Source organism: Salvia splendens, chromosome 13 (assembly GCF_004379255.2).
Source record: "Salvia splendens isolate huo1 chromosome 13, SspV2, whole genome shotgun sequence".
Classification (NCBI taxonomy): Eukaryota; Viridiplantae; Streptophyta; class Magnoliopsida; order Lamiales; family Lamiaceae; genus Salvia; species Salvia splendens.
Genome location: NC_056044.1, coordinates 7,338,317 through 7,410,405, shown reverse-complemented (window position 1 = coordinate 7,410,405; position 72,089 = coordinate 7,338,317). Strand labels below are relative to the sequence as shown.

Genomic DNA, 72,089 nt, shown 5'->3' with positions numbered 1-72,089 from the left:
TTCAAATCGGGCTGCTGGGAAGACTCAGTGGGACGATTTTTGGAGCGGCCTGTTCCTTCGCCATGAGAACTGGTGGTGGATTTATCCCTAGGCTGTTTTCCAGACCTATGGGAGGGATTGGCTTCCTCCTGGTTCTCACGGGCAGGAATGCGGGTACTCTGCGATCTGGTATGCATTTTTTGGGTGGAAAAAATGGATCAAAAATTCGCTTTATCACAAATTTTGTACTCTGTTTCCCACAGACGGCGCCAGTGATGGATCCGCGAATTTCTGATGTTTGTAAATGCTGGTAGAGAAAAAGGACTACGACACAATGAATTTACGTGGTTCGATTTACTGAAGTAAATCTACGTCCACGGGAAGAAGGGAGGGCAAGATTGTATTGCTTGATCTGGGATTACAGCTTACAACACAGACTTGCTATATGCTATTTTATCTCTAGAGAGCTTAACCTTTTTCTATCTGATCTAAGTTCTATTTATACATTGAACTAGGATCGTGGTTTGCAGCCCCACTAACAAGATCGTGGGTGAGCAATAACTGCTCAATAACTGCTTCGTACCACTAAATAGATCGTGGGTATAGTGGAGGTCGTGGAGGCCTTTCATGAGTCCACTAACTCCTAGTTCGGTCGAATGCTGAGACCGAACTGCTGGACTTCACCGATCAGCTCTTGCCGATCTGAGAGGAGAGCTTGACTGGTCGGCTTTTACCGAGCTGTAGGCTGAGTCCGAACTCTTTGGTCGTGCCGAACTCTTTGGTGCCGAACAGATACTCTTTCTTGGGCTCTGGGCTGATGGGCCATCACTGTTATTGGGCTTGCCATTAGGGTTTAGTTCGTACCCCATCAGTTGGGAATGGAAATGGAAGAGGGCGAGAGCGTGAGGGAGTGGAGAAAGAGAGATGGGAGTTGTGATTGTTTCTGTTTTGGGAATTGCAGAAGAATTGGCAAAGAGAGAGTTGTTGGTTTGAGATTGAAAGAGGGTTAGATACATGACGTTGGCGTATTTACTAATAAAAACGCCAATGTGGTTGGCGTTTTTCCCATTTGTGGAATAGATAACAAAATGGGTACATTTACGTAATATTTAGTGTAAACTCCCCCATAAACCCGATTTTCCCAAGTTTATGGGGCACTTTACACTAAAGATTACGTAAATGTACCCATTTTGTTATCTATTCCAAAAATGGGAAAAACGCCAACCACATTGGCGTTTCTATTAGTAAAAACGCCAACCTCATTGGCGTTTATCTTCGCGTCGTATTGGAGGTGTATTTTCGCCAAATACAGCGGCGGGAAAAAACGCCAATGAAGTTGGCGTGTTTTAAGGTAAAACGCCAATGTAGTTGGCGTGTTTAATTAATAAAAACGCCACTGAGGTTGGCGTGTTATGCTTAAAAACGCCAATTTGAGCGGCGTGTTTCTGTTGAACCATATCCTTATCAGATCTCCCCCAACATCGCGACCCTAAACACTTTCCCTCCCCAAAACGCGAAAACCCTTCCCAAACGCATAAAAACCTTTCGCTCGGGTCGACCCGGTGGTGGATTTAAGCGTGGATATTTTGAATTTGGCTAATTCTTTCAACCATTAGTCCTTCTAATCGGTTAGTATATCAAATTTTAGACTCATTCTTCTAAACATTAGTCTTCCAATATTTGATTGATTGTTGTGATAATATATATTGTAGTGTAATTAATATAATAGTTTGACCAATTATTATGGGTACACTAATATTTTGATGGATTATTATGATAGTATATATTTTAATGGAAATATTTTGACCAATTGTTATGCTATTATATGTTATAGTATATTTTATGGATTGTTATGATAATACATATTGTAGTGTATTTAATAGAATTATTTTGTCAATTTTTTGGCTGACTCTACATAATGATGAATGTAAAAATAATACATATTTATTTGTGTTTTACATTATTGCAGATAGTATGACGTGGTGTGTCAATTTATATTGGGGTGGAAAGATAATTCCCGGAGCAGTTATTTCGTATGATCCTCCTTTTGCTAAAGGATTCATTATGTTGGATGAAACAATTTCGTACGATGACCTTGTGGAAAAAATTTGTGAAAGGATGGGGATAAGCATATATGAAAACAATATTCAAATAATATGGAAACGTACTATATGCTTTGGATCCGGAGTCACGTTTATAGGTGTTCAACTAGAAGAAGTATGCATGCAACTAATGTTTAGTGAGAGTATGGTTATTGGAGGTGTAATTGAATTATATGTTGAGTATTCGGCAATTACTCAACATCATAGTCATCATGTCATAAGTTATGATGCTGGTACGTCAACGAGAGCCCAAGAACCATATTTTGCTGCAACACAAGATTTTGATGTTGGTACGTCTACGAGAGCCGAAGAACCATATTTAGCTGCAACACAAGATTTTGAAGCTGGAGGCGTGCATTTAGGGGATCGTGACAATTGTGATGTGGTGGAGGACATAATAGGTCCTGATAAAGCCGACTTTCTTGATCCACAATCACCTTATAATTCTGAAGATTCCGACACGGTTAGTACAGACTCAGATGGTGATCCGTCGGATGATGAACAATTTGTTGCTTCAAGACCATCCATTCCACTTGGAGAAACAGCAGTTGGAGAAACATCAGTTGGTGGAAGGGCAGTTGGAGGAAGAGTAGTTCCACAGTTCCCACAGCCTGGAATCAACTACTTTCGCACCTTACCAGGTCCATATGATAGTTTTGATCCCAAAAACTTTGAGCGTGATGATCCCAGTGTGCATTATTGGAGTGAAAAGGATCCTACCAATGTCGGTTTGCATACTAAATTTAGAACGAAGTTGGAATTGAAGGCAGCTGTGACTCATTGGCATTTGGAAAAAATCCGACAATATACAGTTGTTGAAAGTAAAGGAAAGAGATGGCATGCAGTTTGTAAGTGGCCACAGGGAAATCCGAAAGATAAGTCCTTACCGCCATGTTTGTGGGAGTGCCGAGCAACACTGAGGAAGCATGATGAACACTGGCAAATTAGAGTGTTCAGCACTGCTCATACTTGCATGGGGGATCGTAACTATAATGGCCACGCTAATCTTTCGTCGGGTATGATAGCGTTGAGTGTTCGCCATCAGATAGAAAACGATCCTTGCTACAAGGTAAAAGCAATTGTGGCGGATATTGAAAATAGATTTCATGTCAAAGTTAGTTACAAGAAAGCATGGTATGCTCGGAGGACAGCGATTGAGCTTGTATACGGTGGATGGGAGTGGTCGTTCAAAGTTTTACCAGCTTATTTGAATGAAGTGCAAAGACAAAATCCTGGCACAATTGTGGAATGGATGCACGATGACATATTAAGCAATGGTATGAACAAGGTATTCAAGTACGTATTCTGGGCTTTTGGACCAGCTGTGGAGGCTTTTCAACTATGCAAACCAGTTTTAACGGTTGATGGAACTCATCTACATGGACGATGTCGAGGTAAAATTCTTATTGCCGTTGGATTTGATGCTAATAAGAAATGTTTGCCTGTTGCATATGCCATTGTTGATGAGGAAACCAAAGAAAGTTGGAATTGGTTTATGGAACGCATTAGACTTCATGTAGCAAAGCATGAAATATGTGTCATATCTGATAGGCATGTGGGAATCATAGATGCAATGAATTCTCCCATATGGAAAGAAGAACCCAATGTGGGTCATCACAGATTTTGCTTGGTACATGTTAGAAAGAATGTTTTGCAGAATCACAAAGGTATCATGGTCAAAAGACTTGTTTGGAAAATTGGTATTGCTACCAAGAAGCGCAAGTTTAAGATCAGACGTCGTTTACTTCGAAACGTCAACAACGAGGCTTTGCAGTACCTTGATGCCGTGGAGTTAGAAAAATGGAATCTGGCGTATGACAAACACAAAAGATGGGGTGAGGTTTCCACTAATATGGTGGAATCTTACAACAATGTGTTGAGAGGCGCAAGACAACTCCCAATTAAAGCTTGCATTGATATGATATTCTGGAGGACAATAGAATGGTTCAATGACCGGTCAATTGCATCAACACAGTGTGCCACACCACTTACCCCGTGGGCGCATGAAAAGGTGTGCAAAAATGATGCAAAAGGTCAATTGCATAATGTGAGAGCACCCAACACAATTGCAGGGCATTATGTGGTTCGAACAAAGCGTCGAATTGGTGGAAAGGGCGCTAATAAGTGGAAGGTAAAGTACTTGGACTCGCACTGCAAATGTCAAAAGTGGCAGATGTGGAGACTTCCATGTTCACATGCAGCGGCAGTTGCGCGTTTTAGAAACGACAACATGCTGTCGCTTGTTGATCCCGTATACCGCACAAGTGTTTGGGTACACCAATATTCTACGGTGTTCAATCCACCCAGACACCAAGATTATTGGGCCGTGCCTGAATGGACTTTGCAATGTTCACGAGCTCAGTTAATGCCTAAAAGTCGCGGTCGATACCGTACTACTAGGATTCCTAATCAGATGGATGTCCGTGAAGCTGACCAGCCACGAGCCCGACGCCGATGTAAACATTGCCGTCAACCAGGTCACGACAGGCGCAACTGCCCGAATGCTCATTCAAGGATGGATACTCAGTTGGTAGATGATGCCGCTGACGATTTTTTGCATCCACCTCCACCAAGGATGGATACTCAGTTGATAGATGATGCCGCTGACGATTCTTTGCCTCCACCTCCACCAAGATATGCAGTTCGAGGTCGTCATTCTGTCAGTCACACTGATGATGTCGATCACGATTTTATGCCTCCACCTCCACCAAGATCTGCAGTTCGAGGTCGTCACTCTGTCAGCCACACTGGTGGTACAGGCGAACACATCGGTCTCAGTGATGTCCCACATTCTCCACCTCGGTCTTCTGTGCGAGACGAATATTTTGGGGTTGATTTAGAGAATGTCGTTGTGCGAGAGACTCCTCCGTCTAGACTCTCAACCGCCAGAATCGGGAAGGGGATCCGTAGCTTTTTTACGCGGAAAAGGCGAGACAATTGAACGTATGCATTGTGTAATATTGGATTTCTGTATTTAGCAAGATTTGGACTAATGTATAGGGTAATATTTGTATGTACTTATATATTGAATAATGATGAAATGATTAAAAACTCTTTAGCGTTTTTTTATAGGACACGCCGATGTGAGTGGCGTGTTTAAAGAGACGCCTACTTAATTGGCGTCTTTTCACTTTAAAACGCCAACGTGAATGGCGTGTTATTACTGAAACACGCCAACGGGACTGGCGTGTTTGTTCAGAATGTCCGCTTTCGGCGTAGAAAAAACGAGCAACGAAAAAACTAACTTAAAAACGCCAATGGCGTTGGCGTTTTTAAATAACACGCCAACGGGAATGGCGTCTTATTAAAAACGCCAACGGGAATGGCGTGTTTGTTCAGAATGTCCGCATTCGTCGTAGACAAAACGGGCAAAATATAAACTAACTTAAAAACGCCAATAGCGTTGGCGTTTTTAAATAACACGCCAACGGGAATGGCGTCTTATTAAAAACGCCAACGGGAATGGCGTGTTTGTTCAGAATGTCCGCATTCGTTGTAGAAAAAATGGGCAAAATATAAACTAACTTAAAAACGCCAATAGCATTGGCGTTTTTCACAAAGACTTACATTCACAAAACGCCAATATCTCTTTATTTGCCTGTTTTCATTTTCATTTCTACTAGGAAATAATAATTCAGACATCCAAATACTTAATCATAAAGACTTAAAATCAATGAGTTCAAATCAAATGAAAAAACATCAATATCAAATTACAGTAATATCAAGAGTTCAAATTAGTTCAATCGTCACGACGTTTCCGCATAAACAGACGCCGTATCCCCTTCCCAATAGTAGATGTAGATCTAGGGATCCTTGAGGGAGGAGTATCTTGAACAACAGCGTTCTCAAGATCCTCCTGCACAGACGACCGCGGTGGAGAAGCGGGGACATCACTGAGGCCAATATCTTCTCCGGTACCACCGGTATGGCTAATAGAATGACGGCCTCGAAGTGCAGAGCTCGGTGGAGGTGGGTCCTCAAAATCGTCATCGGAGTCGTGTACGAACTGAGATGACGACTCTCCGCGGACGGTTTTCTGCTTGGTTCGTCGTTTTGCCTTTTGCCTTATGGGTACGTCCACGTCCATTGCAGAGCGCTGCGAAGGAGGGTAGTCCATCAGCTGAGGCTCCCCGGATATCTGCAGTCCTTCTTCAACCATCCTCGAAATGGTTTCCATATCCGGACAGAAATGTCCTGTCGCAGCTCGGCCACTTAGATAGTGACGTATTTTGTGAAGCGTCTCCACCTACAATTTTTCAAAGTTAAGTACATATCATAATATGAATTTGAATAAGTAATCAGGGTTTAGTTAAGTATAAATAATGTACCGTAAAGTTATGAGAAGATGCGGTTTCGTGGAATCCCTCTTCAGCATGCACGCCGGGTTTGGTTAAATACACCACAGTGATCTGGCGAAACCAATTCATATATTCTTCCGTTGCAACAGGCTCAGTACTGTCCTCCAGATCAGTCCATATCGTAAAGTGTCTGTTGTCCCACTCCTGTATATAATTGGCGTGCCATTGAACCCAATTCCGACCAGCTTTTCCACGGCGATCCTGTTTCAAAAAATCAGAACCGTGGAACCGGGGGAGATCCGGGATATACGGTTGGACAATCCCGAATTGGCGCAACACTCGGTGTGGCAGGTGTGGCTCAGCCAGATTCCAACAAATAAGCGTTGTGATCGACATCCATATAGGACGACCGGCATCACAACTTTCCGGCAACTCCCGGTGGAGATAAGGCCTCCAAATAAACTACATGTGATACAAATTTTTCAAAATAATTTCCATAAAAACAAAAAACAAAAAACCAAAAACATTTTATAAATATATGAAGTACCTGATTAGGATGCATCATGGAGAACTGATCTCGAAAATTTTCAACACAATGTCCGGGTGCTTTTACATATGACGCCGGGCCATTCCATCTAAAAATTTAAATTATGAGCGAAGAACACGAAAATTGATGAACATTAAGTTTAAAAACGCAATTAATGAACAACTTACGCGCTTGCACATGGTAGATAGTCTGTATGCACGGGATCTAGCATCCTCGGTCTAATATTTGGGATTCTCTCCCAAGCCCAAAGTTGTAATAGAGTTAAGGCTCCCCCTACATCCGTCCTCTGACCAACGGCCGCTTCACACAAATTGTGGTACAAGCAAGCAAGCGTCGCCCCACCCCAGCTATATGTAGAACACCGTTCTATATCCATGAAAAAGTGTAGGTAGAAGAACGGAATTTTATTTCCGGTGGCGTTGGGGATCATCAGACCACCAAGTAATAGCAGACAATAGATACGAGCCCGCTGAGCATATATGTAGTGTTCGTGGTCATTAGACAGCTCAATCCTCAATTGGCGCGATAAGCTCGTCTGCTTAAAAGCCATTTCCTTCAACTCGGATGCTTCCGGTATGAATCCTAGAAAATCCATACACCTGTCCGTCCAATATCCCGCGTCCGTCGGGGGGATGTAAGTTGTCAGAGCCTCTCCATCAACTTTCAGGCCCCATAAGACCTCCACGTCTTCCAGTGTCACAGTCGCTTCACCGACTGGAAAGTGAAACGTGTGAGTCTCTGGCCTCCAACGTTCAATCAGAGCTGTGATAAGATGGTGGTCAATTTCTTTTGGTTTACCACACCTTAACATACCCCCAAACCCCATCTGGTCCACTATTGTCAAGACATGTTGCTGGATGGGAACATCCCAAATTTTTCCTTCAAATCGTCGGCAGCGTACATCTTCGGATGGAACTCCTGCCCATATGTTGTTAGAGACGTGTTGTCTCTGAAAATATAATACAGATGGATCCGCAGGACCACATGCAAGCCGACGACGAGAGGTTGAAGATGATGCCATAATTTACCTACATAATTCAAATTCAACAATAACCAACCATAACATTTAATCCAATTTCATAAACCAAATTCAACAATAACCAACCATAAACCATTTCAATAATTAGATACAATTTAATCCAATATCACAAAATTGAACACCAACATCAAATAAGCAAGTTACACAACATTGCACATTCAAAATCATAAACCAATTCACCTACACAAAATTAACAATTTCAATTAACAATTCGCCCAACCTACCAATTTCAATTTTGCCTAACCTAAACAAATTTAACAATCTAAACTAATCAACCAAAACCCACATAAATCAAAACAATTTGCCCAATTTTTTAGCTATAAAAACCCTAGGGTTTAGGCTTATAATCAAATTTATACACAAATTAACTTAAACCCAACACAATCCAACATAATAATCAACAATAATATCATTCAACCAATCCAAAATGCATAATATTTCTACTCAATTCACAACCCATTACAAACCCTAGCTATCCACCAATTACTATAATTATGTAAAAGGTAAGCATACTAACCGAATAAAATAGATGAATTTGGGGGAGAATAGCACCGATTGATGAATGTAGGCCGAAATCACGGAGAGAAGGCGCGCAGCTGGAGAAATCGCGAAGGCTGTGTGTTGTGAGGTTTTCGCGATTTGGGGGAGGAACGCCTGGTATATCAGTCTGATTAAACACGCCACTCAGAATGGCGTTTTTCATGATTAAGTAAATACGCCATTCCGGTTGGCGTCTTTTACAAAACGTCAATATGTTCGGCGTTTCAACAAAGAAAACACGCCATTTACAAATGCGTTTTTTTATTTATACACGCCAACCAAGTTGGCGTGTTTAATCGTAATTACAATCCGAGAGCATACACCCAAAATACGGCACAAGTATAAAACGCCATCATCGTTGGCGTATTTACCTTAAAACACGCCAATGACGTTGGCGTATTTACTAATAAAAACGCCAATGTGGTTGGCGTTTTTCCCATTTGTGGAATAGATAACAAAATGGGTACATTTACGTAATATTTAGTGTAAACTCCCCCATAAACCCGATTTTCCCCATTGGTGGGCGGGGGTATATTAACTTACTGTTCCTTTTTCTTTCTTTAGTTTTGTTTAAGTTTGGGCAGATCTAGTTTATTAAATAATTGGAATTTATGCTGTTGGGAATTTAAATACTTGGCCTATTTCAGTTCAGTGACCATCGACAAAATAAGTGATATTTGGGAGTTTTGTGTCTAATTGATTAACGTGATTTATTGTTTCCATATCTGTCATTGGACTGAGTTCTAATATATGGAGTTTCTTTACGAAAGAACAAGGATAAATTGAGCGTACACATTTAGGATGCATGCATTGGTAAATTTATTTATTTTGCAAAGTCTAATTTTGCATATCATGTTATTTCAAAAAGGGTGAACTTGTGCACGTTGTTTGCGGTGGGAACGAAAAGTGATTGAGGAGTTAAGCGTTTGAGGTGAGCTTTCTTTTTAAATAAGGACTATGTCCTACGTATGTTTATTTTTCATATGATGTGAAATATATTTGTCATGCCGTGTTTTATTTTTCTATGGAACCTATCTGTTGTGGCTTTTGCCATCTATGGATAATCGAATTCGGGTTTGACTAGTGAGTGAGTCTCTATTCAGGCTAGTGTACACCTATGGAGATCGTGCGCCATCTTTCGATTTGGCTGATCTAGTGACTTGGAATGTGGCCACATTTCTTGTCATCAATGGATCAGATATGGTAGACAACTATGGGAAAATGGTTGATCAACCGAATTCACGATGGAAATGATTTTAGTGTCTCGGGTATTTTCAAAGTTAAAAACCCCGAGGTCACTCAATGGTGGCATGATAAATACCTTTTATAAAATGTTTTCGGCATGAGTCCACTGAGTGCATCAAGTACTCAACCCTGCATTTTCTTTTTAAAAATGTGCAGGTTGAGCGTGACGGGTGCGGTGGGTGTTGAGTAAGAACGTTGAAGAAATTTAAGTACGTAGAATGTGTCATGTCTTCACACGTGGCATATACTTTCTCTCAAATGCTTCCGCTAAGTAGTTGTCCTTCTTTTTAGTTCTTGTATCGCTGAGATAATATTCATTTTTGAGTTGTTGATTGTTGAGATACTCTGATTTTATTTGAGCTATTCACATTTGTTTCGAGCTTTGGTCAAGTTGTGTTGTTTTCCCCTTCTTCCTCGCTTCTTTAATCCTCCCCTAGTCGCGATCAACCAAGTTTTCTATCCTTAGAAAATGCGGGCGTGAGACTCAATCAAATACATGAGTAAATTTAATTTAACACTACGCTCTTTATTTATAAAATAATATTTTTTATTTATCCTCATGACTTACCGAAAGAATATCGTAAGGTTTTAAATCATTAATAGCAATTATGAAAACATGGACTAAACATATACTCACTTTGTTTTTTAAATATAGATTTTTTTTTTCCTTTTTGGCATGTTTCTTAAATATAGAAATTTTCGGTTTTGGAAAATGGACTACACAATCCACTAATACTTGTTCGACTAGCTTTCTCTTCATTTTTTCTTACTTTATCAATTTTTTCTCCGCCTCTTCTTAATTTACCAATTTAGTATTATAGTCGGGTCGTTTCAAAAGTTCTTATTCCCTCTGTCCCATAGAAATAGACCATATTTTCTTTTTCGTCCATCCCATAGAAATAGTCATATCCATTTATGACAACTTTTTTTCTCCTTCGCTTTTACCTTATCATTTATGGGTCCTACCATTCACTACGCAATTTCAGCTACTTTTTCTCATTCCCTCTTACTTTACAAAGCCACGTAGGGTTAGTTTTTGCTGGAAATATACCGGGTCGGGTCGTACGGGAAATTTGCAACACCTAGTAAAGTTAATGACTTTTCATATAACTTTTAAAGTTTATGGGAAATACCAAACTATTTGCAAAGTTGACGACTTTTGAAGCAATTTACCCTAATAATTTTTAAAAATGAGAATGGATCAATATTGACTAACAATCAAGCTGGATCAAGGCTAGGTTTGTGTTGGCCTTAACAAATGAAATATCATAATCGACTAATTTAAGACCCATTACGTCTACTTTACGAGCCCAATTTCTATATATTGTAAATTGTAAAGTGTTTATCATTATAAGTTCATATAAATTTTTCCATCTATGTTTAATTAATTGTTGAATTTAATTTGAATATGTTGTTATATAGTGCTCCATCCGCTGCACTATAAGAGCACCCGCAACGCGGGCCGCCCGCGTTCCGCGTTTCGTGCCGGCGGAACGGAACCGGCGCGCGACGTGTTGCGGAGGTGCGTTCCGTCTCCGTGTCGTTCCCAAGCCGTGCCGACGGCACGGTCCGTGCTGCCACGCTCTTCGGCGACGTGGCTCGCCCTGCGTCGTGCGTGACGCCCACTCACCGGCCCGCGAGTGGACGTCGTCACGCTGACGCAATAAATTCATTTTTTTTAAAAATGAATTTTTAAAAAAATATTTTTTATTTATAAAAATTGTTTTTTATATTTAAAAACAAAATGAATACTAGAAATTCATATTAGCCCATATATATTTGATGGGCTTGCGAATTTATGATACTCATTCTTGGTTGTCTCTCTTTTATAGAGACATCCTTGAATGTTTCATGTTCCACTTTCGATGTGGGACAAACTCATTCTTGGTTATCTCTATTTTATAGAGACATCCTTGAATGTTTCATGTTCCACTTTCGATGTGGGACAAACTCATTCTTGGTTATCTCTATTTTATAGAGACATCCTTGAATGTTTTATGTTCCACTTTCGATGTGGGACAAACTCATTCTTGGTTATCTCTATTTTATAGAGACATCCTTGAATGTTTTATGTTCCACTTTCGATGTGGGACAAACTCATTCTTGGTTGTCTCTATTTTATAGAGACATCCTTGAATGTTTTATGTTCTACTTTCGATGTGGGACAAACTCATTCTTGGTTGTCTCTATAAAATTGTATTTTAAATTATGTCATTTTTTATTTTTTTAGGATTTTAATTATGTCTTTTTCTATTTTTTTGAATTTTAAGTTGTAATGTTATTTTAATTTTAATGAAGTGTGTTTGTTTTAATTGAATTGGGTTAGAAATAAAAATAAAAAATGAAATTGAATGAATAGTAATTTAAGGAACGGTTAAGGAATGGATAAGAAACGGAGGGTTGCAAGTTTCGTTCCTTAGTTAAGGAATGGAGTAAAAAAGTACAGTGGGGCCCGCAAATAGTAGTTTAAGGAACGGTTTAGGAACGGTGGGGGAACAGCGTTGTGCATGGCCTAAGCAACTCGTAGTTCCTTTTGGGATGTCCCACCTAAAGTGAGTCACTTTCTTTTTTAACTCTCTCATATTTTATTCTCTATTTAGTCGTCTACTTTATTTTCTCTCCTACTTGATTCTCTTTCCACTTAACTATCTAAATATTATTTTCTCAAATCTCGTATCTAAAAGAACCATCTTAATTATAGTGGGATAGGGAGTAGACTTGTCAAGTGGTCCAGGCCCGCCCTGCCCGGCCCATGTCTGAGGCGGGCTGGGCTTTATTTAATTTTTTGTTTATGTATTTTAAAGATATGCTAAATTTATTATATGCAAAAATAAAACATATAACTTGTAGTATTTAAATAACGTGTTTAAGTTAATTTATTAACTTAAATAATGTGTTAATAATATTTTTCATGTTCTTCATTCTATTTAAAAGTAAGTGTATAACTAAAAGAATAACCAATATTGTTAGTTTTGTTAGTAGATGATGATGATGATATATGAGTTGATGTTGTATTTTTAAAACTACAAGTATATGAACTAACTAACAAATTTAAAGAATTTTATAATTATTCATCAAATATTAAGGTTTGAATACGTAATATTCTTAAAGTTCAACTTTAGAACCATCTTTTATACATATTGGATAAAAAATATAAGAAAAAAATTAGATGTAGTCAAGATTGAATGTTGCATTCATGATTTGGTTGGAAACTTATATTGATATTAAACTATTATTGTTTAAGTCCAGTCGGAGACATCCAAAAAATTAATATGATATAGACAAAATTAACATGTCTCGTGCACAAGATGACATGCATAAATAGAGAAATATACTATTATTAGTAATTCATTACCTAATTACATTAAAAAAATCTAATTATAGAAGGTGGGCCTCTGATGGGCCGGGCCTGGGTGGTCCTGGGTCTGGGTTTACAAAATCGCCCAATTGGAGACAATCTCAACTAATGAGCTCAGCCCAGGCTTGGGCCGGCCATAACGAGCCTGAGCCGAGCTGGCCCGGCCCAGTTGACAACTCTAATAGGGAGTATAATTTTAAAGTAATACTAGGATTCGCTAATCTAACTAGGAATATAATTATTTTTTATGTTTAAGTTTCATTTTTCAGTTAAATTGGGATTTCATGGCATGTCTTTATTTTACTAATAATATATTACTACTATAATGTCTTTATTTTCGGGTGAGCCTCTTGGATTCCCCCCGCACACCTCGTCCGCGCCTCGTCCTCGTCCAGTAGCTTCCGCTCTAGCAATGTTAACTCTTCGAGCTTCTTCAGGGTCATTAAGCACATCGTCGGCTTTCCAAGTGCCTTCAACGGGTTTGGGTTCACTTGCTTCGCGGTCTCGGCTCCTATGATCGTATTAGTGTTGGTCAACATATATTGTTGTCACAATAGTGATCACTTTTGTGTTTTGTTTGAAAGAATGATTAAGTGCTGAGATGTTTTCTTGTACATGACACACTAATTTGTATGTCTTGACTAGAGAATTTTTTTTCCAGCAATTGCGATGGATCGGAGATTTATATATCATTTGTTTGAAACCTTGGACTTCTGTGATAGAAATCCACGAGATTTCATCCTAAAACTAATTGGTGAAAGAATGAGAGACTCATGAGACTTATATAATGGTTTTAGTTATCTTTTTACACCGATGTGACTAGGTAGTTTTATTTTTATTTTTAGTTTTAATTGGTAGCACCCTTCCTCAAACCTTTTAAGACGAACCTTGGAGGGGGGTGGATTTTTTTTTGTGATCGGTTACTATTGGGGCATTCATTTTTTCGTTTCAGTCCAGATATACTGCTAGGTTAGTTACATTTGATAATCGGCTATCCCCTCTAATACCATGACAGAAATTTATGGGTTCCATCATAAAACCAATTGGAGCTTTATTATAGTTTTAGTTCTCTTTTTCAATCGATATAATATAGTTATATCTTTATTTTTAGTTTGTATTGCCAGCATTCTGCAGTGTGTGTAGATAGGAGATGAGTAGGGAAGGTATAGAGGAATATTAAAGGTGAAGATGATGTGGGTTCCATTAAAAAAATAGATGTTGCAATGTGGCACTACAGAAATGTTGACAGATATGGTGATGAATGGTGATGAACATATATGTATGGGCAGCAGCCATTCAACATTAGATTTTTCCATTTGGTGGGATCTCTGTTCAAAGTTAGTGCACCTATGTCTCTTCACACATATTCTTTCTTTGGTGCTCAAATGTCCACGCCCTCTTCTTAACTTCATCTCTCTCTTTCTCTCTCTCTTAAGTCTTAACCATGCAAACATGAGTGATGAGCCTACCACCTTTTCTTGATCAATTAAGTGTCCCTTCAATCTCCAATTTGAGGTGGTGGTCTAGTGCTAATATATCACCACTTTCGCTTTCAAAATATAGTATTGCAATGCAAGATTTGTTTTACAAAAGTCGTCCCCACTGCACGTGTGAGATAAGGTATTCTGTTTCAAATCATTTCGATTGAATTGACCCAATAACCGATCACATCAAATAGAAGAAACATTATTAAAACAAATAATGGAAAAGAGATTTGTCAACCCATTTGTTCAGCATTAATTAAATTATAGTATAATAATTTATTTTTGTTAGCTTAAATTAGTGTTCTAGTATTAAGTTAGAAGCATGCTTAGGGTTCTTAGATGGTGGTTATTTTTGGGATGAACCCGAATTAATATGTTGTGGTGATTGCCGTTTATATGCTTTTCTTGCATATGTTGAATATTGAACATGCGTTTTTTATTCAATTGGGATGCTAATTTTACTTTTAAATGCACCACCAATACTTTAAAAAAAGTGTCTCTATCCTTATAGAGTCATTTTGTTCATTTAATTGAAGTTATAGAGATTACTAACAAATTGTGCTTTGATTTTTTGTCAATAATATTTTGATGTATTACAATCAAACTAAATATATAAACAAAACAAATAGCGCTAAAACGTGCATTAAAATGGGATGTTCACCGATGATACTTACAGAAGTTATGTACCATATCATTTCTCGTACGTGAAAATGATTGCACTACACGTAGAAGAAGAAATAGTATTGTGTTGAAATTGCAAGTAAGATAACAAAATAAGCATATATTCCACGAGTCTCATTTAAGGTAACCTTTTTTTGAATGGTATAGAATTTTGAGCGAATTTGTTTGATGTATAAAATAAAGATAGTAAATGTGATGGGATGTTTAAATAAGAAAAAAAAAGATAAATTTCATTATAAATATAGAAAGGGAACATTTTAATTAAAACAAGTATTACTATAATAGATGTAAATAAAAATAAGTAAAATAACAGTCGGTCCTCATATAAAAAACAAACAAATGCCATATTAGATGTAAATGAAACATACGGAGTAAGTATACTAAGGATATAACAGTCTACAGTCTTCAACGACAAGCCTATGACCATTAAATTTTGTTTTGAGTATTATTGATATACAGTACCTTTTTTTTTAAAATCTCAAATAATACTAATATTTAATGTGATTTAATTTATTACCCATTTTTATCACAATCCATATCACTAAAAAAAATTAAAATTAATGTACATGTGTTCGAAGTTTCGAACTAGTAGTGTGATAGTTCTACAAAAATTAACCAATGCTTTGTAATTGGAGAATTTTTTTTTACCACAGATGTACCGGATCCTCTTTTGGTGCAATCCAACTAATCCTACTCTATCGGATTTGCAGATTTAAGCTGAAAGTCTTACAGCAGGTAGCGAGGTTTGTATCCGTGACCTCAAGGTCACCATAGCTCTGCACTGCTAACTGCGCTACAACCCGTTACTCATTGGTCGGAGATATTTTGTATTGCATGATGATGTTGATTGAAATTAGGTAGTTGGCATAACTATTGATATTATGTCGGAAACTTAGAACTAGTGATGCAAGAGTGATCTTTTCCACCATCAAGACTCAAAATAATCCAAAACGTAACATGTCTCAATATCCCAAACAAGAATCCAATGGTTTCGGTATCAACCCAAAGATAGGAGTAATCATGTTTTGGCAGAAGCATCCAAGAGAAAAGTGAAGTCATGTGTGAAGACACGACGACACTCGGAGTTTCAAGGCAGTCTCATAAATTTAATTAATTTGCTCAACACCGCCAACCGCTCGTCGCCGCTCAACCTGCACATAAGGAAAACACATGCAGGGCTGAGTACTATAATAATACTCAGTGGGCTCATGCTGAAAACATTTTCAATAAAAGTATTATTTATCATACCATACATAAGTAACCATGCACTCAAAATCATTTCCCACTGTAAAAGTCGATTGTTCAGTCATTTTCCCATAGAAGTTAACCACATCTGCCAATACATGACATGGAATGTGGCCACAAACCAAGTCACTAGACCGGCCAGCCCGTACGCTAGCACACGGTCTACCATAGGTGTACACTAGTCCAAGTAGGGTTTGCGGCCCTACGCGGACTCGAATTCGATTTAGATAATAATGGCATAAAGCCATATCAGATAGGCACGTTAAAATCAAATTGGGCATGATAAACACAATTTCATTCTCATCGATAAAATATTTAGGACATCGTCCTTATTTAAAAGAAAGCCCACCTCGTTTGCTTAGATCTCAAGTACTTTCTTCCCCTTGCTATCACGTCGAGAGCGCGAGTTATCACCTTTAAATTATGTGTAACACAAATCAGTCTCAATCATTGACTCAAAACATGCATGTCCCCAACATTTCCCTTGTGCCCATCGATTCGTTTTATATTAACATTCACAGTCAAGACATGCTCTTCATATCCATTTATCCACACACAACTCCAGATCTATCATCAAATCATGGTCACGCATGATTGTTCTTCAACACACATCACACGCACACAAACACAAACACGCACGCCGACACACACACACGCCGATCCACGCACACACATGCATCCAACTCATCAATCGGTTTCCCCTTTTCTTTCACTCGATCTATATGCATGAGGGTTCAAGAACATCGATTAATCGGTTGGATGAGGAAAGATAGATCAAAAATACATCTTCTTGATAGAAACGATCGGTAGAAACAAAGTATAATCTTGATTCTTCAACAATTCTTGAGGCTTCAACTTAAATTCTTCTCAAAGGTGGAGAATTCATGGAGCAAAATAGAAGAAGAAGAGAAAAAAATAGAGAGGGTGGGAGAGAAAAGTGGCGTGAGAGAGAGGGAGTAGACGTGTAGTATAGTGGCTAGGGTTAGGGTTTTTTTTCCTCCCTTATTTATAGAGATAAATTCCAAGATTTGATTCTCCAAAATTAATTAAATAAATATTGTGGAGTTATAGAAGGAGAGGGAGAATGGCGTGAATTATGGGAGAAGAATAAGGAGTATTCGAAATCTAGGCTATTTAATTAGCCTATGATTTTATTTGGTATTTCACGGAGTAGAATAAAATAATACAGAGCAGAATAAAAATAATAAATCCTCCCAAAATATATGAAGTAGGCGAGTTTTATTCCTTCTCCCACAAGGAATTAAATTCAAATCCTAATAAAAAATAGGATATGTCAAGATCTCCTTAGATATGATAAGATTTGCTAGGACATTTATATTTATTCATGGAAGGGAATAAATAAGGGATCAAAATATATAATAAACAATTTCCTCCTCCCATAAATAGGAAATTTTCGAAGTCTCCCTAGGAATAAGGTAGGGGTCGAATTTTTCATGGAGAAAATAAGGAATAATCGGCTTTGGATTTAATTTGGATAATTATCCCAAGCAAAGAATTAAATCCAAGAAAAAACAGGATCCCTCTCCAAAAATCATGGTGGTCGAAAATTTCAAATGTGTATAATATTTATGATGAACCTATAAATCTCACTCATCCCTTAGGAAATAATTAGCCACAATATTTTCTACCCCGCATCAAATATTCACACTGTCACGCCACAATTCAATCATTTTTACTTCTACCTCGTGTTCTCAACACATTGACCTTTCAACGGCCACGTCATATATTCCACATCCTTGACTATTCACAGCCACGTCATTTATTCAACGGATTTGACTATTCAAATCAAATCTCAACTCTAAAACGCAATTAGGTCACACATAAACCATGCAATTAAATCACTCATCATTTAAGTAGCATACTTCATGGCATTAAAAGAAATAAATGCAATCGTCTTAGGGTTCGATAATTAGGGTTCAAAAAGTGGGGCGGTGCAGCTATGATATATGATCACACTCAATTTATTACTATAATATATAATCAAATTAACATGTACATTGTCATTGTACTCTTTCGAAGAGCACTTTTCCAATATGGAAATTGATAGTTCCTGGATTACAATAAGCTGCATAATAGAAACTTCTAGCAATAATAAAGAAGTTTTGCTTAATTTTGGAATCCAAATCATCTGAGGATTTTGTCACAACTAATTTCACCAACTCTTGCATCTGGGATTCTATCTCCAACGTTGTGAATCCTTCGGCACTAGCCATGCATCCATAGACATTCTGAAACGACATGAAATATGTCACAAGACTACCCTCGTCGCGTTCACTGATGAAATACAATAGTACTCAATGAAATTACAAATAAAAATAATAAAAAAAGTAAACCTTTTGATGTTGAAATAGACGAAGCTTATCACAGACACTGACAGTAGTGTGCAACAGATGCTCGTATTTCGGGTGCAATGATAGTAGCTCCTCTGGTTCGCACTTCCCTCTGCCGCTTAAGTTTAGCATTTGCACCAATAGCTCCGCCCCACTTCCGCCACCTTCCCAAGTCTTCATCCACTTGTGCCACTGCATGGTGGCGCCGAAGTCAAAAAATTTAAATTTTACTACAATTAAATTAGGCCAATATTTTATAAGAAATTGAGTGAAAAAGTACATATATTTTTTTTATGAACATGCAAATAATTGAAGTTATCTGACTTCATCTGTTGCAGCCTGCAGGCTGAGTTTTCTATTTAAATGAATGATTTAGATACGTGTATATATATAATGTGTATGTTCTAGTAACGTGGAACATGAACAAGGATAATGAAATAATTAAAAGCAAGAGATAATTGGAGATATAAGAAGTATATTTGTTGAAGTGAATGAGAATGTTGGACGTACTGCATTTTTCAATGGTTGATGAACGTCGCAGCCATTTGCCAACAATATATCCAATGAGAGCTGATTTAGAGTTGTGAGAAGTGTCCCCACCAAATTTGTTCTTGTTTTGTACCTGTCCAATTTGTTTCAATCATTCGAAAGGTCACATTCTAGAATAATGTATCCCTATAATTATTTGGCTATTTTTGAAATTTCATGTTTCTATAATTAATTGATCCTCAATGAAACGAATATAAGATTCATCATATACATTGGGAAGCTAAATTTACCTTCCTCCGTTTGCATACTTGAGGATGCTTCCGTGTACGAATTCATCGATGAAAACACGTTTTTGTTCAGTAGAAAGTCGGTTGTGGTGGAAATGCGACGTAATAGTTTGCATTAAAATCACAGTTTTGGCCCAAGAGAGACGTTCGTGTGATTTTTCTGGCTCAAAAATTGAAGCAGCAGCAATGTAGTATGCATGTAGAAGACCTTCTCCGCTTAAATCGAACTCTCCCAAACTCAAATTTCGGTACCATCTGCCACCAAAAATATTCAAAAAATTATTAGTTCGTCAAATGTGTTTTCAGGAGTCTTGTATCAGGACTAATTGTTTCATTTCTTGATTTATATATATATATATATAAAACAAATCAAGTAGTAATATAGTAAGTATATCTTACTTTTGGATGTCTCTCCACTCTTGTTGGTGTAACGCTTGACAATTATTATAGTCCAATTTCGCCAGCTCCAGATATTTGTTATTGTTCACATATGGCATCCTGAAAATATATTTTAAAATATTCGCTAGTTAAAATTACGCATCTTTTCTAATAAACATTTAACTAAATTGAGACAAAATGAAAGACAGAAAACCTAGACAGATATGCAGAGTATCAATCGGTCATTTAATTAATTAAGCTTTCAACAATACAAAATTACATGTAATGAGACAAATTAAGAGGAATCTCCACGTCTGTTACCATTACGTTATCTATTTTTATAAGCTTTCAAAACACAAAATATACATTTTAATATTAAGTAAGTCTTAGTCTTAGAAATTATATTTTATAAAAGGAGGTGGGCTGAAGAAATATAATAGTGCCAAAATGAAATTTGTCGCAATCTTTGTGGACAACAAGGTATGTATTATTCTATATCCTAATCCAATGATAAGAATGCCAAAATGCAAGTTGTCTTAGTCTTATTGCATGGACAACAACGTATGTATTATCCTTTTTTTTCAACCATGCATGACATGCACTCGTAATACATGCATGCAAAAAGGTCAAAACATTTCTCGTGTCCTATCTTATTATTTTCAGATTGACACAAGAGTGTGTATCTATATGTTTGGTCGGTTCATACAACGTAGGGTTAACTAACAAATTTATTTTGTATGCTTTTGTTTTTATATTCGGTGGATTATATAAATGTGTCCATGTTCATTGCATATAGTTAACTGATCAATGTGGAGTATTAAAAATGTTAACACGATAATATTGAAATGTCAACATAAATTTAGTTGATATTTTAATACATTGTATTGACATTGATACTCCATCCGTCCCCTATCAATTGCCCACTTTTGCCATTTTCGTCCGTCCTCCATTAATTGTCCACTTTCACTTTTTACCATATGATAAGTAGGTCTCAGATTCCACTAACTATTTCACTCACATTTTATTATAAAACTAATATACAAAAGTGGGACCCATATTCCACTAACTTTTACAACACACTTTCCTTTACATATCTTAAAACCGTGCCGGAACCAAAGTGGACAATTAATGGGATGGAGGGAGTATTTAAAATATCAACCCAGTATATTAAAAAGTCAACACTTTGTGTTGACATTTTAATATGATCGTGTTGATATTTTAAATACACTGCGTTGATAAATTAGCAATTTAAAAAAAGTTAGCATTATAACGCACCTCTATATACATGTGTATTAATATCCATCTAATGAATCTTAATGTGAGGGTTCAGCGACGAACTCACATTTGTATGACCCTATCCGCTTTGGGACAAGCTCATGATTTTGTTTTCGGGATACTTCTGAAAAGATCTTATACTAATGGAATTGGGGCAGCAGCCCTTATAAAACGTTTGCAACTATAATTACTTATTCCCCGACGTGGGTAAAAGAAAGTGTACCTATATAAGGTTTTGCCAATCCAGACATCATCTTCACCACCGTATTGTTCTAGATAAAATCTTGTTTCGACTCGGGCTAGGCTGGCGTACCAGGGAACATCTAGTGCATATCCCACCTAAAACAACAATATTATCAACCTTAAATTTCAATTTATTCCATGTATTCAAGCAACAATCCATAAGAAAAGTTATGGAATGAGGTGGCAATTATTTGCATGATGGTGATAGTATTTTTTTAATGTTTGCTTTTTGAGGAAGTAGATCTACATGTGTATACCATCATAGCTTAGCACAGATACAATATTTCATTAATTTCAAAATTTTATTTTTAGTGCAATTGCTTTTTTAAAGTGAGTATGTGGCCAGTTAGAACAACACCTAAACTAAAAGCATCTCCACTTTTCCTAAAAGTAGAAAAAAGAAACATTATCCATCTCATCTTTTAAATGGAAAACTTACTAGTATTTTTTAATTAGCACATTATATTTTTTATTAATCTAGGTTTAAACGTATAATAGTATAAGCCAAGAGTGAAGATTGTTTGATACCTCGCCAGGAAGGTCTTTGGTGATGATCCACTTATCCAAGAGCTGATTATTAGCTCTCTTTAGTTGCAAGAATTTAGAAGAGAAAGTTGCTGCTTCTTCTAGAATCTTCTCTCCCGGAAAAATCAACTGAGCCGCTCTGTAAAGATTGTACATTCCGGTCACCGCCTGCGTCGACTGCCCCTTGAAGCAGAAAAACTCTCCACCGCTCTCAAAATGTTTGAACACATCTTCAAATATGCACCCAATTTCCATATTAGTACTATATTCCTTTTTTTCTATTTTAAAAAAATTATTACTTCTAATTAATTAATTACCCGCAGAAACCTCGTATCCATGCAACCTCAGCAACCTGAATCCCATGGCCGTGTCGTCTATGTCCTTAACTTCCGAATTCCTTGCCCAACATATCCCTTTTTCTGTCCAATATCTTTAAAAATATTTCCACAATTATTTAATTAATTTTAAGTAGTATTAAAAGGATAAATTATAGCAGTACTGTTCAAAAAGGAAAATTTGCATACGCCTACTAAAATATTATTGCACATTATTTTATGAATGGCGGCAATATATAATTAATTTTGTACCGGTAAACATATGCGACACATTTCTCGATCTCTGGCTGAAAATAACGCGAAACTCCTAGTCTTTGCAGCCTGTCTACTGCCCATAGATGCTCGAACAAATCCACAGGGTACACATTTGGAACTAATTAAATAATCATTCAAAAATAAAATTATGGTTCAAATAAAAAATAAAGAATTTTTGAAAATAGATTGTACTAAGTATTAATTACCTCCCCCGTTAAAATTATTGAGGTGTTTGGTCAAATATTTGAGGCAATTATGATCCTTGGTTTGTTGGAGAGCAAAAGCAGTGGAAGAAGGAGAGAATAGGAAAGAGCCATCTTCACTTTGCAATTTCAAAAGCTTATCCCACATTAGGCCTCCCATTCCTTCCAAGCTATGCAGCAATGTTGTGGGCATTTGGTGCAGTATTTCTCTTGGAATCCTGCAATTAATTATTAAATTATTCCCACATACTGCCCTTTTTCAAAATAGAAAAAAGCAAACACCCTTTTTCCTATTATTCTCAACACACATCTTTTCACCACAACATGTGCTTACTTTTGTAGCTTTATCTCTCTTCTCGCATAGATCTCTCTCAACCCTCTCGTATCACTCGGGACATCAATTCGGAGGTCTTGAGCTATTTCAATGAGCGATGGCAGCGCCACCTCGAAGCCTATCGGCATGTGCTCCACGTTCTCCTCCTCGAGCTTATTCACATTCTCCTTAATAAACAAAACCCCTAAAAAACATAGTTATTACTCACACGTGGTTCCAATAGAATAACCCAAATCTCAACCATTTTTTAAAGACCACGCACGAACCTCTGTCGGTTTTGTCGAGATGCGCGTCCCAAAATCTCAAGGCTACGACGCACGCCAGCGTGTTGATGATCCTATCGAAGATGGAGAAGGTTCGGGCGTCGCCCCACGACCCGTCGCTCAGCTGGTTCCTCGAGATCCACTCCAGGCTCGAGGGGAAGCGCGGCCGCCCCTCGTCCGCCACCAGCGCCACCCACGCGGTGTCGTAGGGAGAGACGCTGATCTCGCCGTCGCCCATCGACTGAAGCATCGACCGCACCGCGTTAACTAGCCCGCCGATCTTATCCAAAATGGAAAAAAAAAAGAAATGAAAAAGTGAAGAGAAATACAGTTGGTAAATATTTAAGGGTATGAACAGGGCTAAGCACCTTTGTGGAATCTTTTTCTGCGTCATATTCCACAACCTCGTGCCACTTTATCACTGGCAAACCATTCTGAATCACATCTATGTAGTCTGAAAAAATTGAAAGTGATTAATTTTTTATTTATTTTATTTAGATAAGAGAGAGTTGGAGGTTGCTTACGAGGTCTGGAGATGGCATTGCATTGCAGAGGAGAAGTGGGAGTTAGTGGTCTCAAAAGTTGGAAACAGGCTGCAAGTAAATAAAAAGGAATTTTGTTAGTGTCCAAATCGAAAGAGAACAAAATCTAGCGGTAATTGAAGAATCTTGATATTTTTTAAAAACAAAAAAAGCGGATAAACTGATAATGACACTTTTAACTAGTTAGGGAAAGCGGATAATCACCGGCAGAGGAGGGAGAGAAGGCGGCCGGGCGGAAGGTGACCGGATTGGAAGCGAGGGACATGATTGGAAATGTTTATTTGGTTTGTAGAGAGGTGAATAGAAATGGATTTGGGAGAGAGAGGGGTTGGTTTAAATGGAGAGAGATGGAAAGGAAATGGACAGAAATGAATTCCCAAGAGATTCCCGCGAATGGGTGCATGGAATCATCTTAAGGGTAAGTTTATTCGCATATCATTTTCATTTTTGTTTTCATTTTCAATTTTCTAAATTACGGATTATAGATACATACATTTAATTGGACCCAAATTAATTTTGTTACAACCACAACCAAACTTCCAATTATAAATTGAACGTTTTGCACTTACGAGCAACTACTCGTATGATTTATGTGTGACCAAATGTTTGGTAATTGGGTTGGGTATATCAACATTTGACGTAAGTGTTAGATTATTTTGATGTGTTTTAGTTAATTGACATTTGACACAACGGATCCAATTTAATGTAAGGTGAAATCAAGCATACTTGTGAGTGGAGTAGAATTAATGTATCTAGCTCAATATTTGATTAATAAGTACGAATGTACTTGAATTAATCAATGCAAAAGTTCTCGTTATACTCTATTTCATGTCTCACCTAAACCGTTCTGAAAAGATTATTTAATATATATAGTATATACTCTATAGAATAAAGATAAATATAGATAAAATGTACTATTTTCTTAATTGCATTTTCCTTTTTGTCGAGTTCTTGATTAGATTGGATCATAATATTAATTGGACTGTCAGAGTTTGCACCATAATATTCATATGGAATAATTTCGTTGTTGTTTTCTATTTAGGGAGTTTGGATTTGTATTGCAATTTTCCATAATATTCATATGGAATAACTTTCGCTGCTCTTTTCTATTCAAGGAATTTGGATTTGAATTGCAATTTTCCATAATATTAATATGGAATAATTTTCGATGCTCTTTTTTATTCAAGGAGTTTGGATTTGTATTGCAATTTTCCATAATGTTCATATGGAATGACTTTTGCTGCTCTTTTCTATTCAAGGAGTTTGGATTTGTATTGCAATTTTCCATAATATTAATATGGAATGACTTTAGCAGCTATTTTTTATACCTATATGATTATAGTTGGTTCTTTTTTCATAGTAATTACTCCATCCATTCTAAAATATGTGTCAGACTTTGTCCCAACACAGATTTTAAAAAAATATTACTCTCTTCATTCCAAGGAAGATGACCCCTTCCTTGGGTGGCACGGGATTTTATGCAATTTAATTTTGTGTGTTAAGTGAAGATAGTAAAGTAAGAGAGAGGGAATATAGTAGAGATAAAATGTGTTTCCAATTTTAGTAAGAGGTCATCTTAATTGGGACAATCCAAAAAGAAAAGTGAGTCATCTTCAATGGGACGGAGGGAGTATAAAAGAAGTGCATTGAAAATGTTGATGGTTCTGGGTCCTACTTTGACACTCCTAAGTTAGTATTATACTCTCTATGTCTGCCATTAAACGTCACACTTTGATCCGGCATAGGTTTTAAAAAATACTTCCTCAGTCCCACAAGATTATGCACTCATTCCTTTTTAATTCGTTCCACAAGAATATTCACTTTCTAATTTTGAAAACACTTTTTCATTCTCCACTAACAATACTTTTATTACTCTTTTTCTCTACCTCTCTCTTACTTTACTTATTTTGCATTAAAACTCGTGTCGAACCCAACGTGCATATTCTTTGGGAAGGATGGAGTATAATAGAAAGTGAGTTAGCCTGAAACCCAGTGGAACGGGGTTAGGGTCAAAAATTCATAACCCAAATACCCCGGCAACCCGAGTGGATTGGCCCGAACCCGAACGGGTTAGCCCAATTGACATCCCTAGGCGAGTCTCATTTTTCACTAACACACTTTTTCTTTTTATCTATCTTACTTTACCAATTTTGTATTAAAACCCATGTCATTTCAATTTTTAGGAAACGGAGGGAGTATGATCTATTTATGTGTGACAGAATCGAGAAAGGAACTGCATACTCCCTCCATCCGATAGAATTAAACCATATTTCATTTTCCGTCTGTCCCATAGAAATAGTTCATATTCATTTATAGCAACCTTTTTCTTTTTTTTAATCCCTCCGTCCCTGAAAATTTGTCACCTATTTCCTTTTTCGTTCGTCCCTAAAAATTTGTCACCTTTCACTTTTACCATTTTTGGTAGTGGACTCTATATTCCACTAACTCATCCACACTCACATTTTAAGGATATTGGCACCTAATATCATGGAACTTTCAAAAGGTTTGGTTTGTCCCACAAACTTTGAAATTGACAAATAATATCACGAACTTTACTCCGAGTTTGTTATTTCACACCAATAAAAAAATTTGGGCTATATTAATAGATTGAAGAATAATTTTGGAGGGTGTGCTTCAAGAAAAACTATCCGCAAAGATTGAAAAACTTGAAGCTCTTGAAGTTATTGTCGAGAAATTATGAAAAAAAATCCGTATCACGATATTACTTGTCAGAATTTTTTCTTTGGTGGGAAATAACAAACTCGGGGTAAAGTTCGTGATATTATCTGTCAATTTCAAAGTTCGTGGGAAAAACTCAACTTTTTGAAAGTTATATGATATTAGGTGCCAATATCCCCATATTTTATTATAAAACTAATATATAAAAGTAGGACCCACATGCCACCAACTTTTTCAACCCAATTTCTATTACATTTCTTAAAACCCGTGCTGGGTCAAATGGTGACGAATTATTAGGGACTGATGGAGTATTATTTATGAGCTCCACCACCCACTACATAATTTCAACTACTTTTTTTCATCTCTCTTACTTTACCAATTACGTATTAAAATATGTGTCAACCTTAAACGACCTATTTCTAAGGGAGGGAGGAAGTACTAGATTAGAATTGATAACATTATAACTAATATCCCTAAAAGGATAAACCTACTAGTCTGAGACATTTCAAGGATCTTAAAAACTATTTGGAGTTGTAATCTACTTTCTCTGTAGTCCGAGAGGAAACTTAAAGTAGTGTGATGATTCTTTCTAGTGACCTTGAAGTCGATTATTGGATATACTAACTATTAGTAATTGATAAACTAAAATAATGAAATCATATTCTTGAAGATCCCTTCGTTGATTGGTTTTTATTCAATTGTATACTTGTAGTTAATTTAGTGCTAATATATTTTGAGTTGTTTGTACAAATGCATGTATTGTATGCAATGTGTGAGTGTGAGAGAAAAAGATAGAGAGAGAGAGAGTATGTGTGTAGTACGTGTGTGTATGCGCGTACAATGTAGTGTGTGTATTTCTATGCAGTGTGTTGTTTGTGTGTGTGGACATGTAGTGCGTGTGTGTGTTTTGTATGCATTGTGTTGTGTGTTTCGGAGGTGACTGATGAGTCCGCGAATTTTTGATGGTGATGAATGCAGGAAAATGCAGATCACGACACAGAGAATTTACGTGGTTCGATTTACTGAGGTAAATCTACGTCCACGGGAAGAAAAGAGGGCAGAGTTGTATTGCTTGATCTGTTTTCTACAGCTTACAATACAGACTTGCTATTTTATATTTGATCTCTAGAGAGCGAGAGAGTCTAACCCTATCTATCTGATCTAGGTTCTATTTATACAAAGGACCAAGATCGTGGCATGCAGCACCATTTACTAGGTAGTGGATGTCGTGGAGATCGTGGCGATCTTGCATGGGTCCACTATCCTGCATGAGTTAACGACTGCTTGACACCACTAAATAGATCGTGGGTGTAGTGGAGGTGGAAATCCTGCATGAGTCCACTATCTCCTAGTTCGGTCGAATACTGAGACCGAACTGCTGAATTATTGCCGAGCAGCTTTTGCCGATCTGAGAGTAGAGCTTGATGCCGACCTGAGAGCAGAGTTTGATTGGTTGGCTTTTACCGAGCTGTAGGCTGGGGCCGAACTCTTTGGTTGTGCCGAACTGAACTCTTTAGTCATGCCGGACTGATACTCTTTAGTCATGCCGAACTGGTACTCTTTCTTGGGCTTTAGGCTGAGGGGCTTTACTGCTGTTGGGCTTGTTTAGTACGTACTCCATCACTACCCCCCCCGAAAAGTGAAGTGAATCACTTCGGCATTCTGGATAAAGGTACGGGGTAAGTTGATGTTTGTCCTCGGTCTGATGAAGTGAACTCTTCTTTGACCGGACTTGGTTTGTGTCCTAATTTGGCGAGTTTTATCGCTCGGATCGAACTTTCCGTTGTCCTAATTTGGGGATCGGACTTTCCCTTGTCCTAATTCGGCGAGTTTTATCGCGTGGATCGGACTTTCCCTTGTCCTAATTCAGGCAAGTTTTATCGCGTGAATCGGACTTTTGTTGCAGTTCGTTTCAGACGAAGTGCTTGATTTTTAAGCCGAATTGTGGTCTTGTATCCTCTTTAGAAGCTTGGACTTCACAATCGTTGGCTTATTGCAGCTCGTTTCAGACGAACTGCTTGTTTAAGCTGAATTGTGGTCTTGTATCTTCTGTAGAAGCTTTGACTCACAATCGTTGGCTTGTTGCAGCTCGTTTCAGACGAACTGCTTGTTTAAGCTGAATTGCGGTCTTGTATCTTCTGTAGAAGCTTTGACTCACAATCGTTGGCTTGTTGCAGCTCGTTTCAGACGAACTGCTTGTTTAAGCTGAATTGTGGTCTTGTATCTTCTGTAGAAGCTTTGACTCACAATCGTTGGCTTGTATATGTTCTAAGAAGGGGATCAGCCTTCGAAGAACAAGATACCTCAGTAACATTTGTAAGAGACGACACGCACAGAGACAGACAAAACACACAGACAAAACGCACAGAGACAAATAAAGACCAAGTAAACCAAATAAAGCACATTGACTGAACAGGACTCAAGACTGACTGACCGGACTGTCTCTTACAAATGGAACTTTTTGAGGTTGGAAATGTGCCATGTTCGGGGTACCTGTTCTCCTGACATGTGAGCCAATTTGTAAGACCCTTTGCCGAGGACTTCTGACACCCGATACGGACCTTCCCATGTGGGTTCGAGCTTGCCCAGCTTTTCTGCTCGGCTTACTTCGTTGTTTCTCAAGACGAGATCTCCCACTTGAAATTGCAGCTTCTTCACCCTTTGGTTGTAATACCGGGCTACTTGCTCCTTGTACTTGGCTGCTTTTATGCATGCCAATTCTCTTCTTTCTTCGGCAAGATCTAGCTCGGCTCTCAGTCCGTCGTCATTCATTTCTGCTGAGAATTTTAGAGTTCGGGGACTGGGTACGCCGATCTCCACCGGAATTACGGCTTCAGTGCCGTACACCAGACTGTACGGAGTTTCACCGTTGGAGGTTGTGGGTGTAGTTCGGTAGGACCATAGGACTTGAGGGAGATTTTCTACCCATTGTCCTTTGGCTTGTTCTAACCGAGCTTTTAACCCTTTCACCAGGATACGATTTGTTACCTCCGTTTGTCCGTTTGCTTGTGGATGAGAGACCGAAGTGAACCGCTGTTGAATATTCAGCTCTTGGCACCAATTCTTGAACGTCTTGTCGGTGAACTGAGTCCCGTTATCCGAGATGAGGATGTGGGGTATGCCAAATCGGCACACTATGTTCTTCCAAACGAAATCCAATGCCTTCGAGCTCGTTATCGTAGCTAATGGTTCAGCTTCCACCCACTTCGTAAAGTAGTCCACGGCAACGATTAGGAATTTCATTTGCCGAGGAGCTTGAGGAAGTGGTCCCACTATGTCTATGCCCCATTGCATGAAAGGCCAAGGGCTTTGCATAGTGGATAGATCGGTCTGCGGCATCCTTGGGATATTTGCATGGATTTGGCACTTCGGGCATGTCTTGACGAGCTGCACTGCTTCTTGTACCAAGGTTGGCCAATAATATCCCCATCTTAGAACTTTTTTAGCTAAAGCTCTAGCTCCGATGTGGCTGCCGCACGATCCTTCATGAACTTCTCTGAGGATGTAGTCCGTCTCTTCTGGTCCTACGCACCGCAATAACGGCTGGAGGTAAGACTTTCTAAAGAGGACTCCTTCATGAAGTTCGTACCGAAGTGCTCGGCACGTGATCTTCCGAGCTTCTCTCTTATCCTCGGGCAATTGTCCTTGATCCAGATACTGCAAGATCGGCGTCATCCAGTTCGGCGAGCTGGATACTGAATGTACCTCGGCTTCATCAATGCTTCGATGCATTAATTCTTCCGCCTTTGAGCTCGGATCTGAGGCCAACTTACTTAAGGTATCTGCTCGGCTATTTTCCGCTCTGGGGACGCGGATTATCCGAAAATAGGAGAAACTTCGGCTGATGCTTTGCGCTTTGTCCAAATACTTCTTCATTCTCTCGTCACGAGCTTCACTTGTACCCAACATGTGATTTACTATGACTTGTGAATCACAATGGACTTTGAGAGATTTGACGAGCAGACTTTGCGCTAACTGGAGTCCGGCCAGGAGGGCTTCGTACTCGGCTTCATTATTAGTAGTGGGGAATAGGAACCGAAGTGAGTAGGTTACCTCGTGTCCGTCGGGAGCGACGAGTAAAATACCAGCTCCACTTCCCATCTTGTTTGAAGCTCCATCTACGAATCCGCTCCAGCAGTCCGGCGGCTCTTCTTCGGATTCCAAGGGCTGTGCTAGTTCGGCATTGGCAGAATTTTTCTGTTCGGCAATGACAGGGATTGCTTGATCGAACTTGGCCTCTGCAAGAAAGTCTGCCAAGGCTTGTCCCTTGATGGCTTTTCGAGGTAGGTACTCGATTGAGTGTTCTCCCAGCTCTATGGCCCATTTGGCGATTCTGCCTGATGCTTCTGGCTTGGTCAAAACTTGCCGAAGAGGCAGATCGGTTAAGACGCATACCTTGTGAGCATAGAAGTATGGCCGCAGTCTCCTTGCTGCATTTACTAACGCCAGAGCAATTTTCTCCAGAGGTTGATACCTTGTTTCTGGACCTCTTAATGCTCGGCTTGTAAAGTAGATGGGAAACTGCTTTAGGCCTTCTTCTCGTACAAGCACCGCGCTGATGGTTTGATCGGATGCCGCTAAGTATAAGAAAATTACTTCGGCTTCGGTTGGAGCAGAGAGAATAGGAAGCTCGGCTAGATAACTTTTGAGCTCGTCAAAGGCCTTTTTCTGCTCGGCTCCCCACTCGAACTTTGGTGCCTTTTTCAACACCTTGAAGAACGGCAGTTGCTTTTCGGCTGCTTGGGAAAGGAATCGATTCAGTGCGGCTAGACATCCGGTTAGCCTTTGCACGTCATGTATGGACTTCGGCATTGCCATGTTCTGAACGACTTGAACTTTTGAGGGGTTTGCCTTGAGTCCGTCCTTTGAAACCAAACAACCCAGAAACTTTCCCGAATCTACCAAAAAGGTACATTTTTGGGGGTTGAGTTTGAGGTTGGCTTTTCGGAGCACGTTGAGAGTGGATTTGAGGTTGTCTTCGTACTCCGAAGTGCTTTTGCTTTTGACAACTATGTCGTCGACATACACTTCAACCTGTTTTCCGATTAGGTGCCGAAAAAGCTTATCTACCATCCTTTGATAAGTGGCTCCGGCATTCTTTAAACCGAATGGCATCTTTTTATAAGCGAAAATGCCGAAATCGGTAATGAAAGCTGTTTTCGGAGCGTCACTCTCATCCATCAACACTTGGTGATATCCTTTGTATAAATCAAGAAAACAGAAAATTTCGAAGCCGATCAAAGCTTCTACTTTTTTATCTATATTCGGAAGGGGATAGCAATCTTTAGGACAGTGCTTGTTTAGATCGGTAAAATCTATGCACATCCGCCATCCTCCTTCTTTTTTCTTGATCATCACAGGATTGGCTACCCAAGAAGGATATTTCACCTCGTATAGTACATCCGCTTTTAGTAATTGGCGGACTTCGTCATGGATGACTTGGCTTCTTTCTGCCGCAAAGAGTCTTTGCTTCTGTTTTACTGGCCGGATTGAAGGATCAATATTTAACCGATGAGTGATTACCTCGGGGGGCACTCCGGTCATGTCCAACGGAGACCATGCAAAGACATCTTTGTACTCCTTGAGGAGCTGAATAGTCTTTTCCCGGAGTAGAGGCGTTCCTGCGAAGCCGATCTTGACCGTCCTGGATGGATCATCTTCGCATAACTGAACGGTCATTGAGTTCGGCTCTGAAGTGACTTCGGTTATCTTGCTTGCCTCTGACTCCGGTTGCTGTGATTGCTATGCTTGATGGTGCCGAACTGATTGCTCGGCACTTTTAAGCGCAATCTGCAGACATTCTTTTGCTCTCTTTTGATCACCTCGGATGACCGCTATCCCACCTTTAGTGGGGATCTTGATGGTGAGGTGATAAGTAGAGCAAACGGCCCGAACTGTGTTGAGCCAGTCTCTCCCCAGGATGATGTTGTACGGGGACCGAGCTTTCACCACAAAGAACTCGATCATCGTATTGGAGCTTGTAGGCGCTTTTCCCACCGTGATCGGAAGGCTGATAATACCTTCAGGGCGGGTGTCCTCCTGGGCGAAACTTTTCAGAGGAAGTGGAGCCGGACTGAGCCGAGCTGGATCCACTTCCATTTTATCGAAACATTCTTTAAAAAGAATGCTGACTGACGCTCCTGTATCCACAAATACTCTGTGGATCAGTTTGTTTGCCACTCCGGCTTGAATGACAATAGCGTCTTGGTGAGGAGAGATGGCTGGGACGGGATCGGCATCTGAAAATGTAATCACTTCGTCTTTCTTCAGCCTTTTATGTGTTGGCTCCTCTTGATTGGAACCTCTGCGTTCTGCTTTTAGGGACGACTTAGTCTTCCCGGCAGGGAGAGCATCAATAGTCTGGATTACTCCATCATATTGCGGCTCGTCGTCGTCTTCGGGATCCTCATGCCTTTTCGGATCCTGAGGATTGCAGTTCGCACCTCTCTGCCTTTTGTTCTTTTTCGGCTGCTTGCTTTGGTATTTTTTTAACGTTCCTGTTTTCACAAGAACATCAATACCTGCAGCCAAATTTCGGCACTCCTCGGTATCGTGACCGTGGGTTTGATGGAAGGAGCAATATTGATCCTGAGGTCGTCGCGCGGCTGATTTCGTCATCCGCTTTGGTTTTTCGAACATATCGGAATGTAGTTCGAAAATTTCCGCTCTTGACTTGTTTAATGGTACGAACTGAGCGGGCGGTTTCTCAGGATTGAGACGGGGCCCCAATCTGTCTTGCACCGGAGCCCTTTGAATTCTGTCAAATGGAGTCCGGCGAGGATGCCCCTGATCGCTATGATCGGGCTTCCTTCTGTCTTCTCGGGACGATGAGCTGTCTAACGACCGTTTGCGACGGTCTGCCTCATCGGCCCGGGAGTACTGGTCCACAATGTCCCACATTTCCTGAGCTGTCTGCGGACCGCACTCAACGAGCTTCCTGTAGAGAGCTCCGGGCAGGATTCCATTTTGGAATGCCGAGATGACAAGCAGATCGTTGAGATCGTCTACTTGCAGGCATTCCTTGTGGAATCTTGTCATAAAGTCGCTGATTCTTTCGTCGCGACCTTGACGAATGGAAAGCAGCTGAGCCGAAGTGATTCGGACTTCCGCTTTCTGAAAGAACCTCCTGTGGAAAGCATCCATTAGATCTCGGTAGGATCTAATGCTGCCTTGAGGAAGGCTGTCGAACCACCTTCTGGCGTTCCCGATGAGCAGCTCGGGGAACAGCTTGCACATGTGGACCTCGTTGAGACCCTGGTTCGCCATGTTATATTGATAGCGTCCCAAGAAATCATGAGGATCCACGAGTCCGTCATAGGTTATCGACGGAGTTCGGTAGTTCCGCGGCAAAGGAGTTCGGGTGATATCGTCCGAGAACGGAGTCTTTAATGCTCCGTACATGGCGAACCCGACATCTCTTCGGTACGGAGGAGATGGAGTTCTCCTGTGGTTCCGGTACCGAGGAGGAACAGGAACATGTCGGGGTTGAGGATTCTTTCTCCTGGAAGACACGTCACTACTGCGGTAGTGACTTTCATGTCTGGATGAGGAGGGAGAATCCGCTGTTGTCTTCTCCGGCTGTCGGCTCTTCTGCAGGAAGGTTAAGAACTCCTCCTGCTTCTCGGCCAAGAACAGCTTGACAGCTTCATTTAAATCGGGCTGCTGGGAAGACTCGGTGCGATCTCTCCTGGAGTGGCTTGTTCCTTCTTCGTGAGAACCGGAGGTAGATGTCTCCCGAGGCCGTTTTTCAGACCTGCGAGCTGGACTAGCTTCCTCACGGTTATCACGAACGGTATTACGGGTAGTATGTGATCTGGTATGCATTTTTTTGGGGTGGAAAAAGGGTCAAAAATTCGCTTTATCACAAATTTGGTTCTCTGTTTCCCACAGACGGCGCCAGTGATGAATCCGCGAATTTTTTTGATGGTGATGAATGCAGGAAAATGCAGATCACGACACAGAGATTTTACGTGGTTCGATTTACTGAGGTAAATCTACGTCCACGGGAAGAAAAGAGGGCAGAGTTGTATTGCTTGATCTGTTTTCTACAGCTTACAATACAGACTTGCTATTTTATATTTGATCTCTAGAGAGCGAGAGAGTCTAACCCTATCTATCTGATCTAGGTTCTATTTATACAAAGGACCAAGATCGTGGCATGCAGCACCATTTACTAGGTAGTGGATGTCGTGGAGATCGTGGCGATCTTGCATGGGTCCACTATCCTGCATGAGTTAACGACTGCTTGACACCACTAAATAGATCGTGGGTGTAGTGGAGGTGGAAATCCTGCATGAGTCCACTATCTCCTAGTTCGGTCGAATACTGAGACCGAACTGCTGAATTATTGCCGAGCAGCTTTTGCCGATCTGAGAGTAGAGCTTGATGCCGACCTGAGAGCAGAGTTTGATTGGTTGGCTTTTACCGAGCTGTAGGCTGGGGCCGAACTCTTTGGTTGTGCCGAACTGAACTCTTTAGTCATGCCGGACTGATACTCTTTAGTCATGCCGAACTGGTACTCTTTCTTGGGCTTTAGGCTGAGGGGCTTTACTGCTGTTGGGCTTGTTTAGTACGTACTCCATCAGTGACCAATTTTACAACTATTTGAAATTTCAAATGTTAACATAGCTAAGAAATTGTTGAATTGAGAGGAATCAAAATTCAATTTCAAATTTAATCATTTTTATGGTACCAAGCAATAAATTTGGAACTGAAATTTCAGTTTTAAATTTAACCCTTAATTATATGGTACTAAACGGACCTTAATTAACCATTTTCTAATTCTGCATGCTAGCTTTTATGGCCCAGCAACTTGTTGACCCGTAATAAGGTAGCTTAGATTTGTATTGCAGCCAACACCTTGTTAGCTCGACTCTAATATATAAGTATTAAGAGCAGCTAGGGATGTCAATCCAACCCGTAATTCGTGGGTCGGTCCGAATAGTCCGGTAAAATTAGTGGGTTAGGGTTGTAATTTTGTAACCCGAATACAAAACGAATTAAACGGGTTACCCCAATGGGTTGACGGGTTAAACGGCTTGGCCCTAACGGGTTGCGGATCGACCCGACGGGTTGCAACTTTTAATGAGCAATATTAAGTCTTAGGGTTTTTTGTATTTTTTAATTTAATGTGACACAATCATTAGTCTTCTTCAATCTTAATTCTACACTTTTCCACTCGATCCCACTCTATCAACTTTCAGATTCCACCTCGACTCATTATTCCATCGTCACATCATCTGCCCCTACTTTCTTACCACCATCAAAGCCAATCAAGACAAAATTAAAACTATCTCATCAAAATCTCAATATAGTTATCATTTCAATAATAATTCCTGTAAGATATGATTTAAAATTTTTCTAAAGAATTAATTATGAATAATACCAAAATAACGACACGAACACAATCTTTAATTTAAATTAATTGATTTAATTTTAATTTATCTTTGTTTATGTTGTAGTTGATCGATATGAAATGCTTTTCTCCAACTATTATTAAAGAAAACTATGAAAATTTGAAGATGTTATAGGATTCTAAAACTAAGAATAAAAAATTATCTAAAATTTAAAATCATTTTATAGAGTAAAATTTTGATACAAGAGATTGTTTTTGAAAATTTTTAAGTCCGAAGAGCCCGAAACTCGGCGGGTTAGAGTTAGAGTTGAAATACGACCTATAAAATTCATAACTCAAATAGCCCACACCCAAATAGCCCTGCAATCCGAGTAGGGTTGCCCAAACATGTTAGCGCGATTGGCATCCCTAAATTTACAGCCAACGCCTTGTTAGCTCGACTCTAATACATAGTATTAAGATCATTTATAAAATATGTTAAACTCTATTTAAATATAAGTCGCACCGTGTATACTCTTGAAATATTTCTACTCCAAATTCGATAGAACAATAAAACAAATTAATTGCTCATTGAGGACCTTATTTCAAAAAAGAAAAGTAAAAAGAAACACACTCACTCTGTTTATGGGCATGCATGCCTTTTTACATTTTAGAGTTAATAGCCCATTCATTAACTTGGGCTGACGCTGAGCATTTTATTGTTGAAAAAAACGATTATAAGCAAATTTCTGAATTAATCAAATTAAATAATTGAATTAAGATCTTCCTCGTCCCTCGATATTTACGACCATAGTTTTGTTAGAAAAATAAAAGAGCAGTTTCATTTTCTATTTTTTAGATATTTTTTTCATCACGTTGTTACGCAAGATGAATTTCACTTTCTACTAACATTATTTCAATTTATCTTCTTTTTTTAAAATTTCCTATTTTATACTCCCTCCGTCCTATAATATATGTCACACTTTCTTTTTTAGTTTGTCCCACAAAAGATGTCACACTTTCTTTTACGAAAAAAATTCCATCTCACATTAATAAAGATTTATTATTTTTTCTCTCCCCCTAACATACAAAACAACATCACCTAGTATCTCGTATCAATCTCCAAGTGTGTCATCTGTTACGGAACGGAGGGAGTAATTTCGTAATATTAAAAAGTAGATGTTTCAAAGTATATGTTTCAAAGAAGATGTCACGCTTTTAGTTTATTCTATAAAAGATACTTCCTCCTTCTCTAAAAGTATGAATTATATATTTTGTTTTTAGCTATAAATTTTCTAATTTTAGAAATTCAACTACACCTATTAAGAGCATCCACAACCGTGCTCTTGCCAGCGGCACGGTTGTGGGCCCGGCCCCACTTTTTCTGCCTGCTCTCTGGCAAGAGCACAACACCCACAGTTGTGCTCTTCCGCAAGGACGGACACAATTCAATTTAAAATTTAATTAAATAAAAACATTTCCATAATATGAAAATTCATTAAAAAACTGAAATAACATTACAAATTACAAATAAATTTAAAAAGACATAATTAAAAGCCTAAAAATTTAAAATTACATAATTAAAATCCTAAAAATTAAAAATTACATAATTAAAATCCTAAAATTAAAAAAACCACTACGCGTTGCCGAATTTCGCCCAGATGTGTTTGATTAGGTCTTCTTGTAGCTCAATGTGGGTTCAGGTATCGCGCATTGTGTGCCTTGTCTCGATCCTCTGGCCCACCGTCGTATGCACACCTCTGCATGGGGGAGACCTCGCGGTTGAGCTTCCGGCTTCATCCTCGTTGTAGAAGCTAGCCGCCCTCGGTCCTTCGTCGGCTATAATCATGTTGTGTAAGATACTACATGTGAACAGGTTTGTATGAGAATTATGAATGAGAGATGAATGAGAGATGATTTGAAGTGATAAATAGATGACGAATGTGTGTATTTATAGATGATTTTGGGGGAAAAAATAAAAAAATAAAAAAATTCAGAAAAACGAGCAAAAAACGGGCATATTTTTGGGATTTGGAAAATATTTTTTTTATCATTTTTAAAAATTAAATACAGAATTTTTAATAAAAAAAATTCAAAGGCAACGGCTATGCCGTTGCCCAATCGCATGCCGCCACGTCGCCTGCTCGCTGGCACGGACGTGCTCTTCGCAGCGAACAGCGCCGTGCCAGCGGCGCGAGCGCAGCGGCGGTGGAGCTTGTTCGTGCCAGCGGCACGGCACTGCGCATGCTCTAATAATGTAGACCTCAAATTTAACTATCACTACTTCCATTATCATTTATCTATCATATTAAAATTTATGATAGAATCAAATATTAGTACTTGATTAACACAAAACATCTTCTAAAATTTCATCACTAACTCCAAATCAAACATCTACGAGAAAGTATTCTATTTTGATACTCCCAAAGATTAGCAACTACTCCTAAAACATAAGTGGAACAGATTAAGTACATTCGTCTTGAGCATCTCAAACTCACAGTAAAACAATGGTATCATTCTGTTTCCCCTTCTCGTTTGCTCCGCCCCCCTCCAATGCCTCGCCGCGGAACTTCTCCGTCGCAATCACTGCCTCCGCCGCCGCCTTGTCGATCACCAGAGCCGCCATTGCCATCTCACAGAACCCCGACGATCAGGGGCGGAGCCAAGAATTTAATTCAAAATGGGCAAAATTATATTAGAAATTTTTAGAGTTTGAGGGAGGGCATTTACGAAGGAAATCGAAAATTTTGCAAAAACTGAAAGGAGAAAATAGTAAAAAAAATATTTAGGGGGGGGGGGGGGCATTTGCACAGGAATATTTTATTTTTGGTAATGCATGTTAATGGAATTTCATTTTAATGAAGCTCTTTAGTCGAATTCCGACTCAGGGAGTGACGCATAACCGTTATGCATCGTTAATAGAGAGACGCATAACCATTATGCGTCTTTATTTAGTGACGCATAAGAATTACGCGTCTTTATTTAGCGACGCATAACACTTATGCGTCTTTCACTAGCGACGCATAACGCTTATGCGTCTTTCGCTAGCGACGCATAACGCTTATGCGTCTTCCGTCGTGTTTTAAAAACAGGCAGAAGCATCTCAGAAACAAACAGAGCAGAAGCAGCGAAGCAAACCAAGCGACGAAACCGTAGCAATTTCCGACGAATCCCAGCAATTTCCGGCGAATTTCCACCATTTTGCAACCTTATTCCGGTAATTGTTCTTCAATTTGGCTAAATACATCATTTATTGCTTAATTTGTGCATGTTTTCCGTAATTTAGCAAAATTAGGGTTTATGATGAAATTGATGGATTTTTTGTCGATTTTTGTTGTTTTGTTGCCTATAATTAGGGATTATGATGAAATTAGGGGTTATGATGAAATTGATGGAGTTTTTGGTCAATTTTCCATAATTTGTGTATTTCATATGCATATAATTTAGCAAAATTAGGGTTTATGATGAAACTGATGGATTTGTTGGTCGATTTTCTGTAATTTGTGTATTTCATATGCAAATAATTAAATGGGTAGAAGCAGTTGATTAAGTTTTTGTAATTGCGCCCCTTTTGTTGCCTAATTTGAATCTTGATTATGTCTCCAAATTGGAATATAGTTTGCCGTTGTCAATTGAAGTTGCAATTTAGTTAGATTTTTCAGTTTTTATGATAAAAATTGAATCTTGGGTGAATGTTTTGAAGTAGATGGCATCTGCAAGTTCCGAACAACATTTATGTTATGGACCTGAGGATCCATCATTACTATTTCACCAAAACGAACACATTTCAGCCTCATTGTTGGCAAATGGCACAGCAAATGTGTTGAGAGTTCGTAGGACGGAGAGTAAGGTTTGGGCAGTGCCAATACATGAAAATGTGATGTATTGGCTTGATGTATGGGGGTTCAGAGGGGTGGTTGAATGTGGGAGGCCGATGAGGATGGACAATGAGCTTATAACTGCTTGATCGAGCGTTGGAGGCCTGAGACACATTGTTTCCACCCACCAGTTGGAGAAGTTACCGTAACCTTACAGGATGTGCAAAGCCTGTGGGGTTTGAGAGCAGACGGTTGTGTTTTCACTGGCCGTGACTACTCTATTGGATATGAAGATTGGCCCAGCAAGTGTCGAGATTTGTTGGGATGGATACCTGACGCAGAAACAGAAACGAAGCAGGGTGGTTTGTTGATGACATCTCTGATCCACCAAGCGACGATACCTTTGGGTGATGGGCTGCATGAGTATGCATACATCCAAAGAGCATGTATACATGCTCTGATCTTGTTAGGGGGGCTTATTATACCGGACACCACAGGGTGCAAGGTCCCCTTTATGTGGTTAAATGCCTTTGACGATCTGGAAGAAGTGGCTAATATCAGTTGGGGTAGTGTTGCTTTAGCATTTCTGTATCATTATCTGTGCGAGGCTTCTGTAGGCAGACAGAAAAGAGATGTGGGTGGACCTATGGTTCTTTTGCAGTTGTGGGCGTGAGAAAGAATGCCTACATTGAGGCCAGCCTTCTTGATATCGCCTATGCACACGCCGTATACCCCGTGTGGAGCCAAGTAATGTTTTTTTTACATTAACTCACTTAGTTATGTATTATTTTGGTAACTTTTGACATTAATATTATGTTTAGGTGGCACGGAGTTACTGAAATTGGAAATGCTCCCCGACATTCAGTAGCTCATTATCGTGATCAATTATCACTGATTCGTCCCGGCCAGGTGAAATTTATTTTTGTTGTCTTAGTTAATGAATTTACTATAGTATGAAATTAATTGTGATTTATTTATATTATGTTTTTATAGTTTCTGTGGACACCGTATGCAGATTGTATCCTGCTTGATTACTGCATTGATTCGAATGCATCCTTCTTGTGCGACATTTATTTGGTGTGCTGGTCATTTGTCGAGGCACACGAGGCTGGATGCGTTTGCCGATAATTTAACCGCTACCAGCGTATTCCTCAGTACTGTGATAGGATGCTACATAATGCAGGACATTTGAGTAAAAGTCACCGCCGTGGGAGGAAGGGCGCTGATTGGGCTAAGGTACATAAGTTCTTCATTGATGAATGGGACTTGAGACACGACAGATTCCAATCAACTTTTGACCATGCCACGGCGACCATGGATGGTCGCATTAATCCGGGCTATATGGCGTGGTACAATAGGATCACAGTGTCGTACCTAGTTCAACCTGTGACACAGTCAACTGTTGGGATGAACGAGTCAGCCTCTTCTATGAAGAAAATGGTATGTTATGTTTTTTTATATAAAAATGTATTTAGTTTGAAGTTTGTATAGATTGATTGTAATGATTTTGTATTTGTGTTATATAGGTTGAGACCCTTCAGGGGATATGGCATTTGACCTCTGAACATGACACAGACCCTCGATTACGGCTGATTCGGGAAATGGCTGTTGAGGCCCTTCGTACGACGGACCATACTGATGTGATGGAGTATCCAACTTCGCAGCGGCGAAATATGGTCATTCCGCCACGCCCACTAACTTCTCTTCGTCATGGACTGCTGGGTGTCCGGACGGGTGGGCACGGGATTACACGACATCATAGGTTGTCGCAGCAGCCGCCGCCGCAACCTGAGTATGCGGTACCAGAGCACTTGAATCCGGAGTACGATCCCCCAGGATTGTCTCAGTTGAGTGGTGCAAGCCACGATCCCTCGCAATGGGGAGCACGAGCATCATGTGATTCATTCTTTGGCGGTGGGTCTGATTGGGATGCAGTTCTACATGGACGTGATCCATACTTTCAAAATTATCAATTTGTGGATCCTGTGGGGGAAGAAGAGGGCCAGGGAAGAAGAGGGCAGGGAAGAAGAGGGCAGGGAAGACGAGGGCGGGGAAGAAGATGATGAAGTTATATTTCGACCACTGACCGAGGGATCCTCACGACCAACTGTGAAGAGTTCATCAAGTAAGATTGGGAAGGCTATGCACAATGTATTAAGGGGATTTTCAACAAGGAAGAACAAAGGGAAAGCTCCAACAAAGTTCACGCCTTCGGGGAAATAGGTTTTGGAGAAATGTTGGTATTTGTTTATATTGACTAAGGTTTTTGGTCATATGTTGATATTTGAACATTGTTGATGGGTTGAAACAAGTTTAGGGCATATGTTGGTTTTTGTTTATATTGACACATGTTTTGGTCACATATTTAAGGTGAAACAATATTCATCAGACATAACACCCGTCTACAAAAGTCAATAAAAATCATAATAACTGTCATAATAAACATCATAATAACTGTCGACAACATCTCACAAATGTTGATACATAAACATAGTAACTATCAAATAAGATCCATCAAATAAGCCCCAAACACAAATATCAACAACATTCATCCTCGACGCCATGCCCTCTCTTGTCAGCAGTTCCTGCAATTCAACATAAATTTCAATACAAAACATAACAGATCTCCAATTCACAAATCAATCGCAAATATATACCACGAATTTACTGAAGAGCACCGGCTGAGCAATTTCTTCGGTCATGCCCCTCAATCCCGCAATTTCTGCAACGGCGGGGAGCTCTCGGTTCATCTTCCTCGTGGACATCCATTTGATTAAGTATCCTCCTTCTTCTAACTCGGCCACGCGTTCTAGGAATCAAATTTTGTTCCCAACACAATCCGATGCGGCTCATTCTCATCCCAATACAAAAGGTTGTGTTCATTACCACCAACATCATCAGATACTCCAGACGGATGACTTGGTAATTCACGAAAGAATCTAAACCCTCTAGGATTGTACTCCGGAAGTGGTTGTTCACCTTGCATAACAGGTTTACATGCTACTATCTCATCATCAGAACTACCATCACCATCACTGAGATCGAGGTTTGGCTCTGTCTCAAATAGTGGCCTTAGCTCACTAAGATCATCTGCAACATCTACCTCATCATTCAATCCAACACCAACATCATCAACATCTACAACATCTCTCTGCTCATTCATACTACGATCAAAGCTAATATGCTCCACCCTCGCAGATGATCCAATACCACAATCAAAGCTCATTTGTTCAACCATCGCAGATGATCCAATACCATAATCAACAACTGGTGGGATTTTTGAACTCCTCACAGGTGAATACTCAACAAATAATTCAATACACCACTTGAATTTTGAGCATTGTTGAACATAAACATCACACTTTCATCATTGCAAATCACAGAACATGTATACTCATACCGGAAGCAAAGACTATACATTGTCTCCATAATAATTCAATTGTGTGTTGGTTCATATCTATTCTCATCGCATCACAGATCATTGCTACAAATTCAGAATAGGAAACACATGAATTTAATATGATGGAGCTCCTCGCACGAGGTGGTTCATAACCAATATCCATATGTGGTAGTTGAACTACTATACCACCCCAATACAAACTCACAAATACTTGCATGATTTCTGCATCAAAAACATTTAAAACAACAACAATTATGGACATTTTTCCTACAAGCCATAATTTTATAAATTGGGTAAAACTAACAAAAGAAAGCAAAATAAACATGAATAATGATGAATGTAGCTAAATTGATGAACAAATTACCGGATCTTATGGAGATAACGTTGGAAATCGCCGGAAACCCGAGAGAGGAAATGAAATTGTATTCTGTGCGCTGCTTCTGCCTGCTGTGTGTTAAAAGCTGACTGAAAGACGCATAAGGGTTATGCGTCATTAGGGTAAGACGCATAAGGGTTGTGCGTTTCATTAATAACGACGCATAACTTTTATGCGTCACTCCTCCATTCGAAAAAATCTAATCTCCTTCATTAAAATGGAATTCAATTAGTGGGCTAGAACAATAATAGAAAGAACTCGCATTTGCACCCTACCCTCCTCAAGAGGCTACGCCCCTGCCGACAACTCCCTTGTTCGAACCGCTCTGAATTGCTTGGTTTCCAACAGAGGTCTCTGGGGCTCTCTCTCCCTCTCCGCAAACTCCTCTCCGGTCGCTGAGCCCAGGACTGGAGCCTCATTTCCTTCTGTTATCAGAGATTCCCACCGCCTTCTCGGAATCGGGCTGCCGAGAAAAAGCAATTCTAGGGTTGAAAAACATCGATGTCTACGCTTTTGGTACTGTTTTTTCATCCATCATTCTTCGAATTACTGCTCATATATATTGCATTATGAAATTCACTATAGTTTGAATCATTTATTCAGGTTTCCAATTGGAATTGAAAATCGAAATAGTGTAATTTCTTAATTGGATGACATTACTGATTTAGGGCAATGTTCTTCAATTTACTTGCTCTTGATTATTGGCTCTGTTGTTACCTTGTGTATAGGTGTATATGCTGATGTGAACAAGTTTCTTAGTGAGAAATATAGAGATGTATCTGCTGCTGAATTGAAGGGAAACGACAAGTTGAAGGAGGATCTTATGGAGTGTGATGTTGGCATGACTATTAGGCTGCAGATCGTGTATGGACGATTGAGCATTCATTCTGTTCGCAGTGCTTTTGAAGAGTCCGTAGGCACCAGACTACACAAGTTTGGCGGATCAGATACAAAGGAATTGCTACAAAGGTTACCTACTGTTTTCATCTACTCGTTTTGTTCGTTGATTTTTAAAGTAGGGTATTTATACGTATGTTTAATATGTTTGTCGCGTCACTCGCCTTATAGAACTGATTTAGATTGATCTTCTGCATAGGATAAGTTTGCCGTAGGATCAATCATGTTTGAGTTGTGCTTGCATTGCAGCAGCTTATTCCAATCTTTATTTTCACCCAGAAAGATTAAGAACAATGGTTATGTTTAATCTGCAGATGAATATAAATTACCCAAAGGCTCCATTATTGACCTGTCGAGGGAGCGGGGCTATGTTCTTCGCACAACTAGTAAGATACTATATAGGTTTCTTGAATGTGATTTTCTCAAAATAATCTCTTAAAAGCCCTGGTAATGTGGTTCTGTTGTTTCCATGTGTGCAGTTGATGGGAAGGAGGCTGGATGCATCCAGAGCAAGCTGTTGTGTCGGTGACTCCTGGATCTGTACATTGGCGATGAACCATTTGATCGAAAAGCCAAAGAAGACGTAGAAGTGAACTTGGCTTCTCTCCTGGGAAAATAGATGATATTGATCTCAAGTCTAATTCACAGTTTGGGAAGATCAATATGCTGCATATTTATTACTCTATGAATGGAGAAATGGCAGGTTTGAACTTCCCAAAAAAGCTATCAATGTTGAGGGATGTAGTTGTAGAATGAATTCTCATGGTTAATAGAATTGGAATGTGGCGGATTTTACTGCTATATTTGTTCTTGATGACCTGTCTTTATTTGGCAAGGTGAAATAGCAAACACGTCCGTGCTAAACGTTATGGTAAGGAAACGAAACAGATTTTCGTACTCTTATGTGCGAAGATCCACTTATTGGCAACCAACAAAAGGCACATGCCATTACGTACAACTCAGCATGCCTGAAAGGCACTCTGTATTGCGTAGTAGAAAGCACACCTCCAATGGCCAATACTCTAGAAGCGGCTGTGTGGTGGGCTCTGCTTCAGGTTTTTACTTTCCGACCAGCAACGGGGCTTGGAGCGATGGTGTGTACTTGGAGTCAACAAAGCATCGTCCGAAGCGCAAAGGCAAGGGAAAGACAGTGACTTCAAGTAGTGCAGCAAACAAGGATATGGGCGTTGTTGGGACATCACTTGATACGACGAACAAGGCCATATTGTCTAATTTATTTTCTAAAGCGTAGATACAATATTAATTTATCAGAAATTCCCAATAAAAGTTATAGATATGCCTTAGTTTTTAATTATGTAATTTAAGGATTTAAGCAATCATTCATAGTAATCAATCAACAACAGAAATTCATCTGTACAAGTACATTTCAAATTAATACCTGAATAATCAATCGTGAACACTACCAGTATGAACTATTTTGAAGAACTTGGAAAAATAATTTAGAGCAAATCACTCATGTGCGCTTGCGTATCAAAAAACAAATACAATTAAGTGCCTCTTATATGTTTGAATCTTGTGCATACAACTTGTTGAGAGTTGACAAAGGAATTGGATGGTCTAAAGAGAGAAAAAAAACCCAACAATATTACAGTAATTACTAAATGCATAGTTGATTCCAACTTTAGCCAAAGTCAAGTGGGCATTAAAAAGAGAAATTTCAAACGTAAAAACAAAAAAAGTGGGCAACCAACCAAGAACGGTCATTAAATGTCAACATTACTTTATACATGAACAAAAAAAAGAACCAAAACCCATACTCCTAAACTTTCTTTTGACTATAATTATATAGAAATACCACTTGCCATAAAAAAACAAATAAGAAAATTATTGAAAGAATGGAATTTTTGTATGGATATCATTGATGCTATCTAGCAGATTAGTGTATAGATACAACACACGAGTGTCGCATTCGGATTAGTAGGGTGGGTGGGGAGGAACGAAAAGGGAAGCCAACTGATAAATAAACACCATCAAAATTGCAACCCTCCAAAAATTTCAACCAAACCATATTCCAGCCTTCCATCATCTTCTTCCGCCAACCACATTTCAAATTTGAATTGCCTCGCCTCGCCTCGCTCCGCCGGCACATTAACTGCAGTGGCTTTAATGTATTGCGGAAGCAATGAATGAAGTCTGCTCTTTCATGGATGCAAGAAACTATCAGTACTTGAGCTCCGGCAGTTGGCTGGGACATGCGCTTAGAATCGATGGCACGTTCCGTCTGCAAGCAGGGGACGACGACTTCTGGCCGTCCACCTCTTGGGAGGGTAGTGGTGGAGTTGTTGAGGCAATAGAAGTGGCGGCATTTCTTGACTCGCTCTTCATCACAAACTGATGTCCTTGAACTGGAGCATTACCGAAGTTTATACTATGAGTTTGGCCTTGAGAAGATTTCAGTTGAGGAACGTTCGAGGTGGTGGACTCAGGAGCTGCGCTTCTAGGGAAATTCTCCCATTTGGGGTGGAACGATGGAGGGTCGAACATAGGGTTGCTGCTGCTGCTGCTACTCGGGAGTATGCCAGTAAGGAAAGATCCATGAATGTTATGAGGAGTTGAAGACTTAATTTGATGCATTTGGTGATCCTGAAGTTGAATCAGCTGATGCTGCTGAAAATTCGGGACAGAAACACCAGAAGACGTCTGAAATGGCTGGCTTCCGTTGAAGGAGGATGGAAGAAAATTAACAGTTCGAGTATCAAACTTGGGAGGTCCCATGGCCGAGAGGGCTGATATCTCTGAGCTAAAAGACTGACCACCACTGCCTAAAGACTTCCCTTCGGAATTCTGGAAATTTTTCTGGTGCATCTGATTACCATTCAGAGATGTGTCACGAAGCATATGAAACATACCAGAGCTCTGCGCCATGGATGAGAAGTTCAGCACTGGGGTCGCAGAAGAATTTGAACCGAAAGAGAGAGCATACGCCTGAGGAATCAGCTCGACTCTACCCTTGGAACCCTGTTGAGGAGGATCAATTTGCTTATTGCCAGCAGCACCACTACCTACCGATGTAGGTGAATACATTGCATGGTTCATTTGTTGTGGAGAATTACTAGGTTTTGCAGAGTGAGATATAAAGCCAGGAGCAAGCGATACACCATTTTTCCAATTAACCTCCGCATTAGACTTGCTGGACGAGTAGGATGGCTGGACCACCTTCCCTGACTGCAGATTTGCAGATATTGAAGTAAGGAATTTATTCTCACTGGTTTTAGCACTGGACTGTGGTTGCCTGTGTGATGACAAGTTCGTATTTGGAGAAGCTGACTGGGCTGAAGCATGAGAAGTGGTGAACTGCTGCTGATTAAATGTCAGTGAAGGATATAAAGAGGAGTTAAAGAAGGGCATCGAGTGTGATCCTCCATTAAAGGGTGGAATCGAAATGTTTGTTGAAATAGGGATCGACCCATTGTTCTGTAGTATGGCCATGTATGGGGAAGATTCATTTGAAGGCAACATTGGATGGATCAAGCTCAAAGCAGTTGATGCATTAGACAAAGGAATGTTCGGAAGACGCCCAGCTGAAGTAGACTGCAAAGTAGCATTTGCAGCTGAGGTTGCAGATTGGGGAGATCCAGAAGAATTGACTGGTGCCATCATTGTTGCTTGATGGTGCCCAAATGGCAACCAAAAACCGTGGCCATGCTACAACAATCAAGAATATTACCTAAATTTAGAATTGTGATTGTGATGAAAACTTGAAAGGAGGAACATGGGTACAGGCTTACCAAGAAACTAGAAGCTGAGGCTGGATGTGAAGCTTGTTGAAGCAAGGACTTAGTGCTTGTGGCATTTAAAGCCACGGCAGTGTCAGAGCTCTTATCTTTTCCACTTCCAACAGAATCAATTGCCAAATTCTGCCCTCCTTGAAACTCTCGGAGAAACGGGTTTCCAGGGAAGAAATTTTGTGCTGGTGCTGTACTTTTTAGGGTCGGTGACTTGCTTCTACACAAAACAGCGGGACCAGTTGACAGAGACTCCTTGATGAGCTGCTGGTGGCAATGGATGCTTTGCGCGAGGAATTGATGTGCGGCGCATCTCTTTGGTCGAGGCTGGGAAAATTTAAATTGAGGGGGCTGCACATTTTCAAACACATGTAATGTAAACCACTAAAACAGTGAAATAATCAATCAAACAAGAATATAAAGCACACCTGCATTATCATTGAAGATTTTGCGATTCCATTTCCAGGCATAGCTTGCAGAGGCGGCATAAATCTGCATATGAAAACAATTCAGCATTGGCAGCAGAGCAATAAAAAGAAGGAAGAAACGAGACTCTGTGTTACACACCCTGGATGAGGAAGAACACCAGGCCAGCTACTCATACCAATAGGGAAATGCAACAAGGAAGTTGGTGCTGCAATAAAGCCACATCTTAGTAAAATCTATGCATGCAAATTCTTGAAACCAAAATACTCAGATATTCAATATGGATCATTACATTGATTTTTGTTCTCCTTCCGACCTTGTTGCTGATTGCAATGCTTCTCGACATCAAGATTTAATTGTTGATCCTTTGCAGCAACCTCACTCTTCTGCATCGGATTTAGAAGTGCAAAAACATCAGTAATTTACTCCACAATTAAAAAACTGAAAAGAAATGCGGATTAAATAGTTCAGCATGCCTTTTGAACAGCTTGAGCCATAACGCTAGGATTAGTCCCCATATCCACCAAACCCTCTCTCTCCGGCGAAGAGAGCAAGGGAGATGACTGTTGAAGCACACCATTAGAATTTGATAACCATAAGCCCAATTAAAGAATGAAAAGGACTTGAATTGAGGTACACACCATCAAATCAATCTCCAGCTTAGTTTCCTTCTTATCCTCAACAATAATTGCGTCATGCCTGCTCCGGCCAGCCCAACCAAAAATGCCATTAAAGGTAGAGAAGAGAGAGAAACTCGGCTGAAATAAATATAATTAATTAATAGTAACAAAAAAATAGGGGTGCTCACGCTTTTGTCACTGTCGGATCCTGAATATCACAAGCATTTACTTTAACACATGATGGCGATTCGCTTTCTTTTGGAGACCCCACTTTAACTTTATTCACAAACCCATTTACACTCACTGCTGTGTCATCCGGAAATCTCTCTTTCTCAATCCTTCCATCTTTCTTTAGCTCTTTCATCGAGTCGCCCATATCTCTTCCAGCATTCACTTTTTTTGATGGCTCATTTTGAACTGAAAAGGCGTTATTCTCATCCTGGCCACAATCAGCTTTTGACATCTTTAACTCTGTAATCCACCAATCACAGAGTTACCAAAAAAAAAACTTTTCGATGCAACAATTGTTCCCGAACTCTTATTAACTTAGATCGTAATAGAAATCACAGAAAATTACCGTCGCTAGCTGGGATTAATCTATCTCTGTCAACATTTTGTATTTGCGAAGATTGGAGTTGGGATTGGGATTGGGATTGCGACTGAGATTGTTTCATCAGATCGAACAGAGCTTCAGCAACCTCGATCTCAATGTCATCTTCAATCGCCGATTGCTTGGGATTTGAAATCGGCATTCTTCGCTCCGAAAATTTCTGCCAAGTAATATCCACGTCAGAAGCCATCGCATCAAAACACATGTTCTACAAAAAAAAGTCGTAGGAAAAACTAAATCTGAAATAACTAACCATCTTCTTCTTCATCGAGTCACCGGAACCAATCAGACTCACCGCCGCTCGCAAAGGTGAAATTCTCCGTAGGCTCAAGTCCTCTCCGAAGCCTCCGCTCGCTGAATTGCAGTACTCTTGCAACCTCTTAGCCGAAGCTATAGAAAACAAAAATTAAAATTAACCAAGGGAATCAACAACATTAAAAGAAGAAGAAGATGACGACTAGATCACTTACAAGAGCGAGCTCTTCGAGGTACAGGAACACCGAGCATTTCATCGGCGGCGGATTTCAGAACAGGCGATGACCGGAGCGTACGGAGGCCCCGCCGATTATTTGACAGAGAAGAAGACGCCGGCGAGATTTGATTTACCCGATCCTGCTGATGAATCCTCATCTCCTCTTCCTCTTCAAAGTACTCTTCGTCACTCGAGTCCGTACTCTCGTTCTCTCTGTAGCTCTCACCGCCATCACTCCTCTGCTGCGCCGCAGACCTATCGATTCTCCTCCGCTTCGGAAACTCGCGTTCACGGTTCTTCTTCGATACCTGCTCTCGATCTCCTAACCTGACGGTCTCCTGCAGTTCCATCTGTCTATCCTCGTCTGTAAAAATCCATAAACAAGGATTGCAAAAACACAGATAAATCAATAAAAAAAATCGAATACAGAGATTTTTTTTGGAGTTTTTCTCACCGATTGAATCTCTGAGAGTAGTAATACTTTGGCGTCTTCTCGGCAAACAATTAGCGGCGGAGACAGTCGCTCTTCGTGAATCTCTGTTCCTCTCCATCACTGCAATTGTCCTCCCGTGAATCTCAAAATTCACCGGATTTCCACCATTATCACCGGCGGAATGAAATGAATCAGAAGAAATGAAATTAAGGAAACTGCAAAAACACTCCGATATTTACACAAAATGAAACTGAATTCGTTGAAAATCTCTCCCTCTCTGCTTCACTTTTTGTGCGCTCTCTCTCTCTCTTTCTCTTTCTCTTTCTCTTTCTCTTTCTTCTCTGCACTTTTTTTTTATCTCTGGTCTCATCTAATAATCTGTAATTTATTGTTATTTTAAAGTCTCACGCGAAACCTACTCCTGAGCCGAGTTGGACGGCATCGATTTCTCTCTCGTCCACGAAACGTCAGATGCGCCGTCTGATCAAATTTTGATCCAACGGCCAATATCAGCCTGTGCCAACGTGGCACATCTGTGACTATTTAATTCCTCAGGATACCATACAAATATGAAATTGAAGTCCTAATTTATTTTCCTCCATTTTTAACTGTTCAAAAATATTTAATACTGACAGATGTGACTATTTAGTAACTAATTTATTTATATTCCACTTCTTTACTTTCATGGTACAGCTCTGAATTCCAAATCTCTTAATATTTCCCATCTTTCTATTCCAAAAATAGAGTACAAGAATAAATTTTATTTCCTAACTGTAATTATAAAGTGAAGACGTGCCCTGCCCTATTCTATCAATTAATTTGTGGTTTATTGTGGTAATACATTATTAATTTATGGCATTGAATAATCGAAGTAAAATGAGTTATGGTAAATATTACGGTAATACAATATCCGACAATAACAACAATTAAAGTAAAAGGAGTTCTGGTAAAATGTTGTGGTTTGTTGTGGTAATACATAATCTGACAATATCACATGCGATAATTAAGTAAAATGATATCTGAACATTAAATAATGAAATAAATTAATATGAGTCGGTTACTTATTATTATTTTTATTTAAATTTTAGTTATAGATAAATAGAAAAATCAATTCAATAAGAATAATGTAATGTATATTCAATCTAATAAAAGTGATAAAATTCAGAAGAATTCATTTAACTTCTGTATGATATCCCTTAAATTTTTCTCTCAACTAGTAATAAAATATGATGCTAAACTATGGGAATAGAAGAAGTATTTTTTAACTTTGATTTTGTATACAAGGTGAAAAGGAAGTTGAGCAGAATTTGGCTTGGAAAATCTTACTTTTAGGACTTGGCCATAAAACCCTGCATCATGGCACAAACCATGCGCTCAAGGGTTGAGACGCGCGGTCCGTGCCAAAGTCTCGGAAAAGGTGTCTCACTATTTCCACATGGCCGCACAGGTCGTGGTTTAGGCCTGTGGTCTCACATGGTCCGTGTTAGACTCATCAACTCCAATTCTCATCTACGGTACATAAGTCGTGCCGCTCTCGTTCACTCGCGTACGGACTGTGATCTCTTCTTTGTCTTTTATGGACATCAAATTCGTGTCTTTTTATCTTTATCCCTTTTAAAGCCATTACTTCAAAATTCAATAAACTCATCACCATATAAAATTATTAGGAACTAACTCAACCTATAAAAATCTAAATCAAACAAAACAAGATGAGAATAATCCTCAACTATCACATAAAATGTGTTTATCAATCCCAAAACTTAAATACTATATTTATCCATATAAATGACATATTTAGATAATGACAAAATTTTAAAAAATGATGTGTCAGTTGTTGCTAATAATAATGGGGCGGAAAACTAAAGTGATCCACAATCCCAAAGGGTTGGTGGCAGCTAAATGGTCTGGCGGAATCGTTCGACCTCCGATTTATCACATAAGTACGTTATTCATAAATGCTGAATGTAAATTTGGACTATTTAGCATGCACAAGTGGATTATATATGCTTTTTTAAAAATTTGAACAATATATAATATATTTAATTTACTTTATATTTTGATTTTTAAGTTTGACACACAAAATTGAGTGTGTAGTACTCTTTGCAAAACAAACTTGAGTTACTCTCAAGGTCGTTTACTCTTAAAAATTAAGCCTAAGATAAATATTAGTATATATTAATTTCAAAATAATTTTGAAGGATAGAAGTTTTGGGTTATCCTAAAAGATTTTAATAGCTCAATTAATTTTGCTTAGTTCTTATCCTATTGAAAATGTGGAATTGAAGAAATCCTAATAATATAGATAAAATAAGTCAATGTTCTTATCCTATTTATGAACTAGGTGTGTTTACCCCAGGAAAAAAAATGAACTGTTATTGTTCTCTAAAAATTTCACATTCAACTAAAGATTCGCGAGTGCTGGAGTATTACCTAATTCCAAATTTCAAATACCATACAATAACAAGGGAATAATAAAATATTCGAATATTTTTATGGGAAATCTAAAATTTGTCTTCATTAATAGAAAAAAATGTTACGCTAGAAAGTAGCCGTCGTACAATAATAAAAAATTAAAAAGATCTAGTGATGCTTACTTGATTTGTACTAGAAAATATGCAATGTTGATATATTTATATCACAAGTTGGAAAGATAAAGCAGACGTGTTACACTCACCCTCCACTTTTGAATTTAACGAAAGGAAATTACTAAACAAAGATGACACAACAAAGTCGTCGAAGAAGTATGGAGTAATATTTAATTGTATACTACTAAACTATTGCTGCATTTTATATTGAATATCTGTGCATGAGCTCAAGATACTTGCCAAAGTATGCTCAATCCTTTATTACGAATTGACTAATTGTGTGGTTAGTTATTTTATTTACGTGATTAATCTGGAATTTCCTTGATAGGGAAGCTATACAACACTTGTCAATTGTTTTTAAGTCAAGAATTTTATTGTTAAGGGGGTTTCAAGTTATTAAAGTGGTGGGTTAGTTTTTTTTTTTAATTTTTTATAAATTAAAAAAATATACGAAGGTGGAAATAACTCCTATACTAAGAAAGGAGGAAATTACAACTGATGTCAAGAGCGATCAAACTCGGCACCTCATACAATAATGTCTAAGCTCCTTGCCGCTAGGACAAAGTGGTGGATTAGGTTACATCTTTAAGCTTTATATTTTTGTGGGGGAGAATCAATGAAATTTCACAATAAAATTTAGTATATTATTAAAGCATCAACAATAAGGGTGAAAACTTGGTGGATTACATCTTTTAAGGTTTAATTTTTTTAGAGAGAATATTATTTTTATCAATAATTGATGAAAATTCGCAATAAATTTTATATTACTAAGGGCATCTGCAATAAGGTCGGAAATTCTGCCACCTACTACCGCATGCGATAGAATTTCTGGCCTTATTGCAAGGTCTTTTTTTTGCGGCCGTCGGAAGAAAACAACCGAGGTGCGCAACTGGCGTTGAGGTTGTTATAGTAGTGGAGTAATTTTTTAAAATTTTGCAAAATTTCACACGTATCACAAAAATTACAAAATCCACCGATTTGTTTTTAGAGCCAAAATTCATTCACTAAGGTCTATTTTAGTTAATATTTTCTTTGCTTTTTTATTGGTCATTAAATATTTATTTATCATCATTTATGAGATATACTATTGATTTTTCATTAAACTTTAGTTTCGTTACTGTCGTCTCTATCTATGTATATGGACTAAAAATCACAGGTAAATGAATTAATAAGGCTAGAAGAATGAAAAGTATGAAACAAACGCTTGCTTATAATAGTATATTGTTTGTTCATAAAGTTATAAGCGAGCAGTAGTATGAACTAGTATTTGATTATAATACTACTACTCCTCCCTCCGTTTCACCGTAGTTGAGGCGAAACTTTTCGTTACGGAGTTTAAGAAAGAGAGGTTGAGTGTGTTGAATAAATAGATAAAATAAGTAAGAGAGAGAAAAAAGTGGAGAGAATAAAGTAGAAGGTGAATAAAGTAGAGAGAAAAAAGTAAGAAAGAATAAAGTAAGAAAGAGAAAATAATTACTATTACATATGAAAACGACTCAACTATGAAGAAACTTCTCGAAATTGAAAAATGACTCAACTATGAAGAAACAGAGGGAGTATAAGTTTGCCAACCTTATCGATATTGGAAGAAATTTAGTTTACATTGGGTCTGCATGTATAATTGGTATGACAGTGACACTATCATAGCCTATAATTATATTTGTCTATGTGCATGCATATACAGTCAATGCAACTCAACTAGCACAAAAAGGACTATATATATCTCATCCCCAAAAACCATTTAACTGAATTAATAATTTCAAGTAATTAATGAAAATTCGAACCCCAATAACATAATTATGACACAAATAAAACTACATTAACTAATAAGTTTGTTTGGATTATGGCGAATATAGTGGAGTGGAGTCTTTTCTGGATTCATAGCCTACCAAGCAGTTAATATCTTAGAAAATAAGAACTACTTTTCTGACACCCCCCTTTTCTTTTGGGAATGGATCCCTGGGTGCTGTGCCTCTCACAGTGCAATAAAAAAACAAAATTTAATTAATATTTTAATATTTTATTTTATTAATATTTAATTGTGAAGTGAGAGGCACAGCACCCTGCGGTGGTGGGGAGCACAGCAGGGGATCCATTCCCTTTTCTTTTTCCCTTTTTCCACTGTATTCTTTTATCAATATTTATTTTATATTGACAAGAGTGTATTGAACAAATATAATTCTTCGTGAGGGGTCTATTTCTTTATGTCGTGTAGTTTTTTACTTTATCTTATGATCTTATGCACATGATGCTTTTTTTGATACAAGAGGGTGCTTTTTTGATTGAAAAAGGGATAGGAGATGTTTTATCAATTTTGAAAATTCTGTCTATTTTTTTCTTTTATCTGATAATTTCTTGTATTTTCATCTAATCAATTTATTTTTATGTTTCGAATCGATTAGCAAATCTTTTTTTTTAGATTTGTTAGTTCAACGGTTTGATTAGCTCGAAAAATAGCTTTTCTCTTTGTTTTAATTCAATTTAATTGCTTTTGGTTCGGATTGTATCCATGTCTATATACCCCTTGTGAGTCTGGCGCCTTCAAAATCGGTGGAACTATTTAAATAGCAGCAGTAGTATTTTTTTTATCGTATCATCGACTCCGGATTCTCCCTATAATTATGTGGACTGTGGTTTATAGTTATAATTAGCTCAAGTCCAATGAAAATATAATTGCAACTATAATTGCAAATAATAAATACCGATAAAATAAAAATTCTATAACTGACATATTCATTATTCAGTATTATACAAAAATCAAATGGAGAGTTATAATATTCCATAAAATTATATTGACAATAATTATCAGTTTCCAAACTAGCCGTCGCTATAACGACGCTTCAAAAAATATCATTATTGTTGGTGTCTCATCTAAAATTAGAAAACACGTACGGAAGCATTCTAAAAAAACAAAAGAATTTAAGTTAATTTGTCATTCATCTATGAACACTTTCTTTTGCATCCCTTTCCTATCTGTCGTTGTACTTGTACTATTCCTCTCAATCCAAAAATCCATAAGATTTTTTTTATATTTGGACAATAATACTACTCCTAGAAGAAAAGTCTTATGGCGAAAGCTCCGCAGCCGCGTGCTTAACGGTTGCATTAAGCACGTACCACGTGTAGACGTGCTTAAGTACTAAGGGTGTCCATAACAAGGCGGACACCCCAATAGCCCCGCCCCAGTTTTTTTGTCCATATCCCCAAAATTTTGTTTCCGCCATTATGGTGGACACTTCCAATAGCCCCCAAATTTTATAATCAATTTTTATTTTAAAATATTTTTAGTTTTAATTAAGTATAATTAAAATCATGGCAATGTAAATAATTAGAAAACGAGGTAATTGGACCCGAATATTCGTTGTATTGCAAAAGAGTAAAATTATACAACGAATATTTTTAAAAAAAGTCGAATTTTCGTTGTATTACTACTTATATTCATTTAAATATACATAGAATCTATTAAAAGAAAACATAAACTAAACGCCGTTCCTATTCATCCTCTTCTTCCCCCTTCTTCTCCCTCCATTCTGCTTCTCTATCTTCTTCCTCTACAAAAAAATTAAAAATTCAACCGCCGGCGCGCCGATCACCGGATACTATGGGAGGCGCGGCGCAAAGGAGACCCGCCGCGTCCTCGCCCTCGTTGCGCCTATCCGTCATCCGCCGCCTACCGCCTCCATCTCCTCATCATCCCCGGGGGTGGACATCTCCGCCACTATGGACCGCCCCGAGATCGCCCCGAGGCGCGGCTATAGCCGCGCCTAACCATTGTGGACACTCTAAGCTCACTGTTGCTGCTGCTCATTAAGAGCTTCTCCAACCATTTACACTAAATTCAAACCCATTTTAGTGTCAATGTCACATCAAATATGATTTTACTCCGACCATTTATACTAAACACAAACTTAAAAGAATATTCTCTATATTATGTTTTTTTTCTCACAAAATTTGAAAAACTTTTAGGTTTGGGTTTAGTATACACCTAAAGATATGTATTTTTTTTTATCCAAAAACCAAAATAGAATTGATTTTAGAGTACTATTCGAACTAATTACCTATCTCATTTTAAGTTTCAGTGTATACTTAGAGATGGTCTAAGAACGCATAGTCACACATAACTAAGTGTTTGAGTATACAGCAAGGTTGATTAATGGGTGACTAACATGTGGCCCCCTCATTTTGTTTTTTATTTTCATTTTTCTTTTTATTTATATACATACTCGTATTCCTACAATCTGATTTCTCACTTAAAATTTTCTCTATTATTTTTAAATTTAATTATAATATAATTTGATTAATTATGTACTACTCCCTCCGTCCCATTTTAGGAGTCACATTTGAGTTCAGTATGAATTTTAAGAAATATAAAGGAAAGTTGATGTAAAAAGATAGTGGAATGTGAGTCCTACTTTTAGTTTTATATTAAAATGTGAGTGGAAAAAGGTTAGTGGAATGTAGGGTCTAATACCATTTATTGAATATTCCAACCGAGACTCTTAAAGTGGAACATCAAAAAATGATAAACTGGAACTCCTAAAGTGGGACGGAGAGAGTAATTTTTAGTGCTTTAGTGAAATTATGAATTTGTAAATGAGTTAAAGGGGTAATTTCAATTTGCCTTGGGTTAGAATTCTCAAAGTCTATATTATAGATACAAAGCAATTGGTTTTTCTGAGGGGGTGAGGTGTAGTTGTCACAAAAAATCTGTGTGTCGAGGGATCTAGAATCTTTTTGGAATGGTATTGGGATTTGGTGGCTATGGTTTTTTTTTGTGATAATATATTGTTTTGGAAGGCCCTTCATATAAAAGTAGAGCTTCTACAAGAGATAGTTTGGCGTAAACAAGGAGTGGATAAAATTTGTGTGTTGTATGTGCTCACATCACTTGTAAGAAGATATTGATTGTCTTTTGTGTTCAATTGGCAAATTTTTCTTTTCAATATGACTTGGAATTAAATTGGTGAGTTATAATAAACTAATACTGATTCAAAATTCGCTCATGGAATAATTATATTTCATCGTCATCACCACGTTTTTTATTCATTTACATGGCTATAATTTTATTTCATCGTCATCACCACGTTTTTTATTCATTTACATGGCTAGATAGTTTTTTTTCATGATTATGAACAAAAATGTCGAAATTTAGGCTAACAACATGTAATTTACAAAATATAATGTGTTTACTTCTTTTTTATATGCAATAGTGTGTTATATATGCAATAGTGTGTTTGTGAATATTAGAAATGGACCACTCACCCCTTAACAGGCCTTATAAGGGGGAAGATTATCCACACTTATATAGGTAGAAATGGACCATTCACTCTTTAAAATGCCTTATAAGGGGAGGGTTATCCACACTTATATAGGAGAGCTAGGATCGTTACCAAGTCGATGTGGGACACGTGGGTAACAAGAGAAGAGATAAAGAGATAAAATTCATCATCGACTTGGGCCCGCTCTGATACCATATTAGAAATGAGTCACTCACCCCTTAAAATGTCTTATAAGGGAGAGGGTTATCCACACTTATATAGGTGAGTTAGGATCGTTACCAAATCGACGTGGGATAATAATTATGAATTTTAACAGTGAACTTCATATACTACTAATAAGTTAGGATATTCACATTAAGCTTTCATAATCTTAAGGACATCTTAAATTTGCAACATTTGATACCTTAAACTGCAATCTTTTTATTATATAAAAAATAATACTAAAACATTTTAGGTATATATTAAGAAAAGATTTAACTTTTTTATTAGTACATAACTATTTCTAAATCAATCTCAAAATCACATTTGAAATTTTCATATAATTTTCATTCATCTAATTTTTATTACTAAAACATAATGTACGTAATAGTACTTTTATATATATATATATATATATATATATATCTTAAACGCCGAACAACATCATTATATGATAACCTGTAGTTCATTATAATGAACTAATAACAAACTTATAATGAACTTCAGATTTCTAAACTATACATGATGATTTCATTGTTTTTAAATCTCAGAATTCCTATAATGAACTACAAATAAAGTTGTAATGAACTTCGCGTTATTATATAATGATGTATTTGGTGTTTAGTGTTTTAAACTAGTTTGGTATATAATACAACCCTATATATATATATATATATATATAGAGTAGTGATCAATGTATAACTAATCTTAAGTGTATAACTAGAGAACAAATCTCAGCCACACATCTTAATGGAACAAATATTATTTATATTAATTATAGAAAATATGCTGAGGGTAATTTTGGAAATTGCTTTCTTAATTTAAATCTGCGATCAAACATGCAAATCTGTGATCAAATTACTCCATAATCTGCGATCTTTTCTTTCCTTCCAAACTTGCGATCCGATTTTTTTCCAAATTTCGTTCCAAATCTTATTACTTCATTCAAATCGCGATTAAATTCAATTCGACGCGATTCAATTCGTTATTCAATCCGTTCATCGTGATTCAAATCAATCATCGTGATTCAAATCAATGGATTCAATTATGAGGTCGGACGAAGATTATTTCGATTCCGATTCATCAGCTTCGGGCGAGGAAGCTGAGACTTCTAAAGGTAATCATTATTCGTTCAATTCTATAACAATTACTTCACTCTTGTTCAATTCTATAACAATTCCTACTATTTATTAATATACAATATTTTCGTGTATTGTGATTATGAAAACCGTAGTTTTTGTGATTAGATTTATAGTTGTTTCACTGATGTTAAGTGATTATGAAAATCGTATGGTCTTTGTATTATGTTTACATGGTTAGATTTACAGTTGTTTTGCAAATAAGAGTGAAGTAAAATCAGAATAAGAGTGATGTGTTTTGTGAACAAGAGTGAAGTGTTTTCTGAACAAGAGTGATGTGTTTTGTGAACAAGAGTGATGTGTTTTGTGAACAAGAGTGATGTGTTTTGTTAACATGAGTGATGTGTTTTGTGAACAAGAGTGATGCCCTCAGATTAAGAGTGATGTGTTTACATCACTCTTATTCTGATTTTACTTCACTCTTGTTCACAAAACACTTCACTCTTGTTCAGAAAACACTTCACTCTTGTTCACAAAACACATCACTCTTATTCTGATTTTACTTCACTCTTGTTCACAAAACACATCACTCTTATTCTGATTTTACTTCACTCTTGTTCAGAAAACACTTCACTCTTGTTCACAAACCACTTCACTCTTATTCTCATTTTACTTCACTCTTGTTCACAAACCACTTCACTCTTATTCTCATTTTACTTCACTCTTGTCAGTAACATCAAAGCATTATGAAGAATATGGGAAAACCAATAACATAGATGTGGAAAAAATGATTGTAAACTTCAAGCGTTCATGAACTATTGTAGAAAACTTCATCAGTGAATTAACAAGTACTTATTTTACATTAATATCTTGTTTACTATTTAATTCACTGTTGTGTTTTGTAAACCACTAAATGATGTGTTTCGTGAAGAAGAGTGAAGTAAAATCAGAATAAGAGTGAAGTGTTTTCTGAACAAGAGTGAAGTAAAATCAAAATAAGAGTGATGTGTTTTGCAAATAAGAGTGAAGTAAAATCAGAATAAGAAAGAAGTGTTTTGTGAACAAGAGTGAAGTGTTTTGTGAACAAGAGTGAAGTGTTTTGTGAACAAGAGTGAAGTAAAATGAGAATAAGAGTGATGTGTTTTGTAAACAAGAGTGAAGTAAAATCAGAATAAGAGTGATGTGTATTGTGAACAAGAGTGAAGTCTTTTTCTGAACAAGAGTGCAGTAATCTCATTATTAGAGTGCTGTGTTTTTTACAGTGGTTTGCGTACCAAAATGCCCAGATGAATTGAAACCAAAAATTGGACAAAGTTTCATGACCCTTGATCGTGCATTGGACTTCTACAATAATTATGCTCGATATGTTGGATTTGACACCCGTAAAAAGGGATCGAAAAAGGAAAAAGATGTCACTACTTGGATTTACGTGGTGTGTAGCCGAGAAGGTACAAAGCAAAGAAACAGTAAACAATCTGAGGTGAAACGAAAGCGTTCTTCTATTAAGTGCTATTGTAATGCTAAAGTGTCTTGGAAGTATATTATGGGTGTTGGTTATGTTATACAAAGTTTCGTTGAAGACCATAATCATGAGATGGTTGAGGAACGCCATAAGCGTTTTATGAATTTGAACCGTAATTTGGATTTAGTCCATCAGAAATTCATCCTCGATTGTGCTAATGCAAATATTGGTCCAACTTTAAGTTTTAGCTTACTTAAAGAAGTGCTTGGTGGATTAGATTATGTAGGGTGTACTGTTTTAGAAGTGCGCAACTATAGACGTGACCTTAGAGCTTATGTAGAAGGAGCTGATGCACAAATGTTATTGAATGAGTTGCGAAGGAAGAAGGAGTTGTGTAGTGCATTTACATATGAGTATGAGGTCAACTCAAAGGATAGGATGACACGATTGTTTTGGTGTGATCCTACTGCCAGAAGAAACTACCATTTGTATGGAGATATTGTTTCGTTTGATACGACATACTCCACAAACAGGTATGTGCACACTAATTACTCTTTTGTTAAATTGTTTTCTGAAATCATAACATGAGTGATGTGTTTCTGAAAAAGAGTGAAGTGTTTTGTGAACAAGAGTGAAGTGTTTTCTTAACAAGAGTAATGTGTTTTGTGAAAAAGAGTGATGTATTTTTCTGCATGCTTATATTGATGTGTTTTCTGAAATCATAACAAGAGTGAAGTGTTTTGTGAAAAAGAGTGAAGTATTGTCTGAACAAGAGTGACGTGTTTTGTGAAAAAGAGTGATGTATTTTTCTGCATGCTTATATTGATGTGTTTTCTGAAATCATAACAAGAGTGAAGTGTTTTGTGAAAAAGAGTGAAGTATTGACTGAACAAGAGTGACGTATTTTGTGAAAAAGAGTGATGTGTTTTCTGCATGCTTATAGTGAATTGTTTTTCATTTCAGATACTGTATGATATTTGCTCCTTTTACGGGCAAGGATAATCATGGTCGCCCTGTGACATTTGCTGCTGGCCTTTTGTCCAAGGAAAATGCCAACTCCTTTTCATGGTTATTTAACCAATTTGTAAAGTGTATGGGTGTGGCTCCCAAACTCATTGTAACCGACCAAGACTTAGGAATGAAAGTTGCTGTTGAGGAGGTCCTTGTCAATACAAGACACCGGTGGTGTATGTGGCACGTTATGAATAAAGTTGCTGACAAATTGCCAAAGAACATGCTTGGTAGTGAACAATTAAAGAAGGAACTGAATGCATGTGTATGGTCAGAGTTGATAGAACCTGATGCATTTGAGGAAACTTGGCATGCTATAATGGAAAGATATGGGCTGACCAATAATGTCTGGTTTTCATCAATGTTTGCATCCAGAAAATTTTGGGTTCCAGCCTTTTTCCGTGATTTTTCGATGAGTTCGTTGATAAAGACAACTTCTATATCTGAATCACAGAATAACTTCTTCAAAAGGTACTCAAAGTCTCGGGCTAACCTTATGCAATTTTATATGAACTATAATCATGCTCTGGAGACTCAAAGAAGTAATAGTGCAAAGCTTGAATACTATGATTCAACAAAAGTACCTATTTTGCGAACAGGATTGGAAATCGAGAAACATGCATCGACGATATATAGTGGTAGTGCTTATACTGAAATTCAAGAAGAGATAGTATATGCATGTTTCTCTTTGTCTTGTGCAACTCTAGGAGTGTCTACCAATACAGATATTGAAGTATATGACATAAAGGACAAGGATTCAAACTCATGGACAGTGACTTACTCCATTGGTGATGACACCTATTTGTGTGGATGCAAAAAATTTGAAAGACTTGGTCTATTGTGCAGCCATATATTTTGTGTGTTGAAACATAATTTTGTTAAGTTGATACCCGAGAAGTTGCATGGAGGAAGATGGTTGAAGTCACAGTTTGTGAAGCCAATACATGGAGGTTTTTGTGATGATCAAGAAATACACCTTGTTGTGGACAAGAAGAAGATTGCATTTAAAAACTTGTACGGATTATTCATTGAAACAGCACAAAGCATTGAAGGGAACATTGATCAAATCAATGCATTCGCTGCAATTATTGAAGAAGGTAGGAAGCAGCTTCTTGGCGAAGATGTTGTTCTGTCTTCCACACAGAAGAGAGCAATGATTGAGAACTTCTATGGCTCACATGTCCCGAACAATATTGAAGTTCATCCTCCTGAGGTTGTTAGTACAAAGGGAAGTGGAAGTAGGAAGAAATCGAAGAGGGAGTCAGCAATAAAGTTAGCAATGAAACCAGGCCGAAAGTGTGGAAACTGTCATGAGATTGGACACCATGATTCTAGGAACTGCAAAAAGGTTAATGAGAAGTCAAATCAGAGGCAATGAGGATTTGTATAGAAATAGTTCACATTGTAGTATTTTTAGAGTACTAATGATTCATTTTATTACACTTTTGAGTGAATTTTATCTCAATGCGAATTTTTAGAGTACTAATGCTCAAGTGCCAGTAAGTTCATCACTCTTGTTCACAGAACGCATCACTCTTACTGTCATTTTACTTCACTCTTGTTCACAAAACACATCACTCTTACTTTGATTTTACTTCACTCTTGTTCATTAAACACCTCACTCTTACTCTGATTTTACTTCACTCTTGTTCACAAACGCATCACTCTTACTGTCATTTTACTTTAGTCTTGTTCACAAACGCATCACTCTTACTGTCATTTTACTTCACTCTAGTTCACAAAACACATCACTCTTACTCTGATTTTACTTCACTCGTGTTCACAAAACACATCACTCTTATTCTGATTTTGTTACACTCTTGTTCACAAAACACATCACTCTTATTCTGATTTTACTTCACTCTTCTTCACGAAAGACTTCACTCTTATTCTAAGTTTACTTCACTCTTCTTCACGAAACACATCATTTAGTGGTTTACAAAACACAACAGTGAATTAAATAGTAAACAAGATATTAATGTAAAATAAGTACTTGTTAATTCACTTATGAAGTTTTCTACAATAGTTCATGAACGCTTGAAGTTTACAATCATTTTTTCCACATCTATGTTATTGGTTTTCCCATATTCTTCATAATGCTTTGATGTTACTGACAACATATTCAGTGACTGATGGTTTTTTTCCGACAATAATAATGCGCTGCAATACTTTGCTCTCAGTCTTTGGAGTATTCCTTTGCTTCTTGTAGTTAATCCACACTTCCAATCTTGTTCGCGCTCACCATGATAACATTTCAAATGTCGCATCAAAAAAACTCCGCAATCTTCTACATTTGATGTTGTTCTCCAAGGCATTTTGAGCCTTATTATACTCACATCCTTTATTGATTTGGTTTGGTTGTGATGCCCCATTTTTGTCAAATAATGACAAAAATATAATTTCTGCAATATATCATCATGAATATCAGATGTAGTTCACTATAAAGAGAACTATAATTCATTGTAATTACAAAAATACTGCACTGTATATCGTGTATACTTACCACATTTTCAGGTATGCCACCATATTTGACTGTTATGTCCACATCGTCAGCATTCTTTGAATTGTCAATCAGCACTATACTGTTAGTACTAAATCTGAAGCATATGGTATAGTAATGTTCTGCAACACAAATTGGAAAGAACACCTACATAGATAATAATAAAAATTTCAGAATAAACACAATTAGTGAATATAATAAAGAATCAATTGTGTTCAGTATTTACCAAATCTACGTCGGCCCATTTGAAATACGGAATTTGTTCAACCTCAGTTTGTAAATTGTCACAGAATCTATCAATTATGGTCATGAGGTCGACTCCATCAGGCCGGTGAACAACTGTATACAGCTGAAAAATGAGACAAGTTAAATCTGGATTGAAATAATTCACTTTGTTTTACTCCACCCTTGTTCACAAAACACATCACTCTTACTTTGATTTTACTTCACTCTTGTTCACAAAACACTTCACTCGTAAATCTAACCATGTAAACATAATACAAAGGCCATACGGTTTTCATAATCACTTAAAATCAGTGAAACAACTATAAATCTTACCACAGAAACTGCGGTTTTCATAATCACAATACTGTTCAAAATTTATTCTATTCTTACCGTTGGGTATGTTGTGAAAAAGAGGCGCCTCGATGAAGATAGGGACTTGTATTCTTCCATGTTATTTAAATAAGAAGCCCACGCACTTATCACACCCACTTCTATTAGCGTATGTGGCAACAGTGAACAGAATTCTCTTTTTGTTACCATTATGACATCATCATCATACACTATGGTGTCCCTGTTCAAACATGTGTGTGTGTTAGCACATCTTTTGTATGTTTTTTTTCTAAATCAGAACTATAATATAAATCTTACTCATTTAATTCATTTGTTGTCATAATCCACAAAAAGACTTGTGACTCTTTCAAGGTAAACTTGGTTTTAGCCTTAACCACTCTTTCATGGAATGGAGATTTCAATGCAGCTGATATTTTCTTCTCAGCTTTTGAGCGTATCTCCATTTGTTCAATCCTAGCAGTTTCCTGTCAGGGCAAGAATGATATGAAAACATCACTATATAAGACATATAGTTCACTTGATGTTTTTTAAAAGTGTTGGTGAATGGATGAGATATATGATTGTTTAACACTTACAATGTCTGGATTGTAAACTACTATTTCGGTTGAAGGATTTTTGCCAGATACATTTAACTCTGATTGAACACAATCATCATCAGCATATATCTCCATGCATGCTTCTATTGCAGATGCAATTTGGGCATCCACAATGTCGTCCTATTTTCATAATAAGAAATGAAAACACATCACTATCAACACGATTTTTACTTCACACTTGTTTACAAAACACATCACTCTTATTGATATTTCACTTCACTCTTGTTCACAAAACACTTCACTCTTGTTCACAAAACACATCACTCTTGTTCAGAAATCACTTCACTCTTGTTCATAACACACATCATTCTTACTTCGATTTTACTTCACTCTTGTTCACAAAACAAATCAATATTATTCTTATTTCACTTCACTCTTGTTAACAAATCACATCACTCTTATTCAGAAAACACTTCACTCTTGTTCACAAAACACATCACTCTTTTCAGAAAACACTTCACTCTTGTTCACAAAACACATCACTCTTATTCTGAATTCACTTCACTCTTGTTAACAAACACATCACTATACACATGCAACACAGAAACCTCACTTAACAATGGAACACATCACTCGAAGCACTTTTTTATACCTTCATCTGTGTGTTTTGTGATGTTGCTTTAGCTACATCTTCATAAAATTCATTTGTCTCCTGCAAATAGTGAAATGCGATATAACATAAGAATAAAAAGTCAAAAAAGTAAATAAATATTATGCATTAGTACAGAACATAATACAAATTGTTTTTAGTTCACTCTGAATCAAATGTCAAGTGTTAAAGTTCAACAGACCACAATCAAATTGTTTAAAATATCCATGGTTTCTATTTCAAATCTTGAACTTACTGGTTTCTTTCCCAAGTTAATATCAGGGAAAATTGTTGTGCCTTCATTCACTAATTTGCATTTTTCATCATGGATTTCCATCAGTTTTTCCACAAGCTGAATCCATTCTGGATCATCTTCTTGATCCTCTTCCATAGCTTGTGTCATGTTTTCAATTGGCTTAGAAACAGCTTGGTCCCCTTGATCAACCTTCACACCAACCATCTTTAGTGCATTTATAGCTGCAACTTTGAAGCAATTGATGTCATTGGTATTTGCTGGAGCAACCTTTATATACCTCATCATTTTACTAATTGCATCTGCAGCCTCCCTAATTGAACTTTTAATTTCATCAGACGAAGGAACTTGATCAGTTGAAGGGGGGGCATCATCAGTTGAAGGGGGGGCATCATCAGTTGAAGGGGGGGCATCATCAATTGAAGGGGGGGCTTCAACACGTAAAGTTGCTTCATCAGTTGAAGGGAAAGAGGTAGTGACAGTTATTGAATCCTTGTTGGCATATAAAGATTCAATGGAGACAGGATCAATGATACTTTCTATGCTTCCTCTTCCAATGGTGCCTCCATTATCAAATTCCATCTGTCCTCTCTCCTTAAGAATGAATTCTGTCCAGTTACGGACAGTTGGGAATCTTCTAACCACCAGTCTTGTTCTGTAGACAACCCTATCTACATAGCATGCCTGCAAAAACAGATCAATAATAAAATGCATTACAAGGACTTCACTCTTATTCTGATTTTACTTCACTCTTGTTTACAAAACACTTCACTCTTATTCTCATTTTACTTCACTCTTGTTCACAAAAAACTTCACTCTTATTCTCATTTTACTTCACTCTTGTTCACAAAACACTTCACTCTTGTTCTGATTTTACTTCACTCTTGTTCACAAAACACTTCACTCTTATTCACATTTTACTTCACTCTTGTTTACAAAACACATCACTCTTATTCTGATTTCACTCATGTATAAAAAACACATCACTCTAACCATGCATTTACTACTTAACCGTGAAAAACATCACTCTAAATTTGATTTTACTTCACTCTAAGCATGTTTTTACTTCACTATAAAGGAGTGGTTAAAATAGAAAACTCACCAAGAGGAAAGTGATTGGTCCAGTGAATGGGGTGGATTTGTTCTTGAGTTTCCAGCTATCATGTGCTGTGATTAGCGTATCCAACACGTAGCTGCACCAATTGTACTGCCTCACATTTGAAATGTTGCCAATATCGTCCAAGATACGGCCAAGACATTTTCCGTTGGCAGTTGGTGAGATCAGAACATTGTCCAACAGAATAAGAAATATTTTCTTAAACCACTCACCACCTTCTAGATCACTATCAAGCTGCTCTTGCAAATCAGCTGGGGTTATTGCTTTGTTCTTCTTAGCATTGACAATGGTCTTCATCACATCATTCATTTCATGCTTCTTTTCTCTTTTAATCATCAACTCTCCTCTTGGCAGTCCCAACGTAGCATACACATCCTCCTCAGTGATGTGTAATGGTTGATCATCAACAAGTTTTATTCTGGAGCAGTTGTCATGATTAAAATTTTCAAGTAGTGAAAATGCCATGTCAGCAGGAATACATCGTATCTTCAAATGCACAAGCTGTCCGAAACCCATCTCTTCCAGAGCAGCTTTTTGTTTGGAGTTCATTTTCTCAATGGCATCAACCAAAACTTTCACCCCTATCTTAATGACCAATTTAGGTCTTCTGATTTTACAAGTAATAGCTTTGTCACTCTTTGCTTTAGCCTGTTTCTTTCTGGCAGGCATTTCTGGTTTGTCGATGCATTGTGACCTCCCACGCTTTGAGGCTAAATACATACAAGATTTTTGATCAAATTCGTGAATACACACTTAATATAGCTCAAAATTATACATTAATAACTATGCCCAATACATAAATAATTACATAACTCACTCTCTGGTTTCTGCATATCATTTTTCTTTTTTGACCTTATTTCGGCAGAAGTTGTTGTTCGAAGAACATCCTGTTGATTTATTGTGCTTATTTCAGTTGTACGTGCAGCACTTTGTTGCAGTCTATCTTCACGCATCTTAGACCTTTTTTCGGCTGCAGCAACTTCATGGATATGAGGAAAAAAATCAATATAGCAAAAAATCAGACACATCACACTTGTTCACAAAACACATCACTCTTATTCTGATTTCACTTCACTTTTGTTCATAAAACACTTCACTCTTGTTCACAAAACACTTCACTCTTGTTCAGAAAACGCATCACTCTTGTTTACAAAAGGCATCACTCTTGTTCAGAAAAAACTTCATTCTTGTTCACAAAAACACTTCACTCTTGTTCAGAAAACACTTCACTCTTGTTCACAAAAACACTTCACTCTTATTCTGATTTCAGTTCACTCTTGTTCACAAAACACTTCACTCTTGTTCACAAAACACTTCACTCTTGTTCACAAAACACTTCACTCTTGTTCAGAAAACGCATCATTCTTGTTTACAAAAGGCATCACTCTTGTTCAGAAAAAACTTCACTATTGTTCAGAAAACACTTCACTCTTGTTCACAAAACACATCACTCTTGTTCAGAAAACACTTCACTCTTGTTCAGGAAACACTTCACTCTTGTTCACAAAACACTTCACTCTTGTTCAGAAAACGCATCATTCTTGTTTACAAAAGGCATCACTCTTGTTCAGGAAAAACTTCACTATTGTTCAGAAAACACTTCACTCTTGTTCACAAAACACATCACTCTTGTTCAGAAAACACTTCACTCTTGTTCAGGAAACACTTCACTCTTTTTTGCAGAACAACTATAAATCTAACCATGTAAACGTAATACAAAGGCCATATGGTTTTCATAATCACTAAACATCAGTGAAACAACTATAAATCTTACTACAGAAACTACGGTTTTCATAATCACTTAACATCAGTGAAACAACTATAAATCTAAACACAGAAACTACGGTTTTCATATTCACAGCAAACGAAGATATTGTATATTAAAATTAATAAATAGTAGGAATGACTCACGGTTCGAGCCTGAGTGAAGTGAAACGGAACTTCCGGTTGTTTTTTTCTTTGTTCGTTCGAAAGCTACAAAGAATACAAATCTAAATCGGATCTAAAATAAAACCTAGAAATGATTGTTAATCAGTAGGAAACTTACTTTTCGAAAAATCCTTTTGATTTGTATCCATTTGTTTGACAAAGTAGATGATGCTGACGAGTTGAATTCGGTTTAATCGGCGACGGTGACGGCGACGGCTTGAATGCGGTTGAGTCGGCGATTCGGATTGAACAGAGGAGAACGAGAGAGACGAACTGAATCGGCCCGAATTTCTGAATGACTAACACAATTTTGGATTTAATTCGATGGTGTAATGACAATAATACCCCTGACTTGTTATTATGGAGTAAATTTGTGATTGAGGGAGCTAATATCTCATTAAATTCGAAAATTAATATTAGCCCTTGATTTTTTTGATCTTGTGGCTATTATTTGTTCTCTAGTTATATGGTTAAGAGGTGTTTGCCATAGATCACTACTCTATATATATATATATATATATATATATATATATAGGGTTTTGATCCATGCAAAACCATTCTTAATACAAAAATGCAGAACCAAGCATACAAAAGTCATTTTTAGGTCATTGTAAGCTTATTTTTACGTCATTATAGTAAGGATGACATGAAATGATCTTAACATAACCTCGAACCCAAAGTTTATAATATGACCTAAAACTGCTTTACAATGACCATCCGTGTTTTTGTTTAATTATAGACCATTGGATTGTCAAATCTCATGGTCAGCATTTGGTCTGGATTTTGTATTGAGATCAAGTTTTGTATTGATCATTTTCCTATATATATATATATAGGGTAGTGATCAAGATATAACTAATCTTAAGTGTATAACTAGAGAACAAATCTCAGCCACACATCTTAATACTTCAAATTAATCTTATGGCTTAAATAATCTTGTAGATTTTTATAAAAAATAATAGCCAAAGGGCATTTTTGGAATTCAATATCTCAAATGTATCAACGTGAATTGTGTTCTGCGCATTTGTAGAATCTGAATCTGAATTGTCTCCGGCCACCGCCATCGCCGGCGTCTCCGCCGCCGCCGCCGCACATGCGCCGGTTCTTCCCCTGAAGGCTTCCTCCGCCGGGCAGTTCGCGGCGATGACGGCTGCGGTGAACACCATTTTAGATGACGGCAATAACTTGATAATTACTTAGTTATTGCATTTGGATTGGGTGACTTCATTATTCCAGATAAAGAAATGAAAATAAAAGTTGAGATTAAGATTCTAAGTGATGACATGCCATCGCAATTTTTGAAATTCTCTTGACCCGAAAGTCGGGAATTCCATTTTGCATTATATATTTTCTAAGTGGAGATAACATTTTTTCTTTCCGCTTTCGCTCGGCTTTAGCTCGAAAATGATTTAAGTAAAAAAAATTAATTAGTAATTTCTACCGAAATGGATTGGGATTGAAAATTATTCAAGGTTTCTAATATCAGTTTTAGGATTTTCTTCCTATGTACTAGTTGAATTAGGTATATGGCTGGTGTAATTCTCCAAAAATAATTATAACTTGATCAGAAATTGGATGCTTAGATGTATGTCTGAGTTGATGAATCCATAACCTTGATAAGAGAAGTGCATGCTAAAAGAGCCGTGGTGTTTCTCAATGGAGAAATTGTCAAATTGAAGTGGATTTTGAATACTTCACTCTTGTTTACAAAACAAATCACTCTTGTTCACAAAACACATCACTCTTACTCAGATTTTACTTCACTCTTGTTCACAAAACACATCACTCTTACTCAGATTTTACTTCACTCTTGTTCACAAAACACATCACTCTTACTCAGATTTTACTTCATTCTTGTTCACAAAACACATCACTCTTACTCAGGTTTTACTTCACTCTTGTTCATAAAACACATCACTCTTACTCAGGTTTTACTTCACTCTTGTTCACAAAACACATCACTCTTACTCATATTTTACTTCACTCTTGTTCACAAAACACATCACTCTTACTCAGATTTTACTTCACTCTTGTTTACAAAACACATCACTCTTACTCAGATTTTACTTCACTCTTATTCACAAAACACATCACTCTTACTCAGAT

General features: G+C 37.8%; 3 protein-coding genes and 1 pseudogene across 6 annotated transcripts; 2 read left to right on the top strand and 2 right to left on the bottom strand.

The window, feature by feature from the left end:
- Positions 1-18,484: 18,484 nt before the first annotated feature.
- On the bottom strand, positions 18,485-24,334 carry LOC121762885 (ent-copalyl diphosphate synthase, chloroplastic-like). 2 transcript variants are annotated; one of them, XM_042158900.1, is made up of 15 exons: positions 24,203-24,334; positions 23,981-24,049; positions 23,825-23,910; positions 23,460-23,736; positions 23,194-23,377; positions 22,863-23,077; positions 22,654-22,774; positions 22,384-22,496; positions 22,070-22,296; positions 21,522-21,637; positions 20,045-20,143; positions 19,649-19,900; positions 19,380-19,491; positions 18,873-19,061; positions 18,485-18,767 (listed from the first exon to the last, which is right to left on the bottom strand). In XM_042158900.1, exons 1-15 carry the CDS (start codon positions 24,261-24,263, stop codon positions 18,540-18,542), a joined length of 2,349 nt encoding a protein of 782 aa, XP_042014834.1. In that variant the 5' UTR covers positions 24,264-24,334; the 3' UTR covers positions 18,485-18,539. The 2 variants fall into 2 exon arrangements, with proteins under 2 accessions (XP_042014834.1, XP_042014835.1); XM_042158901.1 differs by having other exon boundaries at positions 23,460-23,697.
- Positions 24,335-38,518: 14,184 nt separating this feature from the next.
- LOC121761156 lies at positions 38,519-45,303 on the top strand (annotated as a pseudogene).
- Positions 45,304-46,202: 899 nt separating this feature from the next.
- Positions 46,203-51,161, bottom strand: LOC121762042 (protein TIME FOR COFFEE-like). Of its 3 annotated transcripts, none has more exons than XM_042157789.1 (12): positions 50,831-51,161; positions 50,375-50,740; positions 50,158-50,294; positions 49,872-50,064; positions 49,483-49,765; positions 49,316-49,373; positions 49,151-49,237; positions 48,967-49,060; positions 48,816-48,882; positions 48,677-48,740; positions 48,252-48,599; positions 46,203-48,168 (listed from the first exon to the last, which is right to left on the bottom strand). In XM_042157789.1, exons 1-12 carry the CDS (start codon positions 50,925-50,927, stop codon positions 46,684-46,686), a joined length of 3,279 nt encoding a protein of 1,092 aa, XP_042013723.1. In that variant the 5' UTR covers positions 50,928-51,161; the 3' UTR covers positions 46,203-46,683. The 3 variants fall into 3 exon arrangements, with proteins under 3 accessions (XP_042013723.1, XP_042013724.1, XP_042013725.1); XM_042157790.1 differs by having other exon boundaries at positions 50,161-50,294; XM_042157791.1 differs by having other exon boundaries at positions 50,375-50,726.
- Positions 51,162-59,885: 8,724 nt separating this feature from the next.
- LOC121760421 (protein FAR1-RELATED SEQUENCE 5-like) lies at positions 59,886-63,801 on the top strand. The gene is made up of 3 exons (XM_042156092.1): positions 59,886-59,988; positions 61,213-61,945; positions 62,376-63,801. The coding sequence occupies exons 1-3, from the start codon at positions 59,907-59,909 to the stop codon at positions 63,799-63,801; spliced, it is 2,241 nt and encodes a 746-aa protein (XP_042012026.1). The 5' UTR covers positions 59,886-59,906.
- Positions 63,802-72,089: the final 8,288 nt, after the last annotated feature.

What these genes read in the sequence shown, in the direction of transcription:
- LOC121762042 (XM_042157789.1), bottom strand. Translation starts at nt 50,927, where the DNA reads ATGGAGAGGAACAGAGATTCACGAAGAGCGACTGTCTCCGCCGCTAAT. An exon ending in TACTCTCAGAGATTCAATCG is followed by an intron (nt 50,741 to 50,830) that starts GTGAGAAAAACT and finishes GGATTTTTACAG; the next exon opens with ACGAGGATAGACAGATGGAA. An exon ending in GAAGGAGAACAAAAATCAAT is followed by an intron (nt 48,883 to 48,966) that starts GTAATGATCCAT and finishes GCTTTATTGCAG; the next exon opens with CACCAACTTCCTTGTTGCAT.
- LOC121762885 (XM_042158900.1), bottom strand. Translation starts at nt 24,263, where the DNA reads ATGTCCCTCGCTTCCAATCCGGTCACCTTCCGCCCGGCCGCCTTCTCT. An exon ending in AGAGAGATAAAGCTACAAAA is followed by an intron (nt 23,078 to 23,193) that starts GTAAGCACATGT and finishes AATTAATTGCAG; the next exon opens with GATTCCAAGAGAAATACTGC. An exon ending in GTCTATTTCAACATCAAAAG is followed by an intron (nt 18,768 to 18,872) that starts GTTTACTTTTTT and finishes ATGTCGTTTCAG; the next exon opens with AATGTCTATGGATGCATGGC.
- LOC121760421 (XM_042156092.1), top strand. Translation starts at nt 59,907, where the DNA reads ATGGATTCAATTATGAGGTCGGACGAAGATTATTTCGATTCCGATTCA. An exon ending in GGAAGCTGAGACTTCTAAAG is followed by an intron (nt 59,989 to 61,212) that starts GTAATCATTATT and finishes TGTTTTTTACAG; the next exon opens with TGGTTTGCGTACCAAAATGC. An exon ending in ACGACATACTCCACAAACAG is followed by an intron (nt 61,946 to 62,375) that starts GTATGTGCACAC and finishes TTTTCATTTCAG; the next exon opens with ATACTGTATGATATTTGCTC.